The sequence below is a fragment of the Trichechus manatus genome, unplaced genomic scaffold (assembly GCF_000243295.1).
Source record: "Trichechus manatus latirostris isolate Lorelei unplaced genomic scaffold, TriManLat1.0 scaffold00015, whole genome shotgun sequence".
NCBI classification, from domain to species: Eukaryota; Metazoa; Chordata; class Mammalia; order Sirenia; family Trichechidae; genus Trichechus; species Trichechus manatus.
The window spans coordinates 22,677,574-22,749,161 of NW_004443951.1; the positions used below are offsets into that span (position 1 = coordinate 22,677,574).

Here is a 71,588-nt window from a genome sequence, read left to right on the forward strand (position 1 = left end):
CTCCTTTTCTTGAGGAGAGGATGGCTCCTCATCTGGCTGGATCAAGCACAGCCCTTTGCAGAATCAGAGGAATTGATGCAATGACCTGAGAAAGGTCACAAATATCAAAGGACCAAAGGACACCTTGAATGAGTGAATGAATAGACTTTTATTAAGCCCTGACCATGGGCCACACACGGAAGGCACTTGCATGTATGTTCTCTTGTTAAATGTCCCTCACAACAGCCCTGTGAGGTGGGCATCAGTATGTCCATTTTACAGGAAAAGAAACTGAGGTGCAGAGCAGAGGAGTAATTTGCCCAAGGCTACACAGCTGGGGCCAATGGCTGGAGTGGAGGAATAGGATTTGATCCTAGGCATCTGACTTCTCCTTCTCTCCTGCTCCCAACTCGTGGCTCAGCTCCTCGTACCACCCAGGCTGCACCCCATCACCGCATTCACCGATGGGCGCCCCATCGCTGTAGGCAGGGATACTGCTGACCTTCCAGTTCCAGCCCCGACCTGTCAGCACAGTCCGGGCAGCACCTCACAGAACGGTTTTCTTCATGTGGTCCTGAGGGTGGTCTGGTAAGAGAGGAGGGTGAGTGTCTGAGCCCAGAAAGATGAGGTCACCCAAGAGGAGGTCGTCTTGCTTGCAGGATGAGGTGGCAAAGTCTGAGGAATGCCCCTTCTGTGGGGCCCGGGCTCTCGTGGCTGCCAGACATGTTGGCGCAGCCAGGCTGGCGGATGTTAACAGTTGAAATCCTTGTGGTCGTTGTTCCACACGGGCTTGGCTGTCACCAGGTATACCAGCATGCAGAAGATGAAGACCAGAGATGGCCAGATGCTCCCAAAGGCTGTGGAGTACCTGTTGACCCCACTCAGGGGCCCCTCGAAGATCCCTCAGTTCATGGTGGGCCCAAGCGTCAGCTGCCACTACAGGGAAATGATAATAAGAATTGCACACATTTATAGAATGCTCACTCTGAGCACTTTATAGGACTATATCATCATATTTAACCCTCATAGCCACCCTAGGATCTAGGTTCTATTCTTGTCCCCATTTTACAGAAGAGGAAACTGAGGTTCAGAATGGATATACAAGGTTACACAACTATTAGGCACTGAGTTGTGATTTGAGCACAGATAATTTATATCTAGAACCCAACTCTTAGCCATAAAAGTGGGTCAAGGGGGGCCAGGGAGCCACCCTGTCCTTCCGGGGCCCAGGGTGCTGGCCTTGCTGTCCTGCACAGTGACAATTTATGGAGGTGGATCTGCCTTTTCCCTCTGCCCCAACCGTGGCCTGTCTCCTCAGGAGGCTGAGTCTTGGGATAATGTCTTCTTCCCTCTGTGAGCACAGCTCTCCCACTTGGACAGCCCCCTCCACAGGGGAACCAGTTCTTTAAGCCTTTACTTGGCTTGGGGACTGGGGCTGAAGAGGAGGCTGGAAAAAAGTCCCCCAAATCCCATCTGGTCTAGGACTCATGTAAATACCCAGGCAGTGTCCTGCTCGGGGGAACTCACTTGAGACAAGACCAGAGGCAACTAGCTGAGGGATGAAGTCAGGAGCAAGAGTTCTCTTTAGAGCGGGCTGGTGTTCCAGTGTTCCCTAAACTGGTGTTTGATAGGCTGGTCATAGGAATGGTGAAAGGACTCTATGGTCAGGAAAAGTAGGCAAACACTGGGTTCAGCAAAGCGAGATAGGTCCATTTACTTGACCATGCTTGTAAATTCACATTGTGAATCTCCACAAGAAGGACGGAATATGTGGTACTGCCCAAACGCCTTTACCACAGAGCCCTTCTCCTGAGGCATCCTTTATCATCCTGTGGGACAGCCTTGTCAGGACAGCAAAATGGGAAGTGCTGCTCCGGCCAGTTCTCCTGGGGACTTCCGCAGATTTAAACCTCTATTTAAGGAGTATGACTGCTGTGCAGAGCAAGGGGTGCCCACTTTCTCAGCTGGGATTCCACTGCCTGGTACCTGAAGGGGTCCAGGGGGCCCCTGTGCAGTGGCCTCACCATGCTGTGCACCCCAGGGCTCCAGGGAGCCTGTCTGCCCAGCCATGTGCTCTAAGGGATATATAACACCGTTCCAAGTGCCAGCTTCTCAGGGTATGCCCAAGGGAGGCCCCGACCCCCAGCCCCCGGGGCTCTTGGCACTGCCCACATGGGGTGGGGCGGCGCTGTGCAGGCCCAGGCAGAGCTGTCTTTCCTCTTGGCTCCTTCCTCCCTCTGCGCCCCTCTCCTCAGTCCCTGGCTCTCGCCTTCACCGGCTGGGATAGCAGGAAGAACTCAGAGCAGAGAGAGGGGAGCCCTTCATTCCTCCACCATCTGGACCCAGGGTAGCAGATGTGCCCAGCCCCCTCACCCCCACTCCCCATCCAAGAAGTCTCCCCTCCAGGTGTGCCGAGGGCAGGCCACATCTGGACACAGATGCCCTTACCTGATCGGCTACTCCTCAGGGCTCTCCAGGTACCGACTCCTGGCAGCTGCAGTGGGAATTGGCAGGCAGCTGGAATTCATGTCAGACCAGGGAGGGTTTCTGGGGAAGCAGCTTCCTGGGACAGAGCCTACCCACCTGGCAGTGGCTGGGGTGTGCTGGGCCTCCCAGGCGGAGGAGAAGCTACTGGCACTGTCATTGGCTGGGCTGCCTCTGATGAGTGCCAGGAAACCAAGGGGTTCACCCCACCCAGGGTGCTGGGCCCAGAATTCTGGCAGCCTCTCTGAGGAGACACAGGTCCACTCTGACTCTCCTCATCTCCCATCTCAAGCTTGTGGGGGAGGAGCTGAGGCAGGCCCTGCTGTCTCAACCCTCTCCAGAAATTCTGCACTGCTTCTTCTTGGGACTCCTTCTCTGGCTTCCATGGGCCACTGTCAGGTTCTTCTCTCTCTATGGTTTTCCATTCTCATGGTTTCAATTATTTTCACAAACTCGATGACTCCCAAACTCTGTCTCCAGCCCACTTGCTTTTGCCCAATGAGTACCCTCTGCCTGGATGCCCATCCCCAATCTTCCTTCCCTGTCTATGATTGGAGCCCTACACATCTGTAGCTGAAGTCCCACAACACTGCATCTGGAGCCCCTCACCCTGCATCTGGATCCCCACACCCTTATATCTGAATTTCACACATCTGCATCTGGATCCTCATGCCCCTACATCTGGAACCTCACACATCTGCATCTGGAGCCCCTACACTGCATCTGAAGCCTCACACTCTTGTATCTGGATCCCCACACCCCTGCATCTGGAGCCCCACACATCTGCATTTGGAGCCACACACCCCTGCAGTCCCACACATCTACTTCTGGAACCTCACACCTCTGTATCTGAGCCCCACACACCTGCCTCTAGAGCACCATACCCCTACATCTGACACCCCACATAACTACATCTGGCATCACACATCTCTGCATCTGGAGCCCTTCACCCTGCATCTGGAGCCCCACACTCTTGCATCTGGAACCCCACACCCCTACACCTGGAACCTGACACCCCTATATCTGTACCCCACACACCAGTATATGGAGCTCCACACTGCTACATCTGGAAACTGACACCTGTATATCTGGAATCCCATTCCCCTAGTCCAGATCCCTACCACCCTAAATCTGGGGCTCCATACTCCTGCATCTGGAACCCCACAACTCTACATCTGGAACCTGACACCCCTATATCTAAACCCCACATACATACATCTAGAGCTTCACACTGCTACAGCTGGAACCTGACACCCCTATATCTGGAATCCCACACCCCAAATGTGGATCCCCCAAACCCTGCATCTGGAGCCCCACACCCTACTTCTGGAAACTGACACCTGTATATCTGGAATCTCACAGCCCTAATTTGGATCCCCACACTCCTGCATATGGAACTCATAGCCCTGGCTTTGAATCTCACCTCTGCTCCATTTTGATTTTGACCAGTTTACTTAAACCTATTTCCTCCTCTGTAAAGTGAGACAATAACACGTACATGGAGCCTCTGAGGGGTTTTGTGAGACCACGGTGGGCTTGAGGCAGTGCAGTGATTGAGGGCACAGGCCATGGGGCCTGAGTCCCAGCTTGCTTGCTCTGTGATGCCTCCGTGTCTCATCTGTAAAGTGGAGAAAAGAAGAGCGCCCACCTTGTAGGGCTGACGTGCTGACAGGCTGAGCTAACCCAGGTCAGGTGCCTAGGATGGTGCCTGGCACAGAGGAGCCCTTTATAGGATTACCTGTTACGTATGCAAACTGGCCAGCACAGGCCTGGCACATGGCGGGGACTCAAAAAAATTGCTATTTCTTCCCCTTTTCCTTATTCCTACACCCTTTCTTTCTGAGACGTGAGAAGGGAGAGAAGGGAGGGGGAGACAGACATACTCACCAGAGAAAATCTCATTTGGATGGATGTTGTCTTCAGGTTAAAAAGGCAAAACCCCAGCCAGGCAGATAGTGCATGGGGAGGCGGGAGAGGGCAGGCAGGGGTGCCTGGGGAGGGTTTCTCAGGAGTGCTCAGACACAGCCTGTTGGCCTAATTAACTTCAAGATGTCCGTTATCAGCAGATCACACGGGGTTGGAATTCACTGGACAGCATGCCCAGGAGCCACAAACACCACAGTTCCACAAGCAAGCACAACACAGTCCCATGTGTGCACAGTGTTACATACAGGCCACACTGACACAGGTAAGTGCACAGTGTTGTACACACACACACACACACACACACACACAGCCGTGACTTTGTTAACGTACTGCTATACTCCCGATGCCTAGAATGGTGCCTGGTACCTAGTTGTTGTTATTAGCTGCTGTCGCATCTGCCCTCAACTCATGACAACCCCAAGCACAACAAAATGAAACACTGCTTGGTCCTATGCCATCTCTATGATTGGTTGTGGATCAGACTGTCGTGATCTATAGGGTTTTCATTGGCTGATTTTCAGAAGTAGATTGCCAGGCCCTTCTTCCTAGTCTGTCTTAGTCTGGAAGCTCCACTGAAACTGTTCAGCATCATAGTAACACTCAAGCCTCCACTGACAGATGGTGGCTGCACACGAGGTGTACTGAGTGGGAATCAAACCCCGGCCTCTCACATGGAAGGTGAGAATTCTATCACTGACCCACCAATGCCTCTGGTATCTAGTTAGGTCTCAATTGATATTTCTTGAGTGGATTCTGTGTGAAATCCACACATGCACACACCCTGCGAAGTGACAGATATCTGTATCCCTCCACATTCTTCCCAAAAACTTATTGCCAAGTACAGGAGAGAGGAAATACTTCAATGCATCACTTACAACATTATGAGACATGCTATAACAAAAAAAAAAAAAAACACACACACACACAAAAACCAACCTCGTTGCCGTTGGGTCAGTTCAGACTCATAGCTACCCTATAGGAGAGAGTAGAACTGCCCCATAGGGTTTCCAAGGAGCGCCTGGTGGATTTGAACTGCCAACCTTTTGGTTAGCAGTCTTTGGTTGGCAGTTGTATCAATTTACCACTACGCCACCAGGGTTTCCATGCCATAACAGAGAAGGGAATTTCAAGTTCTGCCAGACGGAGACCCAGAGAAGGAGACATGCAAGTGGGTATTGAAGAATATGTAGGAGTTTACCAAGAAGAGACGAGAAAGAGAAGCTTACGAGGCAGTGGGTGCAGTGTGTGCAGAGGACCTGTGTAAAAGATGATGGAAGAGCATTAGAGAGTAGGCTGGGCCAGCAGTGGGGACACCACAAAGCAAGGTACCTGGAAGGTCGACAAGGACCAGATCATGAAGGACGTGGAACACTAAGCTAAGGAGCTGGATTTATCTGTGTGCAGAGGGAGGCATCGGAGAGTTTTAAACAAGCAAGCAACATGTCAGACTGGTATGTTTAGAAAGTTTCCTCTGATTGAGAGAAGAGGCTGGATCGAAGGAACTTGTGACACCAATAAAAAGTTATTGTGATGATTTAGGTAAGGGATAAGCAAGAGAGTTGGATTTGGGCCATAGTTCGGGGTGCTTCCCTGGTGGCTGGTTTTTGCTGAATTGACAAATGGTGGGGCCACTGATAGAAACAAGGAATACAGGAGAAAAAGTAGGTTGTTTGGTGTGGTGGGGAAGGTAATGAATAGATTCTTCACAGATGTTAGTCGAGTTTGAGTTCAGTGTTACCTGAGCTAAGTGTGAGTGTGTGTAGGACAGCCAAGGGTACTTTCCGCTGACCAGTAGGTGGCAGCAGTGACTGGACACATACTTGGAGAGTCCTCAGTCTTGAGGGGGTGATAGGAGTCATAGGAGTGGACTAGGAGGTCTTGAAAGACTATGTTGAGTGAGAAGAGAAGACGGTCCAGGCAGGCCCTGACATTTTAGGAAACAAGCAGAGAATGAATTGCCTGTGGAGGAGAAAGAACTCTCTATTAGGGATAGAAAAGCCTGGGTGGTGGGTAATGGGGTGTGTGTTGTGGGTGCGGAAGAGGAGATGGACACCAAGGAGGGGTGATCGAAGGAACCCACCTGCAGAGAGGCTGGGCAGCTGTGGAAGAGGCCAGTTGGAGGTCTCTGGTGACTTTTGCCAGAGTAGTTTCAGTCGAGTGGTGGGGGCAAAAGCTAGAGGGCAGTGGGTTTAGAAAGTACAGGCTGCACACTTTCAGGAAGTTTTCAGGGGAAGGAGAAAGACAGGGCAGTGGGTAGAGGGAATCAGGGCTGAAGACGGGTTTACTTCTTCAGGGGAGACAGGAACAGGTGTGAAGATGGAGGGGAAGGGGCCAGTGGAGAGTCTATTCGACCTACAAATGGATTCTGCTTTATACTGGTGTCTTAGTTCCCCAGTGCTGCTGTAACAGAAATGCCACAAGTGGGCGACATAAAAGAACACGAAGAACAGAAATTTATTTTCTCACGGTTCTGGAGGCAAAAAGTCTAAATCAGCGTCTTGACTGTGTCAATTCCTTCTCTGCAGGTTGTTCGTTGTTGTTGTTAGGTGCTGTCAAGTCGGTTCTGACTCGTAGTTATCCTGTGTACAACAGAACAAAACACTGCCCAGTCCTGCACCATCCTCACAATCATTGTTAAGCTTGAGCCCATTGTTGCAGCCACTGAGTCAATACACCTAGTTGAAGGTCTTCCTCTTTCTCGCTGATCATCTACCAAGCATGATGTCCTTCTTCAGGGACTGATCCCTCCAGATAACATATCCAAAGTATGTGATATGAAGTCTTGCCATCCTTGCTTCTAAGGAGCATTCTGGCTGTACTTCTTTCAAGACAGATTTGTTCCTTTTTCTGGCAGTCCACGATATATTCAATATTCTTCACCAACACCATAAATCAAAGGCATCGATTCTTCTTCGGTCTTTCTTATTCACTGTCCAGCTTTCACATGCTTATGAGGCTATTGAAAATATCATGGCTTGGGTCAGGTGCACCTTCGTCCTCAAAGTGACAACGTTGCTTTTTAACACTTTAAAGAGGTCTTTTGCAGCAGATTTGCCCAATGCAATGTGTCTTTTGATTTCTTGACTGCTGCTTCCTTAGGTGTTGATTGTGGATCTAAGTAAAATGAAATCCTTGGCAATTCAATCTTTTCTCCATTTATCATGCTGTTGCTTATTGGTCCAGTTGTGAGGATTTTTGTTTTCTTTATGTTGATGTGTAATCCTTACTAGGCCTTTGCATATGCTGACCCTTCTGCCCGGAGTCCTCTCTTTCTTCTCCTCTCCCCTTTGCTTGGCAAAATCTTCCTATTTCTCTAGGAACAAGTGCCAGAGAGAGAGTTGGGCTTAGCCAGAGTTAGGATCTTGCCAGAGGACATTGGTGGTTCAGTGGGAGAATTCTCCCCTTTCCTGCAGTGCACTCATTTGAAGCCACCACCTGTCTGTCAGTGGAGGCTTGCGTGTTATGATGATGCTGACCAAGTTTCAGCGGAGCTTCTGGACTAAGATGGACTAGGAAGAAAGGTCTGACAATCTAATTCTGAAAACCAGACAATGAAAACCCTATGGGTCACAAAGATGCCAATCCATAACTGGGTGGCATTTCATTCCCTTGTGCATGGGGTTGCCGTGAGTTGGGAACCAACTAGACTGCAGCTAATTACAGCAATGACAACAGGGTCTTGCCAGGTGAGCACTACAGAGTCACGGAAAAGGAGTGGGGAATGTCTACAAGTAGGTGTATTGTGGGGGCCCATGGAGTCCAAACTGATAAGGAGGAGAGGGAGCACAGGAAGGGGGTGATTGCCGTGAAGGTGGGGGTGATGGATGGTTTCAGTTTAGGAAGTTATCAGGAAACCAGTTCCTGGATGCCTAGCTATTGGACCCACCTACCACTTCCTCCAGCACCCTGTGCTTCCCCAATTTGCCACTGGCTTGATAGCTGGCCTTTTCACTGGAATGTAAGCCCCATGGGGGTAGGGACTATGTCTGATTCTTCCCAGATAAATCCCTAACACAAAGCTTGGCACCTGTCACATAAAGTGAACAATAAATATTTGTCGACTTGAATTCTAGAGGTAGAGCAGTTCTGGGTGATGACAAAGTCTGGAGTATGGCCAAATGTAGGGGAGGAGGAGGTCACAGGAGATGAGGAGGTCATGGAATGAAAAGGACAGGGTGATGCCCAGTTGGGTCATAGGAAACCATCAGGAGAAGACCCTGAGCGACATGCTCAAGTCTTTAATGAATGAGAAGTAGATGGCAGCAATGAGGGGCAGGGCAGAGGGTTGAAGAGAAAGGTGGCTGGGGTTTAAGCTGATCTATCAGGGATTCTTCAAGAAGGGGGAGGTGGAAAGGTCTGAGAGTGGTGGTGACAGCAGTGTGGGGGAGGTGAGAGTGTGCACAGGGACTGAGCATAAGACAATCTGTGGGAGTAGATGACTGAAGGGTTTCCTACAGGATTAGTCCTGGCCACCTCCTAAGGCCTCTGGGCTTAGGGCTTGAGACTTCCTGGGGGCAGCACCCGTGGAGAGGTCTGTGATGAGAGTGGTTGGGTCCCAGAGCATACTCACCATAATGTAGACCCAGTGGGGATCTAGAGTCTCAGGGAGAGTTGACCAGGGATGGTCCCCTGGCCTGGAATTGGGAGCTTCTTGATCTAACTGTGTGGGACCATCTGGTTCTAGCTGGTTGAGAGTACCACCCTGTTGTCCCAGATTGGGTGGCCAGTGCTCTGGTCTGGATTGGAGGTGGAGCTGCACTTGTTTCCTGAGGTCAGTAGATGCTATTGACACCGTGCCTAGGTCCCCTGTACTGAGTCAGTGTGCCCATTTTCCAGCTGCTGGGAATATTGGCTGCTCATGGCTTATAGCTGCCCCAGAAGAATTGACCTCAACTAAGTGGGAGCCGCTACCCTTTCCTGCTACTCCCCTGACCTCGGAGTGACCTGAAGCCAACAACTGGAGTTCGAAAGTCTGGTGCCCTTGCCTCCAGGAGGAGACAGCTCTATGGTGGGGTTTATGATCCAATGCCCCTTCATCCCATAGGGATCAGGCCAAGGCTAAACTAGACCTGAGTATACATCCATGCTCAGTGCCCCCCTCCCCTGTCCCCCCATCTTGTATCCCTTGCTCCTTCCTTCACAACAAATTCCTGCCCCAGCCTCTGCTTCTAGGGAACCTGATCTCAGACACGGGAGACTCTCTGGTCTTGTCCCATCATCAGAGGTGGGGATGGAGGCTGTGCATAGACTACAGGTGACACAGCCCTGTAGAGATGCGGCAGACCTTGGAAGTTCCCCTCCCCTCTCTAGGCCCAAGTCCCCTCACCTAAAAATGAGACTGTCAGGCTGGATTTAGTGAAAAATAAATCAAAATAAAACAAAAACAAAAACAAAAAAAAAAACCCCTTTGCTGACCTCTCTGGGCTAGGGTGGTAGAGGGTTCCAATAAAAAGGACACAATCCCTTCCCCCAAGCAGCTCATTTACTCAAGTGACAAACATTTATTGAAGGCAACTGGGACCTGCATGACTCAGCGGTCCCTGCCCTGGAAGGGCTTATAGACCCATGGGGAGACACACAGGGTGACCAATCATTCTGATCCTGAAGAATGGCAGAGGTCCAGCTGGGATGACTCACAGGAGAAGGTGGCTGAGGCTGTTCTTGAGAATCCAGAAAGGTACACAGAGGAGGGAGGAAGGCATTCCAGGGAGAGGGAACAGTGTGTACAAAGGCACTAGGCATGACACAGCAGGATGTGTTTGGGGGACCATGAGCCCTTTGGTGTTATTGGTGGGTTAAAAGAAGCGGAGGAAGCAAGGGGTGAGGCTGGGGAGGTCAGCAGGGGCTGCGTTAAGGGAAATGAAGGGGGATTTTAAAGCAAGAGGAATGGTATGGTCAGATTATAGAAAGAGCACTCTGTGCCCAGAGGTGGAGGGCAGATGGGGGAGGCCCAGCAAGAGGCAATAAGGCTGTGAGGTGGGGAGGCTAGTTGAGGAGTGGGAATCAGTGGGATTTGGTGTTGTGTTGGGATGTGGGGTGTGAAGGGCTGAGAGAGAGGAGGGGGCGAGGATGATATGCCAGCTTCTGGCTTGGGCATCTGGGTGGATGGCGGTACTGTTCATGGTGGGTGGGTGGGGGTGTCTGTGAGGAGAATGGGTTTGGGGGAAGACGGTGAGTCTGGGCATTGCTGAGTGTGAGGTGCCTGTGGGGCTTTCTGAGAGTTGTCATGTGGGCACTTGGTGTTGGGCCCTGGGACTCGGAGGCAGGTCCTGGCTGGAGCGATGTTTCTGGGAGTTTCCAGGATCTTCGTGGTAGGTGTGGAGGATGAGGTTGCTTGGGGAGCATTGTTGTTGTTAGGTGCTGTTGAGTCGGTTCCAACTCATAGAGACCCTACGTACAACAGAATGAAACACTGCCCGGTCCTGTGCTTTCCTCACAATCATTGTTATGCTTGAGCCCATTGTTGCAGCCACTGTGTCAGTCCATCTCGTTGAGGGTCTTCCTCTTTTTTGCTGACCCTCTACTTTATCAAGCATGATGTCCTTCTCCAGGGACTGATCCCTCCTGATAACACGTCCAAAGTACGTGAGGCCAAATCGCGCCATCCTTGCCTCTAAGCAGCATTCTGGCTGTACTTCTTCCAAGAAAGATTTGTTTGTTCTTCTGGTAGTAAACAGTATATTCAATATTCTTTGCCAACACGAGAATTCAAATGTATTAATTCTTCTTCAGTCTTCCGTATTCATTGTGCAGCTTTCGCATGCGTATGAGGCGATTGAAAATATCATGGCTTGAGTCAGGCGTACCTTAGTCCTCAAAGTGACATCTATGCTTTTTAACATTTTAAAGAGGTCATTTGCAGCAGATTTGCTCAATGCTGTAATCTTTACGGAAGCAGACTGCCACATCTTTCTCCCATGGAGTGGCTGGTGGGTTTGAACCACTGACCTTTCGGTTAGCAGCCAAGCGCTTAACTGCTGGACCACCAGGGCTCCTTTTCTGGGTAAGTGTATATGCGGTGAAAAGAATGGAAAATCCCACAGACTTGATGATCCATCAGGAACCCTTTAGTGGACTCTTACTGAGGCCCTGGCCTGTGGGGATGTGCCTTTCACACACCATAGTGTCCCCCTAATGACTCTCAGCACCCCCAGGATTTCCCCTTCCACCCTCAGAGGGGACTCACTTTCCTGGGACCTGTGCTGGGCAGGTTGGGGAGACCAGAAAGTGGGCAGTACAGGCATTCATCTGACGAGACCTACTGAGAACTGACTCATGCTGGGCCCAGGGGCTCCTGGGGTCTCTCTCCTCCACCTCAGCCAGCTGCTTGCAGAGCCCAGAGCCCCTGAGGCTGCCCCTACCTTTGGACCCTCCCCACCACATCCTGGGACACATTCTGTGTCTGGGGCTAGTGATCAAAAGCCTGGATCTGAGGTTCTGGAGCCCAATTGCCCACCAAGTAGTCTTGGCTTCCATCGTGAATCCCCCTGTTTCCCTACCCACCACTTCCCTCCTAATCTGCAGAGTACTAGGAAAATTATATTTATTAAAGGTTTTGACATAGCATATCACCATACACAAAATCCCCACCAGCCAGCCAGCTGCATCCCCATCAACCCCCTCCCATAAAGGCTGAGGACCCAGGAACCCAAGTACCTGAGGCACTGGCCCCTGGGTGAGCTTTCTGGGCCCCCACAACCGCCCTCCTGACCTCCCCTACTACAGAAGAGGTGTCACGGCCCTTTCCTTGTTTTCCTGGGTGGCCTGGGAGCAGGCTGGGGGGACCTGGTCATCTTATATGCTGGCATTGCTGCTTATGTATATCCACCTGTATTGGGGCCAACCCAGCCTTCATTAAGACAGAGGTCCCATCTTGGGGGTGCCCTTCCTGGGAGAGGGCATATGGTGGGCATGCATCGGGTAGACGACCCCGGCGCCGAGATTTTCGGCGCCTGGGGCCCAGGATCTCCATACACCTCTTGCCCACCAAGTAGGCAACCTCACTGAGGTTAAGCAGGATGCAGATGACAGCTGTGGCCACCATGAAGTAGGTGAAGACCTTCTTCTCTGTGGGTCGGGAGATGAAACAGTCCACGGTGTGAGGGCATGGTGCCACAGAGCAGGCAACCATGCGGGGCATGTCATAATCCTTGTAGAGGCAATGGAAGATGTACAGGAAGCTGGCGTCGACGGTGGCCTTGAAGATGAGACTCAGCAAGTATGTCCACCAGAGCCCGCCACGCTTCTTGCCTGCATTGTCATACAGAGAAGGGGCATTAGGCCCATGCTTCAGGCGGTGGCATCGCTCACGCTCCTCACGATAGGCCACGTCCATGACCACCAGCAGCGACGGGCATGTGACCAGGATGAGCTGCAGGGCCCACAGGTGCACATGGGACACGGGGAAGAACTCGTCACAGCAGACATTGGGGCAGCCTGGCTGCTTGGTGTTGCAGGCAAAGTCCTTTTGCTCATCATGCCACACATCCTCGGCGGCCACCACGTACACCAGCAAGCGGAAGATGAATACCATGGACAGCCAGATGCGACCCAGCGCTGTGGAGTACTTGTTTACGCCGCTCAGGAGGCCCTGCAGAAATGCCCAATTCATGGTGGCAATGGCCCTGGGCCCTCACGTCGATGGGTCTATATATCTCTGCACCACCCACTCAGACGTTGGGGGCTGCTAGCCACGGGAGGACCTGAGAGTGGGCGCCCCGATTGATGGCACAATTGACAAAACCCTTTCACATCCACATTGTCCTTGTGTCCTCACTCACGACGGCTTGTTGAGGTAAGGGTTGCCATGATTCCTATTTCACATGGGAGTAAACCAAGGCACAGAAAGGAGAAAGCACCTGTTCAAGGCCCCACAGCTGAACGTAGCAGAGCTGGTCTTGAACCTCGGTCTTCCAGTTCCAACATAACCGTCTCTTTTATTCTATAAATAGATAAATGTGAATGATAATCATCCTGTGTGGAAACGCCAACCAACCTTTTTTATCCCGAGTTACAGCCCTACTGGCCACGCAGCTTCAAAAGAGATAGTAAGAAGGTGAGGATTAGATGATCTGTTCTCCTGCCAGATGCTAGGGATAGGCTGGTGCAGGAGGTGGGGAAACGCATCCTTATCGGTTGTTAGATTCATCCAGCATTTCTTGAGTGCCAACAGGAGCCAGACCCTGTCTGGGCATGTTCATATCTACCTCTTTGGTAGACTGTGGAACAATCTCCATCCTCATTCCTCCTCTCTGGGCCAGGGACATTCACAGCTCTGAGGTTCCCTCCCACACCAAACAGAAGGCTCTTTGGAACCATGGCAGTTTGGCAATTCCTCCGCCTCTGCCTTTCTTGTCTCCGTGCTGGGGCCCCAGGACTGACTGTGCTGACCACAGTGGGTTTCTCTGGGAGTCCAACCTTCCCAGTTTTAGGGAGGGGCAGAGGAAGGGGCAGAGGTGGGGTTCTGGCACAGCCCTCCCCCCACAATTTATTTTCTCTCTCAGAAACGCCCTCTCTTCCATCTGTTTGCTGGCCGAGTCTTCCACTATTTCTATGCAGCCCCTGTCCTGTGTGCTCACCTCCATACCCCCTGTCTGGAGTTCCATCATGTTCTGTCCCCTGCTCTTCCTGCCCCATCCCTGCCTCAGCCCTGGACTTCTTGAGCATTTTCTGACATCGGCCCCCGGGTAGCCTTCTCTGTCCCAACCCTGAGCACCCTCTTCTCCTTCTTGGCAGTGTGTATCACCTGTACTCAAATGATGTGTTTACCTGTCTTCTGGACAGACTGTCAGATGCTGGAGGGCAGACTCTACATCACATTCATCTCTGCTTCCCCAGGATCCAGCACCCAGCCTGGCCAATGGACCCAGAACTAAAATCACATTTCTTCCTGATCCCTCCTCTTCCTTGTCTTGTCCTCTGCCGTTCCCCTGGTTTGGCGAGACATTCCTTCCCCCCCAGTAAGAGTTTTCCTGGGACTTTTCCAGGGACCCTGACCTGCTGCCCCTCTGCACCCCTCCCTGAAGCCAGCCTGTAGCCCGAGGGTCCCTGGGCATCCTCAGCTCACTGACCCCTTGCTTCCCAGCCGTCTCCCTCACCTTTTGGTCCTTATCCTTCTTGGGTCCAGCAGCTGCTCTCCTGTCCCTGGGCTTGTCCGTCTGCCCGAGGGCCTCCTGGAGGCAGCTTTTGTTCCTCACTCCCCTGCTGGGTGGGGCTTTCTGAGCCAATGAGCCAAGAGAGAGTGAGCGGGTGGGCAGGCGGCCGGACTTCCCTGGGCACATATTCAGGGCAAACACCTGAGGCTCTTCTATCCTAACCCATGTCTCTCTCTAGCCTGGTTGGGCATGGCTGGGCCTGGCTCCTTGGGAGGGCAGGTGTGTGGGTGAGACCTCAGTGAGGGGGGCAGAAGCCTGGTATCTTCACACCCAGGCCCAGGTCACCACCAACGAGATCACCCTTCCCCTTCCTGCTGCCTTATTGCCTCCAGCCCCCAGGCCTCTCTTCCCCAGACCCTTTTTTCTGGAATACTGGTTCTGACATTTATGGAAAGGGGCAACCTCGGGTCAGCTCAGGAAGGCACCCCACCTTTGTGGGGAGATTTGTGGGGACTGCTGCTTTCTGCTGTGCTTGGGCTGCTGTTGTGTTCTTTAGGGGATGAGAGCGCCACACTATGACTTTTCTAGACGAGGGCTTCTGTTACCCTGGTTGAAGACAAGGAATGCAGGTCAGCAGCATGAAATGCTCCAGGTGGCACAGGGCCAAGCACAGCCTCGGTGTCTGTCTCTAGGGGCCTGACCCTCTGGGGCCCTGGAAAGGCCTCTAGGGAAGCCTGAGCGTGTTCCAGCAGGGACTAGAGAGGGTCATAGTCTTGTCCCACCCTCAGGACAGTGAAGGTAAATGTGCAGCCAGGGAAGGGCCCCTCTGCCTCACTTCCCACAAGCATTTATTGAGCACTTCCTAATACCAATGATTAACATTTATGTGGCCTTTCCCAGCTGGCTAAACCCTTCCGCAGCCATGAGCTCATCCTGGCCTCACAACCACACCTCGGGGTAGGTATATCAACCCCCTTTTTGAGAGAAGCTGAAAGTACTTTCCTACAGTCCCAGTGGAACTTGGATAGAAATCACGTGTCTGAAGACCCTGTGCGTTCCCCTGCAGCCCAGAGCCGCCACGGACTGAACTCCATTCTCTTTTGAGACAAGCCATGGGCCTATACCTGCACCTGGGGAGAAGGGCTAGACTTGAGTATGGGCAAGTAGCATGGTCCCCAGGAGTGCTGGGAACTCCTTTTCTTGAGGAGAGGATGGCTCCTCATCTGGCTGGATCAAGCACAGCCCTTTGCAGAGTCAGAGGAATTGATGCAATGACCTGAGAACAGTCACAAATATCAAAGGACCAAAGGACACCTTGAATGAGTGAATGAATGGACTTTTATTAAGCCCTGACTATGGGCCACACACGGAAGGCACTTGCATGTATGTTCTCTTGTTAAATGTCCCTCACAACAGCCCTGTGAGATGGGCATCAGTATGTCCATTTTACAGGAAAAGAAACTGAGGTGCAGAGCAGAGGAGTAATTTGCCCAAGGCTACACAGCTGGGGCCAATGGCTAGAGTGGAGGAAAAGGGATTTGATCCTAGGTGTCTGACTTCTTCTCTCCTGCTCCCAACTCGTGGCTCAGCTCCTCGTACCACCCAGGCTGCACCCCATCACCGCATTCACCGATGGGCGCCCCATCGCTGTAGGCAGGGATACTGCTGACCTTCCAGTTCCAGCCCCGACCTGTCAGCACAGTCCGGGCAGCACCTCACAGAACGGTTTTCTTCATGTGGTCCTGAGGGTGGTCTGGTAAGAGAGGAGGGTGAGTGTCTGAGCCCAGAAAGATGATGTCATCCAAGAGGAGGTTGTTTTGCTTGCAGGATGAGGTGGCAAAGTCTGAGGGATGCCGCTTGTGTGGGGCCCGGGCTCTCCTGGCCACCAGATACTCGCGGCACCTCTTGCTCACCAGGTAGGCCAGCTCCACCAGGTTGAGCAGGATGCAGATGGCAGCTGTGACCACCATGAAGAGTGTGAAGATGTTCTTCTCCGACGGCTTGGAGATGAAACAGTCCACAACATTGGGACATGGAGCCACATGGCACTTGACCACAGGAGGGAGGGTATATTTAGGGTAGAATGAATGGAACACGTAGAGGAAGGCGGCATCCACGCCAGCCTTGAACACCAGGCTAAAGACGTATGTCCACCAGAGCCCACCCCTCTTCTTGCTGGGGTCCAGGTAGAGGCGTGCACTGCCCTCCCCCACTGCCTCTCGATGCTTCCTCTCCCGAGCCTCACGATAGGCCACGTGCATGACCACCAGCAGCGAGGGGCACATGACCAGGATGAGCTGCAGGGCCCACAGGCGCACGTGGGACACGGGGAAGAACTCGTCGAAGCAGACATTGGAGCAGCCGGGCTGGCGGGTGTTACAGTCAAAATCCTTGTGGTCATCGCTCCACACATGCTCGACCGTCACGAGGTACACCATCACACGGAAGATGAAGACCAGAGACAGCCAGATGCGCCCAAAGGCTGTGGAGTACTTGTTGACCCCACTCAGGAGCCCCTCGAAGAACCCCCAGTTCATGGTGGGCCCAACCGTTGGCTGCCACTACAGGGAAATGATAATAATAATTGCTCACATTTATAGAATGCTTACTCTGAGCACTTTATAGGACTACGTCATCATATTTAGCCCTCACAGCCACCCTAACAGTAGATTTATTATTGTCCCCATTTTACAGATGAGGAAACTGAGGTTCAGATGGGTTAATTACAAGGTTACAAAACTAGTAGGTGCAGAGCTGGGATTTAAGCACAGGTAATTTAAATCCAGACTGCAAACCTTAGCCATAAAAGTGGGTCAAGGCGGGGCTAGGAAGCCCCCTAGTCCTCCCAGGGCCCGGGGTGCTGGCCTTGCAGTCCTGCACAGTGACAACTTATGGAAGTTGATACTCTGCCTTTTCCCTCTGCCCCAACTGTGCCCTGTTTCCTCAGGAGGCTGAGTCTTGGGATGACATCTTCTCCCCTCTGTGAGCACTGCTCTCCCGCCTTAGCCTCCTCCACAAGGGAACCAGATCTTTGAGCCCTTTACTTGGCTTGGGGACTGTGGCTAAAGAGGAGGCTGGAAAAATGTCCCCAGAGCCTCATCTGGTGTAATAGTCCCATAAATATCCAGGCAGTGTCCTGCTCAGAAGATTTCTGGTGGCTCAGTGGTTAAGCTCTTGACTGCTAACCGAAAGGTTGGTGGTTTGAACTCACCAGCAGCTCCGCGGGAGAAAGATGTGGCAGTCTGCTCCTGTAAAGATTACAGCCTTGGAAACAGTTACAGGGCAGTTCTACTCTGCCCTGTAGGGTCACTATGAGTTGGAATCGACTCTATGGCAACAGGTTTAGTTTTCTTTGGTCCTGCTCAGGGGTGATTCCCTGGAAACATGGCCAATGGCAACCAGCTGAAGGATAAAATAGGGAGCAACAGTTCTCTTTATACAACAAGCTTCCTAGAGTAGGCTGGTGTTCCAGTGTTTCCCAAACATGTTTCCATGGAACCCTGCTCGACAGTCTGGCCATAGGAACAGTGAAAGGATTTTATGTTTAAGAAAAGTAGGCAAACGCTGGGTTCAGCAAAGTGACATTGGTCCCTTTATTTGGCCACGCTAATAAATTCGCGTTGAAAATATCCAAAAGAGGGACAGAATATGTGGCATTGCCCAAGCTTTTTTGACCATAGCACCCTTTCTCCTCCTGTGGAACAGCCTTGTTGGGACAGCAAAATGGGAAGCGCCGGTTCAGTCAGTTCTCCTGGGGACTTCGGCATGATGGGCACACAGGGATCAGATTTAAACCTCTATTTATGGAATGTGACTGCTGTGCAGAGTGATGGGTGCCCACTTCCTCATCTAGATCCCTCTGCCTGGTGCTTGGGGGGCTTCAGGGAGCCCATGCACAGTGGTCTAACCCTGTTGTGCAACCCGGGGCTCCAGGAGCCTGTCTGCCCAGCCACGTGCTGTAAGAGGTACATGAAGACCTTCCCAGTGCTGGCCCAGGCAGATGGCCACCACGCTGTCTTGACCCCCGTGTGATCTACTGCAGGTGGACAGGGTCATAATAATACCCCACCCACTGCCATCGAGTGAATTCCGACTCCTAGCGACCCTGTAGGACAGAGGAGAACTACCCCATAGGGTTTCCAAGGCTGTCACCTTTGGTCATAATAATAGCCAACATTTATTGGGTACTTACACTGTGTCAGACACTGTTCTGAGCACTTTGCATGAATCAAAACATTACTTCCTCATAGCAATCTTATAGAGGGGTGTGACTTTTTTATTCTCAATTTACAGGTGAGGAAAATGGAGCACAGAGAGGGTAACTAAATTGCTCGCAGTTACACACACAGTAGTAAACGGTGGGCTAGGATTTTAACCCAGGCAGACTGGCCTCCAGAGCCCACGCACTGGGAACTGCCCATTCTTGGGCCTGAGCCCCTTTCCTCCAGCTGCAGGTCCTCCTGCTTTGCCCACTCCCTCCTCCGCCTTGCGGATCTGGATGCCGAGTGCGGGAGGCTGGCAATGTCTCTGCTCTCCACCCTGTGTCTCTCCCAGCAGTCTTGCCACTGCTGCGTCTACACCACCTACACTTGGACGTGGGGCCCTTGCTCTGAATCAGCAGCTTGACTGCTCAGTTCTGCCTAACGTGGGCGGAAGGACTGCAGCTTCTCAGGAAACACCCAGGGAGGCCCCAGCCCTCAGCCCTCAGCCCCCCGGGACTCTCGGCACCGCCCACATAGGGCAGGTGGGGCGAGGCTGTGCAGGTCCCGGCATAGCCGTCCTCCCGCTCGCTCCCGCTCGCTCGGCTCCTGGCCCCTCTTGCGCCCCTCTCCCTCTCGGTCCCTGGCTGTCACCTTCACCAGCTGGGAGAGCAGGAAGAACTCAGAGAAGAGAGAGCGGAGTCCTTCATTCCTCCACCATGCGGACCCAGGGTAGCAGATATGCCTAGTCCCCTTGCCCCACTCCCCATCAGAGAAGTCTCCCCTCCAGGTGTGCAGAGGGCAGGCCACATCTGGACACAGATGCCTTTACCTGATCGGCTACTCCTCAGGGCTCTCCGGGTAATGACCCCTGGCAACTGTAGTGGAACTTGCAGGAAGCCAGAATTCATGTCAGACTAGGGAGGGTTTCTGGGGAAGCCCGTTCCTCGGACTGAGCCTGCCCAGCCTTCAGCAACTTGGGTGTGCCCAGCCGGCCCAGGAGGAGGAGTCGTGGCTGGCACTGTCATTGGCTTGCCCCTCCCCCCCCCCCCCGCCTCCCCAGGCTGCCTCTGCAGAGGCCCAGGAAACCTAGGCGTTCACCCCACCCAGGGTGCTGGGCCTAGAATCCTGGCAGCCTCCCCCAGGAGACACAGGTCCACTCTGACCCTCCTCGTCTCCCATCCCGGGCTTGTCAGGGAGGAGCTGAGGCAGGCCTGGACCTCTCATCCTGCTCCAGAAATTCTGCGCTGCTGCTTCTTGGGACTCCCTTCTCTGGCTTCCGTGGGCCTCTGTCCAGGTTCTCCTCTATCTGTGGTCTTCCATTCTCATGGTTTCAGTTATTTTTGCAGACTCAGTGACTCCCAAACTCTATCTCCAGCCCAGTTGTTCTGGCCCAATCAATTCCCTCTGCCTGGATGCCCGTTCTCAAACTTCTTTCCTTGCCTAAACTGGAGCCCTACACATCTGCAGCTGAAGTCCCACAACCCTGTATCTGGAACCCCTCACCCTGCATCTGGAGCCCCACACCCTACATCTGGAGCCCCTAACTGTGCATCTGAAGCCCCTCACCCTGTATCTGGAGCCTCACACCCCTACATGTGGAGCCCCTCACCCTACATCTGGAGCCCCTACACCCCTCTACATCTGGAGCCTCTAACCCTACATCTGGAGCCCCACACCTCTAGATCTGGAAGCCCTCACCCTGCATCTTCACACCTTCACCCGTACATCTGGAGCGCCTCACCTTGCATCTGGAGCCCCACATCCCTACGTCTGGAGCCCCACATCGTTGCACCTGAAACCTCACACCCCTGGATCTGGACCTGACATCCCTACATCTGGAGCCCCTCACCTTGTGTTGTGGATTGAATTGTGTCTCCCAACAATGTGTGTTAACTTGCCTAGTCCGTGATTCCCAGTATTGAGTGATTGCCCATTTTGTCATCTGATGTGATTTTCTTATGTACTGTAAATCCTACCTCTATGATGTTAATGAGGTAGGATTAGCAGCAGTTATGTTAATGAGGTAGTACTCAGTTGACAAGATTAGACTGTCTTAAGTCAATATATTTTATTTTATTGTACTTCAAGTGAAAGTTTACAATTCAAGTTAGTCTCTCATACAAAAACTCATACATACACTGTTTTGTGACTCTAATTGCTCTCCCTAGACCGTGACACACACTCCTTCTTTCCAACCCTGATTTCCCGTGTCCATTCAACCAGCTCCTGACCCTCTCTGCCTTCTCATTTCACCTCCGGACAGGAACTGCCCATTTAGTCTCGTGTATCTACTTGAGCTAAGAAACACAGTCTTCATGAGTATCATTTTATGTCCCATAGTCCAGTCTAATCTTTGTCTGAAGAGTTGGCCTCAGGAATGGTTTTAGTTCTGGATTGACAGAGAGTCTGGGGGCCATGCCTTCCGGGGTTCCTCCAGTCTCAGTCAGACCATTAAGTTTGGTCTTTTTACTAGAATTTGAGTTCTGCACCCCACTTTTCTCCAGCTCCATCAGAGACTCTCTGTTGTGTTCCCTGTCAGGGCGGTTATTGGTGGTATCTGGGTACCATCCAGTTCTTCCGGTCTCAGGCTGATGCAGTCTTCAGTTTATGTGGCCTTTCTGTTTCTTGGGCAAATACTGTCCTTGTGTCTCTGGTGTTCTTCATTCACCTTTACTCCAGGTGGGTTGGGACCAATTGATGCATCCCAGATGGCCACTTGCTAGTTTTTAAGACCCCAGATGCCACTCACCAAAGCAGGATGCAGAAATTCTCTTAATAAACTTTGCTATGCCAGTTGACCTAGATGTCCCCTGAAAGCATGGTCCCCAGAGCTCCCCCCCGCTACCCTGTCCCTCGAAGTGTTTGGTTGTATTCAGGAAATGTCTTAGCTTCGGTTTAGTCCAGTTGTGCTGACTTCCCCTGTAGTGTGTGCTGTCCTTCCCTTCACCTAAGATAATTCTTGTCTACTATCTAGTTAGTGAATAACCTTCTCCCTCTCTCCTCACCCTCATAACATCAAAGAATGTGTTCTCCTGTGTTTAAATCTTTTCTTGAATTCTTATAATAGTGGTCTCATGCAATATTTGTATTTTTGCAACTGACTAAACTCACTCAGCATAGTGCATCCAGAGTCCTCCATGTTATAAGATGCTTCACAGATTCATCGTTGTTCTTTATCTTTGTGTAGTATTCCATTGTGTGAATAGACCACAATTTGTTTATCCATTCGTCCGTTAATGGGTACCTAGGTTGTTTCCATCTTTTTGCTATTGTGAACAGTGCTGCAACGAATATGGGTGTGCATATATCTATTCATGTGATGGCTCTTATTTCTCTATGATATATTCCAAGAGCAGGATTGCTGGATCATATGGTACTTCTATTTCTAGCTTTTTAAGGAAGTGCCAAATTGATTTCCAAAGTGGTTGTACCATTTTGCATTCCTACCAACAGTGTATAAGTGTTCCAGTCTCTCCACAACCTCTCCAACATTTAGTATTTAGTGTTTTTTGGATTAATGCTAGCCTTGTTGGGGTGAGATAGTATGTTATAGTAGTTTTGATCTGCATTTCTCTAATGGCTAATGATCGTGAGCATTTCGTCATGTGTCTGTTAGCTGCCTGAATGTCTTCTTTGGTGAAGTGCCTGTTCATATCTTTTGCCCATTTTTTAACTGGGTTATTCGTCTTTTTGTTGTTGAGATTTTGCAGTATCTTGTAGATTTTAGAGATTAGATGCTGATTGGATTTGTCATAGCCAAAAATTTTTTCCCAGTCTGTAGGTTGTCTTTTTATTCTTTTGGAGAAGTCTTTTAATGAGCATAAGTATTTGATTTTTTAGGAGCTCCCAGTTATCTAGTTTCTCTTCTGGTGTTTGTGCATTGTTACTTATGGTTTGTATTCTGTTTATACCATGTATTAGGGCTCCTAGCATTGTTCCTGTTTTTTCTTCCATGATCTTTATCGTTTTCGATTTTATATTTAGGTATTTGATCCATTTTGAGTTAGTTTTTGTGCATAGTGTGAGGTATGGGTCTTGTTTCAGTTTTTTGCATATGGATATCCAGTTATGCCGGCACCATTTGTTAAAGAGACTGTCTTTTCCCCAATTAACGGACTTTGGGCCTTTGTCAAATATCAGCTGCTCATAGGTGGATGAATTTACATCTGGATTCTCAGTTTTGTTCCATTGGTCTATGTATCTGTTGCTGTACCAGTACCAGGCTGTTTTGACTACTGTGGCAGTATACTAGGTTCTAGAATCAGGTAGTGTGAGACCTCCCACTTTGTTCTTCTTCTTGAGTAATGCTTTACTTATCTGGGGCCTCTTCCCTTTCCATATGAAGTTGGTAATTTGTTTCTCCATCTCATTAAAAAATGCGGTTGAAATTTGGATTGGGATTGCATTGTATCTGTAGATCGCTTTGGGTGGAATTGACATTTTCACAGCGTTGACTCTTCCTATCCATGAGCAAGGTATGTTTTTCCACTTACGCATGTCTCTTTTGGCTTCTTGCGGTAGTGTCTTTTAGTTTTCATTGTATAGGTCCTTTATGTCTCTGGTTAGATTTACTCCTAAGTATTTTATCTTCTTGGGGGCTATTGTAAATGGTATTGATTTGGTGATTTCCTCTTCAAAGTTCTCCTTGTTGGTGTAGAGGAATCCAGCAGATTTTTGTGTGTTTATCTTATATCCTGATACTTTGCTGAAATCTTCCATTAGTTCCAGTAGTTTTCTTGTAGATTCTTTGGGGTTTTCTGTGTATAAGATGATATCATCCACAAGTAGAGATGCTTTTACTTCTTCTCTACCAATTTGGATGCCCTTTATTTCTTTTTCTAGCCTAATTGCTCTGGATAGGACCCCCAGCACAATGTTGAATAAGAGTGGTGATAAAAGGCATCCTTGTCTGGTTCCTATTCTCAAGGGGAATGATAAGTCAATATCTTTTGAGATATAAAAGAGAGAAGCGAGCAGAGAGATACAGGGACCTCATACCACCAAGAAACAAGAACCAGGAGAATAGCACATCCTTTGGACCTGCACCCCTGTGCTGAGAAGCTCCTCTACTGGGAAAGATTGATAAAAAGGACCTTCCCCCAGAGCCAACAGGAGAAAAAGCCTTCCCCTGGAGCTGATGCCCTGAATTTGAACTTCTAGCCTCCTGACTATGAGAGAATACATTTCTCTTTGTTAAAGCCATCCACTTGTGGTGTTTCTGTATTAGCAGCACTAGATGACTATCTGCACATCAACCTTATAAAGTGGGCACTGTATTTTCTTCCCTTTACAGATAAGACACGGAAGCATCACACAGCAATGAAGCTGGTGGTGCAGTGGTTAAGAGCTCGGCTGCTAACCAAAAGGTCGACAGTTCGAATCCACCAGCTGCTCCTTCGAAACACTGTGGGGCAGTTCTACTCTGTCCTACAGGGTCACTATGAGTCAGAATTGACTCAACGGCAAAAAGATAACTAAGATACCCTACATCTGAAACCTCACACCCTGGGTCTCCCTGCTTCAGGCAGCTTAGGGCCCGTCTCTGGGCTTCCACAGCCCTGAGACTCCACATCATCATAGACCATCATACTATATTGGCAGAGTTAACTTCACTGCGCTTCTTCTAGGTAGGGCCTATCTGTCGAATGAACATATCAGTTCACACCAATAGACATTTTTAGGGACTGTTGTAAGCAGGAAATACAGCAGAGCAACCCCTGAGCCCCAGGAACTCACCACCTCGGGCTTGATAACCAGCTGACAAGTCGTTTTGCCTGAAAATCTCTGCTCAACCTCTCATGACCTTAAGAGGTCACCAGACAAACAGGCTGCTGGGTCCAGAACCCCTATCCTTTTGCTGCTGGAACCTAGTTCAGTCTTGGCACCCCAACAACACCGAGTACACGAAGGGCTGTACAAGGAGCCGCCCTCTCTCCTGCACACACAGTCCCAACCCCTCCCAGTCCACGCACACTGAGTCCGCTCCCCACCCCTACACAGATAACTGCCCTTCCTCACACTGGCCCTGCTCCCTACCCCAACACCGCACACACTGGCCTTTCCACCCAACACTTGTTTTCGATGCAAGAGTCATCTCTGAGGTACCTACTATGTGCCAGGTGGTGTGTCTGGTGCTGGGTCAACTGAGATAAAGAGAGGATCAGAGAGGCTGAGCAGAGTCTCCTGGGCTGGGAGAGGCATACTGATATAAGAATGGCCTTGCAGGTGAGTGCCAGGGAGAAGGGCTTGCACTGGCTGAGTCCTGTCTAGAGCAGGTGCCTCACAGTCTGATGGGGGAGGCAGACATGTGAATAGGCAATTGCTTCAGGGCTGTGTACCCGTGCATCTGAGCTTCACACATCTGCATCTGAAATCCCACACCCCTACACCTGCAACATGACACCCCTATATCTGGAATTTCACACCCTTAATCTGGATCCCCACAACCCTAAATCTGGAGCCCCATACTCCTGCATCTGGAACCCCCGAACTCTACTTCTGTAACCTGACACCTCTACATCTGGATCCCCACATCTCTACAAGTGGAGTCCCACACCCCATGTATGGTATCTTACATCCTGCACGTGGGACTTTTCAATCTTATATTTGAAATATCACACTCCTAATCTGGATCCCCACACCACTACATCTGGAACTCCACACCTCTGCATCTGGGTCCCACAGCTCTACAACTGAGTCCCACATGCTTGCAACTGGAGCCCTACGCCCCAGGATTTGAATCTCTGCTACATTTTGATCAATTTACTTAAACCTATTTCTTCATCCGTACAATGAGATAATAGGTCCCTGGGTGGGGCAGATGTTTTTTGTTCAATTGCTAACCTAAAGTTTGGCGATATAAACTTACCCAGCAGCACCACGGAAGAAAGTTCTGTCAATCTGCTTCTGTTACTATTATAGCCAAGAAAACCCTACGGAGCAGTTCCTATTCCGTAACACATGGGGTCGCCATGAGTCAGAACCAACTTGCTGGCAACTAACAACAACAGCACCAACAACGAGACATATACAACACCAACAACGTGTACGTGGAGCCTCTGAGGGGTTTTGTGAGACCACGGTGGGCTCGAGGCAGTGGGGTTTTGTGAGACCACGGTGGGCTCGAGGCAGTGCACTGTTTGAGGGCACAGGCCATGGGGCCTGAGTCCCAGCTTGCTTGCTGTGTGATGCCTCCGTGTCTCATCTGTAAAGTGGAGAAAAGAAGAGCGCCCACCTTGTAGGGCTGACGTGCTGACAGGCTGAGCTAACTCAGGTCAGGTGCCCAGGATGGTGCCTGGCACAGAGGAGCCCTTTATAGGATTACTTGTAATGTACGTAAACTGCCCAGCACAGGCCCATCAAGTGGCGGGGACTCAAAAAAATTGCTATTTCTTCCCCTTTTCCTTATTCCTACACCCTTTCTTTCTGAGACGTGAGAAGGGAGAGAAGGGAGGGGGAGACAGACATACTCACCAGAGAAAATCTCATTTGGATGGATGTTGTCTTCAGGTTAAAAAGGCAAAACCCCAGCCAGGCAGATAGTGCATGGGGAGGCGGGAGAGGGCAGGCAGGGGTGCCTGGGGAGGGTTTCTCAGGAGTGCTCAGACACAGCCTGTTGGCCTAATTAACTTCAAGATGTCCTTCATCAGCAGATCACACGGGGTTGGAATTCACTGGACAGCATGCCCAGGAGCCACAAACACCACAGTTCCACAAGCAAGCACAACACAGTCCCATATGTGCACAGTGTTACATACAGGCCACACTGACACAGGTATGTGCACAGTGTTGTACACACACACACACACACACACACACATGCACACATACACATGGGACAGTGATTTTTATGTGAGTGTTTACTGCTGTACTCCTGATGCTTAGAACGGTACCTGGTACCTAGTTGTTGTTATTAGCTGCTGTTGAGTCTGCCCCCAGCTCACGGCAACTCCACGCACAACAGAATGAAACACTGCCCAGTCCTATGCCATCCCCATGATCAGTTGTGGATCAGACCGTTGTGGTCTATAGGGTTTTCATTGGCTGATTTTCAGAAGTAGATTGCCAGGCCTTTCTTCCTTAGTCCATCTTAGTCTGGAAGCTTTGCTGAAACCTGTTCAGCATCATAGCAACATACAAACTTCCACTGATAGACAAGTGGTGGCTATGTAGGAGGTGCATTGGCCAGGAATCAAATGTGGATCTACAGGATAGAAGGTGAGAATTCTATCACTGAACCACCAATGCCTTTGGTACCTAGTTAGGCCTCAACATATATTTAGCCCTCAATGTATATTTCTTGAATGGATGACATATGAAATGCATGCACCCTGCAAAGAGAGACACATATCTATACTCCTCCACGTTCTTCCCAAAAATTTATTGCCAAGTACAGGAGAGAGGAGACACATAAATGGATCAGTTACAACATTATGAGACATGCTGTAACAGACATATATCAGAGAAAGGAGTTTCAATTCTGCTGGACGGAGACCCAGAGAAGGTGACATTTAAGTGGATGTTGAAGGATGCGTAGGAGTTCACCAAGAGGGGATGAGGAGGAGGGGCCTTTGAGACAGTAGACGCAGTGTGCGCAGAGGACCTGTGTAAAAAATGATGGAAGAGCATTAGAGAGTAGGCTGGGCCAGCAGTGGGGACACCACAAAGCAAGGTACCTGGAAGGTCGACAAGGACCAGATCATGAAGGACGTGGAACACTAAGCTAAGGAGCTGGATTTATCTGTGTGCAGAGGGAGGCATCGGAGAGTTTTAAACAAGCAAGCAACATGTCAGACTGGTATGTTTAGAAAACTTCCTCTGATCGAGAGAAGAGGCTGGATCGAAGGGACTTGTGACACCAATAAAAGGTTACTGTGATGATTTAGGTGAGGGATGAGCAAGAGGGTTGGATTTGGGCTATAGTTCAGGGTACTTCCTGGGTGGCTGGTTTTGGTGATTGGCAGATGGTGGGGCAACTAATAGAAATAAGGAATACAGGAGAAAAAGTAGGTTGTTTGTGTGGTGGGGAAGGTAATGAATAGATTCTTCACAGACATTTGCAACGTTAATTAGTTCTTTTTTACGTGTGCCAGATAGTGTGTGTGTGGAGGATAGCCAAGTGAACTGTCCATTGGCCAGTAGGTGGCAGCCGTGGCTGAAGATATACTTTGGGAGTCCACAGGAGAGGACAAGGTGGCCTTGGGAGAGTACACGGAGTGAGAAGAGAAGAGGGTCCAGGCAGAGCTTAGGGAGCCCCGACATTTTAGGAAACAGGCAGAGAATGAATTTCCTGTGGAGGAGAAAGAACTCTCTATCAGGGATAGAGAAGCCAAGGCAGGCAGGGGAGAAAGTTAAGGAGGATCAGTCCAAGGGACCCATCTATACAGAGGCCAGGTAAGCTTGGAAGAGGCCAGTAGGAGGTCACTGGTGACTTTTGTCAGAGTAGTTTCCGCAGAGTGGTGGGGACAGAAGCTAGAAGGCAGTGGATTGAGAAAGTGTAGACCTTACCTTTTCAGGAAGCTTTCAAGGAAGGGAAAGGCAGGGCAGTGGGCAGACAAAAGCAGGGCTGAAGAAGGGTTTACTCCTTCAGGGGAAACAGAAACAGATGCATAGATGGAGGGGAAGGAGCTAATGGAGATGCATTTGACCTGCAAATGGATTCTACTTTATATCAGTGACTTAATTACTAGTGCTGCTGTAACAGAAATACCACAAAGGGGTGGTTTTAAAGAACAGAAATTTATTTTGTCATAGTTTTGGAGGCTGAAAGTCCAAATCAGGGTCTTGACCATGTTGAATACTTCCTTGTAGGTAGCCCCAGGTGTTCCTTAGTTCCTTGGCTTGTAGATGATCCTTATATGTGTGTTTGTGTCTGTGTGTGTTTGTATCTATGCTGCACTTTATATAACTCAGAAGTGATTAGGTTTAGGATCCACCGTACACCGGTATGACCTCAACTGATTGAGTGATTACATTATATTGGATTGCATTTTTGAAGGTGATTACATTACATTAGATTGCACTGTGGAACGTGATTACGTTGCATTACATCCACAGGTATAGGGGTTAGGATTCCAACACATGTTTTGGGGGGACACAATTCAACCGATAACAAATGGTCATCCCCTCCCCTCTCACCTCTGCCCTTCTCTGGTTCTGCAGCCTCTACATAACTCTTGAACCCCTCAATCCTCATCTCAGGCATTTTTGATGCCAGTCACCATCTTTGGACATGTTCTTCTGGCTCAGACTGACCTCCTCCCTCAGGTCCAGCCCTGGGAGACATTCCTGGCCTCCCTGCCAGGTCAGTCCTGCCTGCATCTTACCTGTTCTCCCTGTTAATGGATGTGGGGTGGATGGAATTGAACATTCTTCTGGAGACCAGCCATCCCCCAGAGCTCCCTTCTGAATGCAGCAGGCAAAGGGAAGTAGAGGCAACCCTGCCTGTGCCCACAGGTAACCACCACAACTACCGTTTCTTAAAGGAGAGTAAACTTTTGGTCCTGGGGGGAAAAGACAGGTTGGCACATGGAGCTAGGATCCCAAGGGTGTGCCCATTCACTCCACTGTGGAGAGGTGGAAGTGTTGGAAAGTGGGATAATAATAGTACTGTCAGCTTCATGATGGAGCACCTCCTCTGAGCCAGACACCAGGGCAAATACTATGCATGCATCATACATGTCACAATAACTCCCTGCTCTCACTTCGCCCCTCTCCAATCAGTTCTTCACAGATAGCAGAACCATCTTTGGAAAATGAAAAGCATATTAAAAATGTCTGTTCAAAGCCTTTCAGTGGCTCCCCATTACTCTGGAAATAAAATCCCATATCGCTAACCTGGCCTGTAAAGCTCTGCCTCCCTCTTTGTTCTCAGCTTCTTGCCTTTAGTCTTTGCACTCTGGCCACATTGGCCTTCTTTCTCTTCCTTGAACACAGGAAGCTCTTTCCCACCTTTGCACATGCCCGATGTTGTTTTCTCATTTTCTGTGAGCTAGCATAGACTCAAGCTTCAGACTTCAATTTATTTATTTTTTATTGTGCTTTAGATGAAGGTTTACAGAGCAAATTAGTTTCTCATTAAACAATTAATACACATACTGTTTTGTGACATTGATTGCCAACCCCACCGCATGTCAACATTCTCCCCTTCTCAACCCTGGGTTCCACATTACCAGCTTTCCTGTCCCCTCCTGCCTTCTAGTCCTTGTCCCTGGCCTGGTGTGCCCCTTTAGTCTCATTTTGTTTTATGGGCCTATCTAATCTTTGGCTGAAGGGTGAACCTCAGGAGTGACTTCAGTAGAGTTAAAATAGTATCCGGGGCCATACCCTTGGGATCTCTCCAGTCTCTGTCAGACCAGTAAGTCTGGTCTTTTTTTTTGTGAGTTAGAATTTTGTTCTACATTTTTCTCCAGCTCTGAACAGAACCCTCTGCTGTGATCCCTGTCAGAGCAGTCAGTGGTGGTAGCCAGCACCATCTAGTTGTGCTAGACACAGTCTGGTGGAGGCTGTGGTACTTGTGGTCCATTAGTCCTTTGGACTAATCTTTTCCTGTGTCTTTGGTTTTCTTCATTCTCCCTTGCTCCAGATGGGGTGAGACCAGTGGAGTATCTTAGATGGCTGCTCATAAGCTTTCAAGACCCCAGACAGTACTCACCAAAGTAGGATGCAGAACATTTTCTTTATAAAATATGTTATGCCAATTGAGCTAGATGTTCCTCAAGACCATAGTCCACAGCCCTCAGCCCAGTAATTTGGTCCCTCAGGGAGTTTGGATGTGTCTATGGAGCTATCATGACCTTGCCTTGGTCAGATCTCAATTTAAAAGTAACTCTATCAGAGGTGCCTTCCCTGTCCCCCACCTTACCCCCCAACTAGGTCAGGTTCTCTGTTATACATTCTCATAATGCTGTTTGTTCTTCTCCGTTATGATCCTATCATGATTTCACAATGTCATCTCTCCTCCTTCAGACTCTAATCTTCAAGAGGATCAGGACTTGGAGGTTGGACCATGGAAATCATGCTTTCTGCTCTACCTCCACCATCTGGCATAGCACCTGACATATTGTTGTTAGTTGCCGTCCAGTTGGCTCTGACTCACGATGACTTTATGTATAATATAACACCGTATTCCTGATCATTGGTGTGTTTGAGGCCACTGTTGCAACTATCATGTCAGTTCACCTCATTGTCCCCTCGTTTTTGCTGACCCTCTATTTGACCAAACATGGCATCCTTTTCTATTGATTGTTCTTTCCCGATGAGGTGTCAAAGTAAGTGAGCCAAAGTCTTGGCAGCCTTGCTTCTAAGGAGCATTCTGGTTGTATTTCTTCTAAGACTGATCTGTTTTTAATTCTGGCAGTCCACGGTATTTTCAATATTTTTCGCCAATACCACAATTCAAATGCATCAATTCTTCTTCTATTTTCCGTTTTCATTGTTCAGCTTTTGCATGCATATGAGGTTATGGAAAAGACCATGGCTTGGGTCAGGCAAGCCTTAGTCATCAATGACATCTTTACTTTTTAAAACTTTGAAGAGTTTTTGCAGCAGATTTTCCCAATACAATAAGTAGTTTGATTTCTTGACCGTTGCTTCTATGGGCGTTGATTGTTGATTCAAGTAGAATGAAATCCTTGACAACTTAAATTTTTTCATTTATCATGATGTTGTTTACTGGGCCAGTTGTGAGGATTTTTGTTTTCTTTATATTTAAGTATAATCTAAAGTGAAGGCTGTAGTCTTTGACCTTCATCAGTAAGTGCCTCAAGAAGTCTTCATTTTTGGCAAGCAAGATTGTGTCATCTGGATATTGCAGGTTGTTACTGAGTCTTCCTCCAATCCTGATGCTGCATTCATCTTCATATAGTCCAGCTTTATGGGTTATTTGTTCAGCATACATATTGAACAAGTAAAGTGAAAGGATACAACCCTGTAGCATACCTTTTCCAATTTTGAACCAACCTGGCACATAGTAGGTGCTTAATTAATATTTGAGAATGACTGATTCTGTTTATTGAGAGAAAATGAGCCAAGAGAATCACCAAATCCTTTGTAATGAGGGTGTTAAAGTTTTATCGTGTTAAGAGGATGGGCTCTGGGGCTGACTGCCTGAATTCCAACCCCAGCTCTCCTGCTTGCTGGCTTTGCAACCCTAAGCAAGTGTCTTAGCCTCTCTGGGCCTCAGTTTCTTCATCTGGAACATAACTTAGGACCACTATAGTACCTACCTCATAGGGTTATTGTGAGGATTAGATGAATAAAAATATGTAAAACATGTATGCCTAACACATAATAAACAATAAATACCATCTGTTATTATTTTCAGCTAGGACCAATATCTAGGCATGAGAGCAAGTTTACGTTGCTTTCTATTTTCTTGGCCTCATTATTTGGTCTTTGGATGAGCCTGTCTCTTTGGATGAGCTCTTCTTGGGGGGTAAGTGGGAAGAGAGGTAAATGGCTACACGGGCCTGAGCAGTCCAATCCTTTACCATCACTGGAAAGACAAGGAGATGCCACAGATCTGGTTCCTGACCAAAAGGTGCTTACAGACTAGGGGGGAGTGGGGCAGACCCCATCACAGAAACGCTGGGGAAAGAGTGGGGCCCAGCCCCCAGGAATGTTTCCTTCTGTAGATGATCTACCCAGAAGCCTGGGCTGGGTTTAACAAGAGAGCATGCTCTACTCTGGGAGAAGCTCTCCTGGATGAGTTGTGAGTTCCCACCCTTGGAGGGTTTCAACAGAGGCTTTATGACTTTTTTTTTTTTTTTTGCAGAAGGATGGGAGTTGAGGATGGGGATCCCGGGAAGGAGGTGGGAGTGGGAAGGATGGGAGGCAAGCAGGACAGAGAAGAGGCAGAGCTGGGAAAGGGTGGAGAGCTGTATGACAGACAGAACTTGCACAGACCTGGGCTTAAAGCCTACTTCTTCCACTCCCTAGCTACGTGGTCTTGTTCAAAGAATTTTTCCTCTCCTGGCCTTAGTTTCCCTTCTGTGAAATAACAGGTAACAGAACTGTTGTGGGGAGTGGTTGAGGGGGCCTAGGTAAAGCGTGGTGATTAACACTTGGCATATCCCACACATTCTTTTTCTTCCCTGCTCTGTGGGCTGTTGCAGTCTGGTATATGGGGTATAAATTTTTGTTTTTTCCTGGGGCCCCAGGTCATGCTCTTTGCTTACGGCCTGCTTTTCTTCCCAGGTCCCTAACCTCACAGTACCTGTTCTTCCTGTGCTCCCAAGCTTAGCCTGAGGGGGCTGGGGCCGGACTCTGGGTCCTTGGTGTCTTCTGAGGCTGGATCATGGCAGCAGGTATTGTAGGAGACCCACCATCCCTAAGGCTGCAGCCTAATGCTTCATCCCTCCTCATCCCTCTAGCCAGGCCCACAGTAAGACTGAATCAATGGTCCCGGTCACCCAGTGTCCTGCTGTCTCTGGGCAGTTTGGCTTGGTTCCCTCTGGGGCCTCCCTTGTAGAGGACTAAAGGGATGGTCAGCAGCTCCTGTGGCTTGGGTCATTGCCACCATTCCCTCCTGCTGCCATTCCAGGGTGTGCTCTGGCCTAGATGTTCAGAACCTCTGCTAAGTTATGGCCTATGTGGAGACCACATGGCTTACTAGAAACAATCAGACAGATCTGGGTTTTAAACTTTGTTTCATCAAGTGCTCAATATATGTGGCAGGGTCTGCCAGTACCCACCCCATATCTTTTTTGCATGTTCCATCTGGGTGATCGAGAGGACCTATGTAAAACATGGTGATTTACAGCAGGCTGGCCCAACACCCAACTGCCAGCACCTGCCACTCTGCCTGGGACTTTCCGGGGGCTGCTGAGCCTCTCTGCCTGCACACGGGTAGGCTGGAAGTGCCTGGGAACTAACGTTCCACTGGGAGCAGCCCTCAACCAATGACTGATGGGAGGTGGGGTTAAATTCTTTGACTTCTTTATCCTTAGGTTGGGATAACTCTGAGATCCGTGTTCTACGCTGTTTCCCAGGGGTCCCCAGCAGGGTTAAGCTCAGTTGCCTGCAGAGGTAACTTGCTTGATTGTACACCCTTCACTGTCTTCCTTCCTTCCCCTGTCTTACTTCCCATTCCCATATTGATATTTCCTGGGATCACCTCCAAATAAACAACTTGAATGCAAATCCTTGTCTCAGGCTCAGTATCTGGTGGAGCTCAAACTAAAACAGCATCTCTTGTTTGAACAGAACAGCAATCTCATTTCCTGAGAAATCCTCCTATCCTTACTCTAACCAGCCACATCTTCCCACAGAGTTTACTCTCTTGTAGACTGTTAATTGGCCCAGGGGTGATTGGCTCAAAATGAGCTAATTAGTCAAGTACCCCCACTATGCATGCACCTTGCTCAGTTGATAGGTCCAGTGTGGCAACTAAACCCAAGCTGGCTTCAGTAGAGCTTCTAGACTAAGGCAGACTAGGAAGAAGGATCAGGTGATCTACCTCGGAAAATACTAGCCAACGAAAACCTTATGGGTAACAACAGAACAACAAGGTTGTTGGAGGAGTCTCTGTGTGGCTCAAATGGTTAAGCACTAGACTACTAACTGAAAGACTGGCAGTTTGAACCCACACAGAGGAGCCTCAGAAGAAAGGCCTGGTGATCTACCTCTGAAAGGTCACAGCTTTGAAAACCCTATGGAGCACAGTTGTATTCTGCAACACTTGGCATTGCCATGAGTTGGAATCGACTCTATGACAACTGGTTTTAGGATTGTTGGAAAGATAAAATGAAAAAATGAAAGGCAGAGGGATTTGTCCATTTCAAAGTGTCAGACCCAAGCAAAGTGCTCCAGGCTGCCCAGAGAGAATGTTGTGGAGGGTGAGGCATGTTGGGTGAGGTACCCAGAGCCCTGCCTTGGTCTGCAGATGGATGGAGCATGGCGGCCGCTGGCCAGCAAGGGCTGCATGAAGATAATAATCTTGGTAGTGGAATGGGAGGCATGGCTTAGAGAGACTTTTTTTTTTCCCTTTTGAGAGAATCAATAAGAAGGGTAGAGGAGGGAACTAATGTTTATTGACTCTCTGTTATATAGCATGCACCAGGCCCAGCTCCTCGCATACATCAGAGAGTACAAGCTGGTGACCTGGAGGCAAATGTTTTGTTTGGCCTTCACGGTGCTAAAAAACATTTCAATTAATTGTCAACATATACAGATCTGGAGATTCCACACGAATACATGGTTTGGGGGCTGCTGTTGAAAAATGGGAAGATCTGGCAACACAGGACCTACGATCTCCATGGCATCAACAGCTGGAGCTGATGAGCAACTGTCCCCTTTAGATAGGACATCCACTCTCCAGCTTGCCACAGTCCCCACCAGGTCCCGTCACTCATGTATGTTACTTGCCTGGCCTCTGTAGGCATTTGAGATTGTAATCCGGGACATTCTCAACCAAACTTTCCAACAGCCTTGCAAGGTAGGTACCCTTAGTCCCATTTCACAGATGATTAAACTGAGGGTCAGAGGTGAAGTCTTCTGCTCCAGGAGATGCAGTTAGGGAATGAAGGAGCTGGGATTACAACTCAGTTCTTAGTGACTCCAAAGCCGATTCTCCTACTACAGCACAGGGGTTGTTTGGCTGTATGTGGAGAGAGCAGGAGGAGGTGGAGAGGCTTGGTATCAGCGTCTGGGAAGAGGATACGGGTGTGTCATGGACAGAGGCAGGGAGCTGGGAAAGTGTGGGAGATCTGGAGGGAAAGATGATATAATGAGACAGGGCCATTTCTAGTCTGAAGGGCTATCCAAGTGAAGGGCCCACTCTCAGGTAACTTTTAGAACATCAAAGCTGGGCCTGGTGTTCTGAGGTAAACAGAGAAATGGGTGATGTGGCTGAAGACATCTTGAAGACCTGGTGGCTGATTGCTGAGGGGAGTGAGGCAAAGGGAGGGGACGAGAAGGATACTCAGGGGTCTTGTTGAGAGCCTGGTGCTTCAGGAGACAATGAGTCGGTAGAGAGTGGGGGTGGGGAAGCAGGTCTGGGAAGGGGAGTTGATGTATCCGGTTTTGTAGGCATTGAGCTTCAGGGGCCTTTGGGATATACACAGGGCCATTTTCGGGTGAGGGTTGGCTGAACAAGGCTAGAGTGCATGAAAAGGCTCCAGGCTGGAGTTAGTGATCTAGAGACTAAGACGTGATGCCCAGGGTGGACAGAAGGGCCAAGGCTTGTAGTGGCAGGGACAAACCGCCTTTACTATTTGGTGGAGGTTGGAGGGCTGCTCCCGCATCCACTCTCTCTGACCTTCTGCAAGGTAATGAGGATCCCCACCCCTTCTCACCCAGCAGGCCCTGCCATAATCAGCTTCCCTGGGGATGTTTGAGAGAAATGGATGAGAGGGAGGCAGGCAGGGAAGGAGGGAAGGAGAACTGGTTATCGCTTCCCCTTGGCTCCAAGTGGATAATTACACAGCTCTTGGAGCTCCAGGACTGGGCTGGGCAGCAATCCATACAGACAGCCTCTCAAAATTAATGGGACTCCAAGGGGTTTGGGGGGTGGGGGAAGGGCCAAGGCCAAGCGAGGCTGAGGAGCAATGAGCTAGAGGCAGGAAGAGACTGTGTCTGACAGAAAGAGCCCAAGATGCAGGGTCTGAAACAGAAATGAAGAGAGATGGAGGGAAAGAGCAAGGAAATGGAAGCCAAGAGAGGTTAAGTCACCTACTCGGAGTCACACAGCAGTAAAGTAGGGTTTGGCCTTTGTCTGTTTGTCTCCAGAGCACTTGCTTTTAACCCACTCTGTGGTGTGGCCTTTGACCTCATGGAGAAGTCACCAGAAATCAGGCTTGCAGTAAACCCTGGACCAGAGCTGCTTCTGGTCTGAACTCAGAAGGTACCTAGGGAAGGGTGCTGATTTCTGTAGATGGTGAAGGAAGAAAAGGCAGCAAGCACTACTTGTCCTTCAAGGCCCAGCTCAGACTGGGGCCGTCCCTCTCCTGTTGGAGTTAAGGGCTTCCGCCGTGTGCCACCCCCCACTCCACCCCGCATGCTGTGCTTTGTCTAGATCTTGTAATTGTCTCATTTTCATATCTGTCCTTTCCTGAGGCCTGGAGCAACTTGAGTGCAGGGTTGGGTCTGGGACACTTCAATCCTGACACAGAATGCTTAGTAGGTTTAAAAACAGAGCAGAAAAAGGATGTTAGTGGAGTTGAAATATGCATAAGTAAATATGAAGTTTAGAGTATTGTGTCAATGTTAATTCCTTAGTTTTGCTATATGTACCATAGCTATGTAAGATACGAACACTAGGGGAAGCAGGGCAAAGGGCATACAGGAACTCTCTGAATATCTTCGCAACTTTTCTGTAAAGCTAAAAAGATTCCAAAAATAAAAATTTATGTAAAAAGTAAAGCATATTCCAGCTGTTGGTTGGGGGCAAGGAAGTGGGCTGGTAAGGCTGGACAGAGGTCAGGGCCCCAGAGATGGGAGATGGGGTGCAGAAAATTGATACAGGACCCTGAGGCAGGTCTCACCCAGATCAGGCACAGGAGGGTGCCGTGGCACACTGAGTGCCCTGTTCAGGGCACTACCACTCAGTTAGTGCCCCGTTGACTGAGTGTCACCAGGGTCCCAGTCTGAGTCTAAACTGCTCATCCAGGATTCAATTCACCAGGAAGGTGAGGGGGGGGGGGGTAAGGTGCAAGGAATCTCCTGACAATATCTACCACTTACTGCACACCTGCTGTGTGCTGGCATCCTTCTAGAGTGCTTCATGTATGGTATCAATTTGAATTCTCATGAAATTACATTTCATGGAGGAGGAGTATAAGGCTCAGAGAGGTTAAGTAACTTGTCCAGGGTCACACAGTGTGTCCTGGCCAGAGCTCTTCTGACAGCCAGGAGGGGAGATTTTTCAAGCTTACTCCATAAAGGGGACTTGTAGAGATGCAGGGCTCCAAGGGCAGGAGCTGCCGTGCCGCCTGGCCTCCAGCAGCCTGGAGCTTGGGAGTCAATAGGATGCTCCTGGCCCCTGTCCCAGGAACTCCTTAGATATCTCATTCTGGCTCCTTTCTGAATTGCTTCTCAGTCCGTCTTTCTCTATGGGCACCAGCTTACACTTGGCTCTGATGTTTGCTCCATCTTGCTCTACTTCACTGTGAAGCTCAACTTCTCCTTTTGGCCTGTGCCCACTGCTCTCAAGTGCAGATGCTGAAGGAGGCAGTTGATTGGCCCAGCTCCTCCTCCTGTGGATGGCTGCCCTTGGGCCCAAGCAGCTGTGATTTGGATGGGTGGGAACTCTGCTGCCAGATAGCCTGGGTTTGCATCACCACTTCCTTCCTGTGTGACCTTGGGCAAGTTACTTCACCTTTCTGTGTGCTCAGTCATTATTGGTGGTAAGGGATGGAACACTCCTCATAGGGTTGCTGTAAGAATTAAATGAATGAACACTTTAAGCTCTTAGGACAGTGCCTGGCACAGAGGAGCACTCTACTGTTGTCGTTGTTGTTGTTAGGTGCCATTGAGTTGGTTCTGACTTATAGTGTCCCTATGTACAGCAGAACGAAACACTGCCCAGTCCTGCTCCATCCTCACAATCTTTGCTACGTTTGAGCTCATTGTTGCAGTCACTGTGTCAGTCCATCTCATCGAGGGTCTTCCTCTTTTTTGTTGACCCTTTACTAAGCATGATGTCCTTCTCCAGGGACTGGTCTCCCCTGATAACATGTCCATAGTATGTGAGATGAAGTCTTGCCATCCTTGCTCCTAAGGAGCACTCTGTCTGTCCTTCTTCCAAGACATACTTGTTCATTCTTTTGGCAGTCCATGGTATATTCAATATTCTTTGCCAGCACCATAATTGAAAGCCATCAATTCTTCTTCGGTCTTCCTTATTCATTGTCCAACTTCTGCGTGCACATGCGTTCTACCACTCCTGATTATTATCATCATCACTATAGAGCATAGCTGTGTCTACTTGTCAGGACCGTGGTGGAGCAAGTAGTGATTGACATGTCTACTGCACACAGCCAGTCCATGACACACCCATGCTCACACTCCTAATCCTCTGTGAGGGGCTCACCCTAAAGGAAGGAAGAGTTCAGGCCCAGGGTGCGGGGGGATGTACATGTATGTAGAGGTAATTTTGACCCCTCCTCCTGCCCCCATGTCTGAGTCCTTCAGAGAAGGGCTGTGAGTAACACTGACAGTTATCTTTGGTGGGTTTTGGGAGCACAAAACCTTGGCGCTACTTTGGCGCCTATGCCCTCAGTATGGGGGAGAGCTTCTTCCTATCTCTGCTGAGCACAGGGGGATGTGTGTGCAAATGGTGGGTTTTCAGGGGGAAATGGTGGCTTTACCTGAGAACCAGGAATCTCCTGGAATTCTAGAAGACTCTCAATGAATCTGGGTGAGTTAGCAAGTGGATGAGGGAAAGGGGAAAGGGAAAAGAGAAAAGGGGAAAGGGGAGAGCCACGAAGCCTGGGCTCTTCTCATCTGCGATCTGTGGAACACCTACTTCTGGCTGAAGCAGCCCAGCTCAGAAACCTCTCTGGATGCCCAGCTGCTGGGCACCATGGTGAAGATCAGGAGCAGGAAAAGACTGAAGGGATGGTTCAGCCCTTCAGGAATGGGATCCAGGCAGGATGTGAGAGAAGGAAGAGAGGACAGGAGGAGGCTGAATAATAATACTAGCAAACACAGAGTGCTTACTTTGTGCTAGATATTGTTTATTTAATCCCAACAACAACCTAATGAGAAGCTGATTATCATTACCCCCGTTTTACAGATGGGGAAACTGAGGCTTAACTTTTTTTCTGTTCATTTTGAACGTGCCAAGATTACTTCTACCTCAGGGCCTTTGCACTTGCTCTTCCCTGTCTGCAGTGCTCTGCCCTCAAATCTTCATGTGGCCGGTATATTAGTTCTCCCTTGCTGCATAACAAGTCACCTCAAAATAGTAGCTTTAAATGGCGAGTATTTATTATTTCAAAGTTTCTGTGGGTCAGGAATTTGTGAGCAACCTCAGAGCCACATTATGACTTTCATGGGTCCTAGGCATTTTTGCCTTTGTTGGTTCCTTCCTTTTTAAGAGTATTAAAAGTTCTATTTTATGACTACATTGATATAAAGATGACTATATTAATATTTTATGTTAACACATTCTCTTTGACCTAAAATTGCTTTCTTTCTTTTGATTTTATAAGAAACTGAAACACGTTCATGGGTCCTAGAAGTATTATGGACCTTAGGCATTGTGCTTACTGTGCCTAACGGATGAGTTGGCCCTGAGTGGCTTATTTGAATGGGTCTGGTTTAGGGTCTCTCATGAGGTTGCAGTCAGGATGTTGGCAGGGGCTATGGTCATTGGAAGGCTTGACTGAGACTGGAGGATCCTCTTTCATGATGGCTCACTCACATGGCTCTTGGCAGGAGGCCTCAGTACTCAGCCACGTGGGCTTCTCCAGGGTGCTACTCGAGTGTCCTCATGACATGGCAGATGGGTTCCTCTAGGGTGAGTGATCTGACAGAGAGCAAGGAGGAAGCCACGATGCCTTTTATGCTCTCATCTCAGAAGTCGTACATGGTCAATATACCATTACTTCCACCACATTCTATTTGTTAGAAGCAAGTCACTAAGAACAACCCACACTTAAGGGGACAGAAAGTAGACTTCTTTTTTGAAGGGAATGGACATACTTTAAAGAATTTGTGGACATATTTTAAAACCATCATACCAGAGTGACCTTCTCTGGCCACCCAGTTTAGGTCCTCACCACTACCCTCTCAGGATTCTCTGACACATCACTTACCTTATCACTATCTCAACTTACCTTGTTATTTATCTGATTACTTGTTTAATGTCTGTCTGCCCCAACTAGAAGGTAAGCCTCATGAGATAGGGGCCTTTTCTGTCCATTCGCCTCAATTGCCCTGGTCTAGTACAGTGCCAGGACCTAGGAGATGCTCAGTAAGTATCTGGTGAACCAATGAATGAGGTAGTGGTGGCAGAATCAGAATCACTTCAGACAGGTGGTGGAGGGGGTGTACGCGGAGAGGCTGAAGCTGTAACGGAGTTGTTATCCTGGGAAGGTTCTCGAGGACTCAGGGGTCTGGGAAGGATGGATGTGTTGAGAGGTTAGCCAGGGAAGAGGAGAGAGTGGTAAGGGGATGAAAGGCCTGGAGAGGCTGGCTTACCAAAGGGTATGGGATTACCTTGTGGGCAGGGGCCCCAGATTACAGGGTCCAATGGGGGAGCCAGACCTGAGAACAGGTAAATTATAGGTATGGCAGCTGTATAATAGAAGTTTATTCAAGACCCATTAGGCTGGATCCTGACACCTTTACCGCTGACTGAGGCCCTTGCTGTTGGGTATGCCCTTGATTGGACCTTGCTCACTTCTTGGGGGGTTTTAGGAGTTGGGTCATGAGTGGGTATGGAGATGGGTCCTGGCTGCTGACTTGCTACAAGTCTAGTCCACCTGCCTGTACTGCTCCATTCAGTCTCTGGGTGGCAGCAGAGGCCCAGCCTTGGCTGATGCTCCCTTGCTTCCTCCAACACTGCCCTTGGTGTGGAGGGCTTGTTCTCCGCTGCCAGCTCTAGCTCCTGGCGGGGAGGAAGCTGCAGGTTGGGGTGGAGGGTCATTCAGGCCTATGCTTTGTGGGTGTTTCAGCCTGTGCTCCTGCTTCTGAATTCTTTCTTCCTCTCTTCCCCCAACCTTCTTCTCCTAGTGTCCTTTCCTCCCCTAAAAGTATTCTTCCTGGGAGATGAGAACAGAGAGGTGGGGGTGAGGGGGTCGAACTTGCCTGTCTTTGAATATCTTGCAAAAGCGCTTGGACTTTACCCTAAGGGCAAAGAAAAGATCACAGAAATGCTTGAAGCAGGAAAGTGACATGATCAGATTTGTGCTTTTAGAAATGTCACTCTGGGAAGAATGACCAAAGCAGAAAGTCCAGACAGGAAGCTTTTGGAATAGTCTAGGTGGGAGAAGGCAAGGGTCTGAGAAGAACCATCTAGGCATCTAGGTAGATGGTGGATACCAGGTAGGCCCCACAGGAGGACAGGAGGTGTCCTGGGGAATAGGTGGGCTGGGCATGGCAGTGGGCAGTGCCAGACTCTGAAATAAACATGCCGCTGTTGTGCTTGTGACACAGGGTTCAGTCCAGACAGGGCTCGAGTTTGGGGCCAGGACCCTCTTCACAGGGTGGCAGCTGGCAGGAGAGGTATAGCCCCCAATCCTACATGGACTGGCTTGCCAGTCAGGGCTAGGATTCAGGCCAGGGAACTAGCGCTGGAGCACAAGGTGAGGCACTGGCCCTGGCACCGAGGGAATCTCACCAGACCTAGGCTCAGAAGGGCATTTGGCCCTACAGTACCCACAGACTCTTCCCCTATGTCCATGCACTCCGAAGGTGCTGCCATCAGACATTAGGGAAGATGTTGGGTAGCCTCAGAGGATTGGTGTGGGGTTGGCCTGATCTACAGTTGACGATAGTCCCATGCTTTTCTACCTGGGGCTGAATCCAAGGAACCCACCGGCCTTTTCCATCTGATGCCCACAGCCCTCATCCCACCTGGCTGCAGGTCCTCCTCCAGGGCTGGCGTTGAGCTGGAAGCTGGCCGTGTGATCACAGGTGGCCGTGTGCCCAGAGACTGCAGTTGGGCTGGGTCTAGCAGAGTGCCTGGCTGCCTCCCAGCGCTCGGGGGAGCGGGGCTGCTTCTGCTTCCGGCTTCCAAGCTCTTGCTGCAGATGGTGAAGGATTCATCTCTGAGCTTCCAGAAAGGTTTGGGTTTGTGCTCCTTTCCCTCTCCACATGGGCTGTTACCTATGTGGGAGCACCACCTCCCTTTTACCTGGCCAACTCCTATTCGTCTTTTAGGTCTCAGCTTCCATGTTATGCCTGGAAACAGTTTTAGCACCCCTCCTCCCATTATTCTTGCTCAGGGTACCCTCTGCTTTTCCTACCCAACATTTCTTACAGCTTATCATTATCTTTTTATCTGTGTATTTCTTTAACATCTTGATCCTCTGAATAGACTGGAAGCTCGCTGGAGGCCTGGGCATTGCAGGGACTCCACCAATATTTGTTGAATGAGTGAATGAAGGAATGAATGAATGTGTCATGGATGCCCTTGGGAACACACTAGGTGTGTTAGAAACTCATAAAGCCACAGAGTAAACCTGGCATCTTCTAGGATTGTCAATTTTACCTGATGGTAAGGAATTAACCAGGAAGCAGTTTCTGTCAAGTCAGCTCCAACTCAAAGCGACCCCATGTGTGTCAGAGTAGAACTGTGCTCCAAAGGGTTTTCAATGACTGATTTTTTGGAAGTAGATTGCCAGGACTTTCTTCTGAGTTTCCTCTGGGTGGACTTGAACCTCCTACCTTTGGGTTAGCAGCTGAGTGAGTTAACTGTTAATACCACCCAGGGACTCTTGTAAGGAATTAGAAGTATTATATTTATTTATTAATTGAATAGTTTACATTACAAAAGTAATACATGTTCCTCATCAAAATCTGATCAACAAGCATTATTTTTGTATTAAAACAAACCCTGACATATTATGAAATAAAATGCAAAATTCGCCTGAATTTTAAAGAGAAAATCTGAAGCTTCAAAGACATTTTGAGCTTCAGAGGGGCCAGACTAGCCTGTGGTCCAGGCTCCTGCGGGCATGAGGTCACTCCTGTGGGTTGGGGCACTTGCCAGGGAGAGTCTGAGAAACTGTTGATGGGCAGTTGCACGGCCTGTTGGAGTTGTGGCCACAAAACACAGGTGAGACTGCCGCAGGCTGGACTCGGACAGGAAGTAAACCCTGGCCTTCCATGACCTGATGTCTGCTGGCCAGACTTGGGGAGGGGGTAGGGCCCCAGAGGAGAGTGTTTACATGAAGGAGTGGGGATGTAGGGAGGAATTCTGGGGAGGGTCAAGAAGGAAACTTCCCTCATGAGAAAGTAACATAAATCTTGAAAACAGTTCAAGGTACAGAGTATACTTACTGGGCGGGGTCCTGTTGTAGGTTCGCCATTTCAGAGGCATAATGTGTGCAGAAGGAGTCCCTGGATGGTGCAAACTATTAACATGCTTGCTGCTGACCAAAAGGTTGGAGGTTTGAGACCATCCAGAGGTGCCTTGAAAGAAAGGCCTGACAATCTACTTCCGAAAAATCAAACATTGAAAATTGACTCGAAGGCAACTGGTTGGTTTAAATGTGTGCAGAGCTGGCTGGCCAGGGCCAGAGGTATCAGAGCTGCAGAGAGCTGGAGTGGAGTGGGTTGGGTGGGTGGTGTCACTTGAGTTGGCTGGTGTGGGCAACATGACAGGCATTCTGGGAGACCAGAAGTGAGTTGGCTATGGAGAATGACAGTGCTCTGTGCAAAATGTGGAGCACCGAGTAGAATAAAGAATGTGGCTCTGGAGCCTAACAGATCTGGGTTCAAATTCTGGCTCCACCATTTTTAGTTACGTGACTTCAGTCAAGTACTTTCTCTCTCTGAGCCTCGGTTTCTGCATCTGTAAAAGGAAGATCCTGATCACTATCTTTAAGGACGTTGTGAGGGTTACTTAGGACTTCGCTCTCTACACATTAGAATCACCTGGGTAGTGTTTAAAAACTACTGATGCCCGGGTTTCACTCCAGACCAACGGAATCAGAATCTCTGGGAGTGCGTCCTCAGTATCTGGCATGTTTTAGGAGTGCCTCTCCATAACTCTGTATGCAGCCGAGGAGAGAACCCCTGTAACAGGTGATCTGAACTGTATTCTTGTGATGGTCTCCAGCTGAGAAAGCAGTTGATGCCTCCCAATTAATGCACAACAGCCTTCTCCAGGCTTTGTGGTCAATCAACAAGCTGCTGTTGTACTTCTAATTGGGCTGCTCTCCTCTTCTTAGCTTGTCTGCTTTTTGTCTGAGTCCGACTGCCACTGGCAAGGAGGGGGAGCTGGCACAGGGGCAGACGGCCCAGCGTGTAGCCCGGGGGATGCGACTACCTCACCTATGTTGGTATGTTTGAGCTCATTGTTGCACCCACTGTGTCAATCCATCTCATCGAGGGTCTTCCTCGTTTTCACTGACCCTCTACTTTACCAAGCATGATGTCCTTCTCCAGGGACTGGTCCCTCCTGATGACTGCTTTCTGACCAGTGCACTTGAGTGTGTGAGACAGACAGAGACCGACAGGGAGAGTGACACAGCATAGACAAGCCAGGCTCTTCCACTCTCCAGCCACTCACCCCCAACAGAGCCAGAAAGAGGCTTAGTGATTAAACTTGAGCTGCATCAGGATCACCTGGGGCTCCTTGAAACACAGACTGCCAGGCCCTGCCCTCAGAGTTTGTGATTCAGTAGGTCTGGGGTGGAGTCCCTGGGTAGTGCAAACTGTTAACGTGCTTGGCTGCTAACCCAAAGGTTGGAGGTTCGGGTCCACCCAGAGGCACCTTGGAAGAAATGTCTGGTGATCTACTTCCAAAAAAATCAGCCACTGAAAACCCTACAGAGCACAGCTCTACTCTGACATACATGAGGTCACCATGAGTTGGAATTAACTCGATAACAATTTTTTTTTTTAGGTCTAGGTGGGGTCAAGAATATGCATTTCTAATGAATTCCCAGTGATGCTGCTGGTCAGGGCACTATATTGTGAGAACAACTGAAAGAGGCAGACAGGCAGGCAGACAGAATCTGAGACAGAGATCCCAGATGTGCTCCACCCCCATTCACATATACTCAGAGCCAGAGAGAGAGAGAGAGTTGGAGTGAGAAATAGGCCCAGAGAGAATTCAAACAGTCAAGCTGACCCGTGGACATACTCTGAGACAGAGAAATTGAAGGGGAATGAGAGACATGGGGAGAGACAGGGACTCCAAAATACAGATCCAGGGAAGAGACCACTAAAGGACAGAGAGACAGGGACCCCTCCCTGGCCCCTGGTCTCAGGTCAGAGAATGATCCGATACTCTGGGAAAGAGAGAGATAGACAGACCCCAAGAAGACAGACAGGAAGACAACAGAAATATAGAGAAAGAGAATGAGTGGAGCACAGAGAGGCAGGTGGAAATTCAGAGTGAGCAGGTAGCAGGGTGGGGGGCAGAGGTGGTTCCCTGGTAGAAGTCTTGTCTTCCAAGTGGAAGACCCAGATTGGATTCCCAGCCAATGTACCTCAAGCACATCTGTCAGTGGAGGCTTGCATGTTGCTACGATGCTGAACAGGTTTCAGCAGAGCTTTCAGACTAAGACAGACTAGGAAGAAAGGTCTGGCAATCTACTTCCAAAAAATCAGCCTGTGAAAACCCTATTAATCACAACAGTATGATCCTGTTGTGCATGGGGTCGCCATGAGCAGGGCAGGGGCAGGGAGGGGGAAGGAGGGAAAGGGGAAGGTAACTTGATGGCACTTAATAACAATGAGGCACCAGGGTGACCAGGGAGACCCCCTTCCAGAGTGAGCTGTGCCTGCTTGTACCGATTCCCACAGCCAATATTAGGAATTCAGGAAGTTTGCCAGCCAGTTGTAAAACCCTTGATGGCTTGAAATTGGCCATGGTAGGAGTAGTTACACTGTGTCACGACCGTTGGGGAGCACAATGTGGGGTGGCTTTATAAGCAGTAGCTCCTCTTTTCTGGACTGAGTTTGGCCCAAATGAGACTTTGTCCTTCTGTTCAAAGGCCAATTCCTATCCCCTCCTCCAGGAAGCCTTCCTGACTGGGGGCTCTTTTTCTCCTAGGAGTTCTGTGACCCCAGCTTCTCGGGCTTTCTGTGGATTTCTCAGTGCTTTGTCAAATTGTTTCTTATGTGACTCTGGGTTAAGTGCGACCCCTTTTTTGGCCGGGTGACCCCAGGTATAAAATGTGGATGAGGGTTGACTGAAGAATCCCTTGGGCCCCTTCCATTTGAAATAATTTGTTTTACTCACTCTCTCTCACCCTTTCTCCCAGTCCTTGAACCTTTCTTGAGTGTCACTCCTCAATGTATGTTTATTTAGTCATAAAATACACACACCATAAAACATACATAAAATATAAATAGAAAAGAAGGAAATAAAAATACAAAAGTTGCAATATATGTATTTCCCCTGGGAAACTCCTGCCCTAGTCTGTAAGTTCCTTGAAGGCATCTTTGCCCCAGACAGGACTTGCTTGGCCTGGAGCAGCTGTCCTGTGCTTATTTAATAATAATAGTAATTGAACATTTACTCAGTGCTGACTATGAGCTAGGCACTGTGCTAGCGCTTTACGTGGGTTAACTCTTTTAAGCCCCATAGCAACCTTCTGAGGTGAGTACTGTTATGATCTGTACTCTCCGGGGAGGGGGAATACTGAGGCACAGAGATGGTAAATCACTTGCCCATTGTCCCACAGCTAGTAGGTCGTGAGGAGCCCTGATGGCGTAATGGTTAAGCAGTCGGCTGCTAACTGAAAGGTCGGTGGTTTGAACCGTCAGCAGCTCCACAGGAGAAAAGACCTGGCGATCTGCTCCGTAAAGATTACAACCTAGGAACCCCTATGGGGCAGGTCTACTTTGCCCTATAGGGTCCCTATGAGTGAGAATCGGCTCAACCGTGCAGAACAACAACAGTAAGTCGTGTGGCCAGGATTTGAACCCTGGTCCTGCTACCTGTTAGAGGGTGACTAAGGGAGTTTTCTGGCTCTGGAGGCCTGGCCCCTGAGCCTGTGTGCTCCTAGAGGTGGAGGCCACCTCCATCTGTTTTCATTAGAACCACTACTACCACACTAAATACTCCCTGAGAACTTCCGTGTCCTGTGCCCCGAGTTGTACCCCAGTTATCTCATTTACTCCTCCCGTGCCCTCCTCTGGGGCCTGGCTGCGCCACTCTCCTGCCACCCTGGCTGAGCAGGAAGGTGAGATTTACCCATAAACACATTAAGAGATGCATCAAGTTGCCCTAGAAACTAGACTCTAGTTAAGTGCCTGAAAAGTAATTATAAACTCCAGAATATCTCTCAGCCGAGCAGGGGGCTGGAAAATTAGAAATCTATTTCTGAGACACCTTCTGCTTTCCAGAAAGGCTGAGGTTGTGTTTCAGACAGGGGCGAAGGGTGGTGGCCTCCGCGGAGTGCGTGCGCGCGCGCGCGTGCGCGCGCGTTTGCTCAGGGTACTGCGGCGAGGGTCAGAGGAGAGAGGAGACGCCAGTCTGGGGGCGTAGCTGTCGCGCCCGCCCTTCCCTGGCGCTCCCTGCAGTGCGGAGGCGGCAGAGCGCGTCCTCTCTCTTGTCACCCCGAGAGCTGGGTTGCTAGGACACCGGAGTCGAGGAGATGCCAGCTGATTTGCCAAACAATTTTTCTTCCAATTAGGAATAATTAGACAAAGGGAGAAAGTGCGCATTTCGATAGTGGCAGAGACATGTTTGGAGCTGGGGACCCTAAGGAGTCATTAGGGCTGCGTGGCTGAAGATGGCCAGGAGGGTGGGCGCCGGGGAAGGAGCCTCTCTCTCTCTGCACCCATCGCTTCCAGCCGTGGGGAGAGGGCGGTGGAGAACGCACACATTATTAAGTGTCTACTACTACAGGTCAGGCTCCGTGCTTGCTGCCTTACCATGCCATCTTCCTTCATGCTCACGACAAGCGGAGAAGCCTGTCCCCTCATTGTATTCCTGCCACGCTGGGCTCCTCTCGGTCCCCAAACTTCTTAAGGTCCTTGAGCACGCACTTCCCTCTGCCCGAAATGCTCTTGCTCTGCCTCTCTGCGTGGTTGGCTCCTTGTCATCCTTCGTGTGACCCACTCTTATGACCTAAAGTAGGTCCCCACCCGGCTTCCCCCGTCAGCCCCTGGCTAATTTCCTTCATGGCACTCATTACAGCTTGCAATGATTTATTTGTCTGTTTTTGTTTTCTTGTCTGTCTTCCTAGCTAGAACGTCAGGTTCATAAGGACAGGGGATGGCATGTGTTGCTCATGGCATAATTCCCAGCACATAAGAGACTCTCAATAAATACTGTTGAATGAATGAAGATCTTTGTTTTATCCAAAGGAAGCCAAGGCTCAGAGAACCTAAGGTTGTTCTCTAAGGTCTGCAGCAAGAAAGGAGTAGAGCCAGGCCTCCACGTCATTTGGGTCTTACTCCCCAGCTGATTCTCTTCGCTGATTCTCTTTGCATGGCATCAAGCTGCTCTGACTATGCCCCTCTCTCCCGAGAGGTCTGCTGCATCTCTTGCCCCTCTCCCCAGGAGTCATAAGAGTCTCCTGCCATCCTTGGATATGGAAATTTCAACTGATGGCGTTGTGGCAGGCAGTGCAGGGTAGTGGTCCCTGGAGTCAAATTGCCTGGGTTAAAATTCCAGATCTGTCGATCACTGGCTTTTGACTCTGGGCCAGGCGGTTAACATTTCTGAGCCTCAGTGTTCCCATCTGTGAAATGAGGACAACAGAACATATTACATGAGGTGATTGTGAGGACAGTGAGACTTTGTCTTGCTTACTTTGGACACGTTGTCAGGAAAGACCAGTCGCTAGAAAAGGACATCGTGTTTAGCAAAGTAGAGCGTTGATGAAAATGAGGAAAACTCTCAATGAGATGCATTGATGCAATAGCCTCAACAATGGGCTCAAACATATCAAAGATCATGGAGATGGTGCAGGACTGGGAGATGTTTCATTCTGTTGTACATAAAGTAGCCAGGAGTTGTAGCTGACTGGATGGCAACTAATAATGACATTGTGAGAATGTAATGAGATAATACACCTGGGATGTTTAGAATGGTGGTCTCTATACTCTGGGTTTCAGAAGCAGTGGATACTCTACCTTGATCCCTTCCCACTTGTGTGCCTGTGACTGACATGTCAGGGGCCAGATCATGCAACCCTTCGGTTACCTGGTATAAATTATTCAGTTTGGCAACTGAGACCCCAGATTCTTTTTATTTTTTTATTTTTAAGTTTTGTTTTTTATTGTTGTACTTTAAGTGAAAGTTTACAATTCAAGTTAGTCTCATACAAAAATTTATACATACATCGTTATGTGACCCTAATTACTCTCCCTATACTGTGACAGCACATTCCTCTTTTCCACCCCTGATTCCCCATGTCCATTTAACCAGCTCCTGACCCTCTCTGCCTTCTCATCCCACCTCCAGATGGGAGCTGCCCATTTAGTCTCATGTATCTACTTGGGCTAAGAAGCACACTCTTCATGGGTATTATTTTATGTCCCATAGTCCAGTCTAATCTTTGACTGAAGAGTTGGCCTTGGGAATGGTTTTCATGCTGGGTTGACAGAGTCCGGAGACCATGCTTTCTGGGGTTCCTCTAGTCTCAGACTATTAAGTCTGGTCTTTTTACTAGAATTTGAGTTCTGCACCCGCACTTTTCTCCTGCTCCGTCAAAGACTCTCTGTTGTGTTCCCTGTCAGGGTGGTCAATGGTTGTAGCTGGGCATCATCTAGTTCTTCTGGCGAGACCCCAGATTCTTAACAGCTCCACTATTGGGAAGAAAAGAGGCTAGCAGATGTTAAAGAGCCTACTACAGTGTCTGGTACACAGTAGGTGTTCAGTAAATGACTGTTGAACTTCTCCTGATATAGCTCAACTAAATGTTCAACTGGCTGTTGAGACTCTCCACTAGGGGTGCCACTCGAACCAAAACCAAACCTATCATCATCGAGTTAATTTTGACTCATAGAGACCCTGTAGGACAGAGTAGAACTGCCCCATAGAATTTCCAAGGCTGTAAATCTTTTTTTTTTTTAAATTTTTTTATTGTGCTTTAAGTGAAAGTTTGCAGCTCAAGTTAGTTTCTCATACAAAAATTTATACACACATTGTTATGTGACCCTAGTTGCTATCACTATAATATGTCAGTACACTCCCCCTTTCCACCCTGGATTTTCCAAGTCCATTCAACCAGCTCCTGTCCCTTTCTGCCTTCTCATTTCACCTCTGGACAGGAGCTGCCCATTTAGTCTCATGAATCTACTTGAACTAAGAAACACACTCTTCACTAGTATCATTTTACGTCTTATAGTCCAGTATAATCTTTGTCTGAAGAGTTGGCTTTGGGAATGGTTTTAGTTCTGGGTTAACACAGAGTCCGGGCGCCATGTCTTCTGGGGTCCCTCCAGTCTCTGTCAGACCATTAAGTCTGAATTTTTACCAGAATTTGAGTTCTGTACCGCACTTTTATCCTGCTCCGTCAGGGACTCTCTGTTGTGTTCCCTGTCAGGGCAGTCACTGGTGGTAGCCAGGCACCATCTAGATCTTCTGGTCTCAGGCTGATGGATTCTATGGTTTATGTGGCCCTTCTTGTCTCTTGGGCTAATATTTTCCTTATGTCTTTGGTGTTCTTCATTCTCCTTTACTCCAAGTGGTTGGGACCAATTGATGCATCCCAGATGGCCGTTCGCTAGCTTTTAAGACCCCAGACGCCACTCACCAAAGTGGGATGCAGAACATCTTCTTAATAAAGTTTATTATGCCAATTGACCTAGATGTCCCCCGAAACTATGGTTCCCAGACTCCCGCCCCTGCTATTCTGTCACTCAAAGTGTTTGGTTTTATTCAGGAAACTTCTTAGCTTTCAGTTTAGTCCAGTTGTGCTGACTTCCCCTGAATTGTGTATTGTCCTTCACTTCACCTAAGATAATTCTTATCTGCTGTTTAGTTAGTGACTACCCCCTCCCTCTTCACCTTCGTAACCATCAAAGAATGTTTTCTTCTGTGTTTAAACCTTTTCTTGAGTTCTTATAATAGTGATCTCATACAGTATTTGTCCTTTTGCGACTGACTAATTTCACTCAGCATAATGCCTTCCAGATTCCTCCATGTTGTGAGATGTTTCTAGGATTCATCATTCTTCTTTATAGTTGCGTAGTATTTCATTGTGTGAATATACCATAATTTATTTATCCATTCGTCAAAGTTGATGGGCACCCAGGTTGTTTCCATCTTTTTGTTATTGCGAACAGTGCATCAGTGAACATGGGTATGCATATATCTATTCGTGTGACAGCTCTTATTTCTCTAGGATATATTCCAAGGAGTGGAATTGCTTGATCATATGGTACTTCTATTTCTAGCTTTTTAAGGAAGCACCAAATCGATTTCCAAAGTGGTTGTACCATTTTACATTCCCACCAACAGTGTATAAGTGTTCCAGTCTCTCCACTACCTCTCCAACATTTATTATTTGGTGTTTTTGGCTTACTGCTATCCTTGTTGGGGTAAGATGGTATCTCATTGTAGTTTTGATTTGCATTTCTTTAATGGCTAATGATTGTGAGCATTTCCTCATGTATCTGTTAGCCGCCTGAATGTCTTCTTTGGTGAAGTGCCTATTTATATCCTTTGCCCATTTTTTAATTGGGTTATTTGTTCTTTTTGTTGTTGAGGTTTTGCAGTATCTTGTAGATTTTAGAGATTAGATGCTGATCAGATTTGTCATAGCCAAATTTTTTTTCCCAGTCTGTAGGTTGTCTTTTTATTCTTTTGGTGAAGTCTTTTGATGAGCATAAGTGTTTGATTTTTAGGAGCTCCAATTATCTACTTTCTCTTCTGGCGTTTGTGCATTGTTAGTAATGTTTTTTATTCTGTTTACACCATGTATTAGGGCTCCTAGTGTTGTCCCTATTTTTTCTTCCATGATCTTTATTGTTTTTCATTTTATATTTAGGTCTTTGATCCATTTTGAGTTAGTTTTTGTGCATGGTGTGAGGTATGGGTCTTATTTCATTTTTTTGTAGATGGATATACAGTTATGACAGCACCATTTGTTAAAGAGACTGTCTTTTCCCCATTTAAGGAACTTTGGGCCTTTGTCAAATATCAGCTGCTCATAGGTGGATGAATTTATGTCTGGATTCTCAATTCCGTTCCATTGGTCTATGTATCTATTGTTGTACCAGTACCAGGCTGTTTTGACTATGTGGCGGTATAATAGGTTCTAAAATCAGGTAGTGTGAGGCCTCCCACTTTGTTCTTTTTCTTCAGTAGTGTTTTACTTTTATCCAGGGCCTCTTCCCTTTCCAAATGAAGTTGGTGATTTGTTTCTCCATTTCATTAAAAAAGGACATTGGAATTTGGATCGGGATTGCATTGTATCTGTAGATCACTTTGAGTAAAATTGACATTTTCACAATGTTGAGTCTTCCTACTGATGAGCAAGGTATATTTTTCCACTTATGCAGGTCTCTTTCGGTTTCTTGCTGTAGTGTCTTGTAGTTTTCTTTGTATAGGTCTTTTATGTTTCTGGTTAGGTTTATTCCTAAGTATTTTATCTTCTTGGGGTCTATTGTAAATGGTATTGATTTGGTGATTTCCTCTTTGAAGTTCTCTTTGTTGGTGTAGAGGAATCCAATTGAATTTTGTATGTTTATCTCGTATCCTGATACTTTGCTGAAATCTTCTACTAGTTTCAGTAGTTCTCTTGTGATTCTTTAGGGTTTTCTGTGTGTAAGATCATATCATCTGCAAATAGGGATGCTTTTACTTCTTCCTTAACCAATTTGGATGTCTTTTGTTTCTTTTTCTAGCCTAATCGCTCTGGCTGGGACCTCCAGCACAATGTTGAATAAGAATGGTGATAAAAGGCATCCTTGTCTGGTTCTGTTCTCAAGGGGAAAGCTTTCAAACTTTCTCTATTTAGGATGATGTTAGCTGTTGGCTTTGTATAAATGCCCTTTATTATGTTGAGGAGTTTCCCTTCTATTCCTGTTTTGCTGAGAGTTTTTATCATGAATGGGTGTTGGAAGGGCTGTAAATCTTTATGGAAGCAGACTGCCACATCTTTCTCCCAAGGAACAGCTGGTGGGTTTGAACTACCAACCTTTCAGTTAGCAGCTAAGTGCTTTAACCACTGCGCCACCAGTGCTCCATAAAAATATTTACTGAGCAGTATTATGTCAGGCACTAAATTATTTATATATCTCTATCGTTCTGCATCTGACTATAACCTCCATAAAGGTAGAGGTGTTTGTTGTCTTTTTCAAGCACATATTTGGCATTCAATATACATTTGTTGAATGAATTAATGACCTTATGTAATATTCACAATAATTTTATAGGATAGATATTATTGTCCCCTTTTTACAGAAAGTAAGATTAAGAAAGAGTAAGTTACCTGCTCAAGGATACAAGATAGCAATGGTCTTGTTGATGTCAAGGCCTATACTTTTAACTGCTACTCTCTGTTGCTCTCCAAATTCTCCTAGTCTAAAAGTGACCCACCATCTTCTCCTTCCTTATCTCCCCAACATCACTGCTCAAAAATAAAATAAAATAAAATAAAATAAAATAAAAAAAGCAAAACTAACAACAGAACCCACACCCTGCCCCTTGTCATTATTTCCCGTCTCAGCGTATGGCCCCATTGCAATGACCTGCTTCTACATTTGCCCCTCTCCTCTCAGCATTAAAGAACCTCTACCAGATCATGTTACTTCTCGTTCTAATGATTTCCCATTACCTTGGAATAATAGCTAAACTCATTATCATGTCCTATATTATCTGGCCTCTGCCCTCCTCTCTGACTTCATTTTTACCATTTTCTTCTTTGCTCACTGGCTCACTCCTCTTTAGCCATACTTCCCCGCTCAAGCCCACCAAACTCATTCCCACCTCAGGACCTTTGCAGCTGCAGTGCCTTTGGTAATTGTGGTGGATTAAAGATGACCACAGATTATTTGTCCCTCCTCCCACTGACACATGGAGTCTATTTCTTTGTTCCCTTGAATTTGGACTGGCCTTTGGTGGTTTGTCCACTAAAATGTGGTAGAAGTGATGCTGTCCCAGTTCTGGATCTAGCCTTCTGCTTCCTGCCTTTTGGAACTCAGTTACCATACTATGAGGAAGCTCAAGCAGCCATGTGGAGGTGAATTGACACACCCAGCTCACAACTCCAGGCAACAGCCAGACCAACTTGGCAGACATGTGGGTGAGCCACATTGAAAGTATATCCTCCAGTCCCAGTTGAGCCACCCCAGCTCATGCCACGTGAAGCAGAGATGAGCTGCTTCCACCGAGCCCTGCTCAAATCGCAAAATTGCAAGCAAATAATTGATTGTTCTTTTAAGCCATTAAGTTTTGGGGTGGTTTGGTTATGCGGCAAAGGTTAGATGAAACAGTCTAAGAGGCTCTTCTCCTGGGTCTTTACCTGGCAGCTCTTCATCATTCTAGTTACTTCCTCAGAGAGCTTTTCCCTGACCACTCAATCTGAGGCAGCCCCTCCCCAAACTAGTAACTTTCTATCATATTACCCCCTCTTATTTTCCTCATGTACCTTTAGTTATTTAAAATTGTTTTGTTTGTTTACTTGCTTATTTTCTTTCTCTTCCCACTAGAATGAAAGCCACAGGAGAGGAGACTTTGTACGTTTTTCCACTGCTATATCCCCAGAGTCTAGAGTAGGGCCTGTAGGTCAGAAGCTTAAAATGGGTTGGCAGGGCTGTGTTCCTCCTGGAGGCTTTAAGGGAGAGTCTGTTTTCATGGCTTTTCCAGCTTCTAGAGTCCCTGGGTGGCACAAATGGTTAAGCACACGACTACTAGCTGCCAGGTTGACGGTTTGAACCCACCCAGAGGTGCCTCAGAAGATAGGCCTAGTGATCTGCTTCTAAAATGTTGCAGCTTTAAAAACTCTATGGAATGGTTCTACTCTGCGCACATGGGGTCATCATGAGGCAGAATCAACTCGACAGCAACTAACAAAACAGCAACAACAACAGAGCCTGTCTGCATTCCTTGACTTTGTGGCTTCGCATCACTCTGACCCATTTCCTTCATCACATCTCCTTCTCTGACTCTGACCCTCCTGCCTCCCTCTTATAAGGATTACATTGTGATTACATTGGGCTCACCTAGATAATCCAGGGTCATCTCCCAGCCTCAATGTCCTCAACCTAATCACATCTGCAGAGTCCCTGGGTAGTGCAAACAGTTAACACACTCAGCTGCTAATCAAAGGGTTGGAGGCTAGAATCCACCTAGAAGTGCCTTGGAAGAAAGGCCTGGAGATCTACTTCTGAAGAATCAGCTACTGGAAACCCCATGGAGCACAGTTCTACTCTGACACACATGGGGTTACCATGAGTTGGAATCAATTTGATGGCAGCTGGTACTGGTAATCACACTTGCAAGTCCCTTTTGCCATGTAAGGTAACATATTCACAAGTTCTGGGGATTAGAATGTGAAGCACAAGACCAACGTCCATCTGTCTTTTAAAATGATTTATTCTCTTTCTCTCTACTTCCTCGCCCTGTCCTCCACCCCCACTGCCCCGCATCCCTGGTCCCCAGGCTTCACAACATCAAGGGTCTGCCTCAAAGGACAAGCCATGGGTTCTCTTCCCAAACAGCTCTTGGGCATGAAATCTGGGGGTCATAAGGGGACTCTAAGCCTTTTTAAAATGTAATATTTTGCTGTTCTGGTACACTGCATTGTTGTTAAGTACTGAAATACAGGTGATTTTGAAATACAGTGTTATTTCAGCATTAAAAAAAAAAATCCGAATCACGGATGTCTGAAAGCTACCAAGAGAGTTATACGCTGCATTAAGATTTCCAATTGAACAAAGGCGCGCTCATTTGGAAAGCGTCTGAGCACCTCCTGGCCCTCTGTGAGACTCTTCCATGGTATCTTATTGCAGTTTTAATTCCCACACCCAGGGTAATACTGAGGATGACTGGCTGAGCGTCTTTCCCTGTGTTTTGGTCACGTGTAAAATTCCTTCAGAGCCACTTTGGGTCTCTGATGGAATCTGCCTAGAATTAGGGGGTGATCGAGTGAGCATTGCTGGGTGGGGAGGACTTTAAAGAAAATGAGAAGAAGATTTGGTTAACAGAAAAGGTGTAGGGAGATTCCCCAGACCAATTTCCCACACTTCTCCACACTCTCCACCAATTTGTTAAATAACAGAATTGGTGGTTCAGTGGTACAATCCTTGCCTTCATGTGGGAGAGCCTAGTTCGAATCCAGGCCAATGCAACTCTTGCGCAGCCACCACCTGTCAGTGGAGGCTTGATTTTGTTGCTATGATACTGAACAGGTTTCAAAAGAGCTTATAGACTAAGATGGACGAGGAAGAAAGGACTGGTGATCTACTTCTGAAAATCAGCTAATGAAAACTCTATATATCACAACGGTCTAATCTGCAATCAGTCGTGATGTTTGTGCAGGACCAGGCAGCGTTTTGTTACATTGTACATGGGGTCATCATAAATCAGGTCTGACATGGTGGTAGCTAATAAGAACGTATAGAACTTAACATATGCCAGGCATTGTTCTAAGCACTTTATAAATATCAACAAATTTATCCTCAAAACAACCCATTGAAGTAGGTACTATCATTCTCCTTGCTTTGAAGACAAGAGCACAGAGAGGATAAGCATCTTGTTCCAGGTCACACAGCTAGTGAAGAGCAGAACCAGGGTTGGACCCGGGTGGTTTGGTGTGTGAGTCCATGAGCTTACCACAGCAGGATACTGCATTTTGCCTGATGGCTACATTTTCTCTGATCTTCCCCTCCTTCTTCCACTGGAGCTAGCTCCTTCCTCTTGGGGCCTACTGCCTCCTTGCTGTTGATTTATTTTGTCCAAGACCTTCTTCCCCATCATCCTACCCTGGAGGACTCAAGCCAGAGGACCAACCAAAGAAGCTCAGTCGTGGACCCTGCCTGTCTCGGCTGGAACAGCGTCTGATGATCATGTGTGGTGTCCAGAGGTCATCATCACTCGCTTCAACACAATGTTGGTATTAGTACTGGCTTTTTAGTATCATTCATACTAGTTACTAAATGCCACCATTGGTTGTTTCGCCCCAGAATTGCAGTCACTGGGGCAGAGATCAGAGCCTGGTTCCTCAAGAGGCCATCTGGACAGTGAGTTCAAGCACTCATCTGTGAGGAATTTCAAACATCACTGGAATAAACTGGGGATAAACAAAGGTTTCCACATGAGAGTCTGTACATAGCTGGCAGAATGTAAATGGGTCCTCCTTCTGCTAAGGTAGGCAACACCCTCAAAGGGAGCACTGTGCAACACCTTTTACATACCGTATTTCTTTTACTTCTAATTATACAGAACGTTGTACTGTGATAGCTTGCATGTTGCTGTGATGCTGGAAGCTATGCCACTGGTATTTCAAATACCCAGCAGGGTCACCCATAGTGGACAGATTTCAGGAGCTTCCAGACTAAGACAGACTAAGAAGAAAGATCTGGCGATCTACTTCCAAAAATCAGCCAGTGAAAACCCTGTGATCGCAACGGAATATTGTCTGGTATATTCCAAAGATGGCACGGGACCAGGCCATGTTTTGTTCTGTTATACACAAGGTTGCCATGAGTTGGAGCTGAAACAGTGTCAACTAATGACATAACAACTCCTATTTCTATAACACATGAACTATTATGCACATTTTACAGATGAAGACATTCAGGCTCAGAGAGGTTTAGCAGTCTATACAGAGTCACATAGCTAGTAAGAAGCAGAGCTAGGATGCAGACCTGGGCTTGCCTGTGTGCAGGGCTTGTGCTTTTAAACTAGCTGCTGTGCTGCCTCCCGTGAGAAGACGGGCAGGCCGTGATGAGGACGCAACACTCGACACTCCTTCCTCTTCTCTCCATCTCATGGCCGATATGGGGCAAAAGTGACTGCAGAGAACTAGGGCTGTGGCCAACAAGAACCTGTCCATCACTGAGGCGCGAGCATCATGAGTGGGAGAAAGAGGAAGTGGGGTGGGGGACAGGTGATGTGAAGGCTTCAAGAAAAAGGTGGCATTTGAATGGGGTCTTTGATATGTAGAAGGGTGTATCTTTGGTATGTAGAAGGGTATATCAGTCATTTTTATGACTGTGCACATGTGTGAGTTCATACAACAAATATTTCCTGAGTTCCTGTGTGTCTTAACTATGCACTTCTGTAACACAAATACCATACATGGGTGGCTTTAAAGAACAGAAATTTATTTTCTCACAGTTCTGGAGGCTACAAGTCCAAATCAGGGTCTCAGCCTTGTAGATTCCTTCCTTGTTGGTTGTTGCATCCTGTCGAGTTGATTCCAGCTCATAATGACCTATAGGACAGAACAGAACTGCCCCATAGATTTTCATAGGCTTTAATCTTTATGGAGCGGATCACCAGGTCTTTTCTTCTGTGGAGCTGCTGCTGGGTTTGAACTGCTGACCTTTCGGTTAGCAGCCGAGTGCTTGACCAAAGGTAACCCTGGGCGTTCCCTGGTTCCTTGACATTCCTTGGCTTGTAGAAGATCCTCACCTGGTGTCTGTCTTCTCCAGTGTGTATGTCTCTGCGTCTTTTTGTAACTCAGAAATGATTAGGTTCAGGATCCATCCTACTGGTATGACCTCGCTAACATAAGATAAACCTTATTTCCAAACAGGATCACATCCACAGGTAAAAGGGGCAGGAATTTGACACATATTTTGGGGGAAAACAATTCAATCCAGTACACTATGTGTGCCAGATACTATTGGTGAATAGAAGACATTGCCCTGCCCTCGCTGAGCTATAGTCTAGAGCAACACCGTTCAAGAGAACTTTCTGCAATGGTGAAAATGTTCAATACAGTAGCCAAATGTTCAGTACAATACACTGTCCAATGCAGTAGCCACTAGCCACATGTGACTCTTGAGCACTTGAAATGTGGCTAGTGCAACTGAGGAACTAACTTTAAAAATTTTAGTTATTTTACATTTAAATAGCTAAATGTGGCCAGTGGCGCCTCTGTTAGACAGCACAGATCTAGAGGGAAAGACAAACAATAAACAAATGCTTATGGTGATATCCTAGTCAGGGTTCTCTAAAGAAACAGAACCAGGGTTTCTGTGGTTTGTGAGGGGCTGGCAAGTTCAAAATCCATAGATCAGGTGACAGAGTGGAGACTCCTGTTGGCTTGTGTCCCAAGATCCGTAGCTTAGGTGACAGAAAGAGTGTAGAGTGAAGAGAGAGAGAGAGAATTATGCCAAAATATCTATTTATGGTCTACAGGCAGAACACACTCTAAGGAAACTCCCTTGTCAACTGCTTGATTGATTATACTACATTCAATTACATTATGGAAGTTGATTACATCACATTACATTACATTGTGGAACAGCAACTAGTGTTTGGCCAAACCACTGGGAACAGTAGCTTGGCAAGTTGATGTATAACATTAACGATCACAGGTGATAAGGGCTATGCAGGAAACAAATAAGATACAGTGGATCAAGAGTGAGGGAATTCTATTTAGACTGGGTAATCGAGAAAGACTTTTCTGAGGTGATGACATTTCAAAAGAGACCTAAAGGATGATTGTGGGCCATAGGAAGAGTCAGGGAAAAACATCCCAGGCAGAGGGAACAGTTATACAAAGGCTGCAAAGTAGGAAAGGAATTGGTATGGTTGAGACAGTGAAAAGAGGCCAGTGTGGCTAGAGTGTAGTGGGTGAGGGGAGGGAGTCTCGAGATGAGAACAGGGCATGAGAGACAGGGTTCTGATCATGTAGGCATTGTAGGCTTGGATAAGGAGTTTGTATTTTATTTAAAGTGCAATGGGAAACCAACACTGGAAGGCCTTTCACCCTGGCTTCCAGGTGGAGGGTGGATTGTAGGTGGCAACAGTGGCAGTGAGGAATCAGGGAGGGGGTTCTGGCAGTAGTCCAGATGAGAGACAGTGGCGTGGCATAGAGTGATAGCTATGGAACAGAGATGAATGACTGTATTCAAGGCATACTTGGAGGGCAAAAATGACAGGCTTTATAGGTAGACTGGATGTGGAAGGTGAGGAAGATGGTGGAATCAAGGGTGATGCCCAGGTTTTTGGCCTGAGCCACTGGGTGAATGAATGGTGGCACCGTTTTCAGAGAAGAGAAAGTAAAAACAAACAAACAAAAAAGTCCAGAGCCCAGGCTATTGAGCGGTCATCCAGATGGTTGTTGAGGTCAGCAGGAACACTGAGTGTTTATTTGGTTATGTTGTATCTCTGTGGGTCGAGTATGTGTGCACACTAGGGTGTTTCAGTGCGTGGGTGACTGTGCATTGATGTTTATGCACATATTGTGCTTTAGGTGAAGTAAATGCATATATTTGGGGGTGGGATGAGTACGTATGCATGTGAATATCTATATTTCGGATGAGTGTATGTGAATGTGCACACAAATCCATGTAGATGTATATGAGTGTGTCCATCTGTGTGTGCCTGTGTGTGGGGGAGGAAGGTGAGAATGTCTTTTTCTGATCTGGGATGAGCCTAGGCCTGGGTTTTTCTCTGTGAGATGTGTATAAATGAGAAGCAGTGTGTGTGCATCTCTGTGTGTGCAGGGTGAAGGTGTGTGCATGTTTGTCGGGTACCTATTGTGTGCAAATCTGTGTGCGTGTGTGGGTGCAGCAAGTGTATATACTTATGCACAAGTTACACATCTCTATACAAGGGATGAGTGTGTGTGCAGGGTTGTGTATGCACATCTGCCTTGGGGGACTGTGTGTACAGATCTGTGTGTGTCCATCTGTGGGGAGAGTCCCTACTCAAACGTGCAGAGGTGTGGGATGATTGTGTTCCAGGGACGAGTGTGTATGAGTGTGTGTGCCCATCTGTGTGTGGTGAGCGTGCCTGCCTGTGCCCTTTGGGGCTCCCATGCCTGCAAGTCACAGAGGCAGCAGCTTGCAGAGCATGTTATGACATGTTCATAGGCCTCTCAACCTTAATGCATTTTAAATTTCAAACCCGAGGCGATCCCGGTGGATTGCAGAGCCATTTGTTTCTTGCTCTGCTTTAAAAAGAAAGTTTCCAGGGTAAGATCCTTTCTGCTTCCAGCCTGGCAGCCCCACCTGACTCTTCAGGACTCCAGACAGAAGGAGGTCACAGACTTGGGTTCCAAAACGATGTGGGTAGTGGTGGGCATTGAGAATGACTTGGGGAGAGGGGCTCTAGGAGTGTGGAGAAGGAGGAGGAGGTAAATACTGGGATGGTGATAGGGATGATGAAATGGGAAGTGACCAAACACTTTCCTCCCGGGGCAGGCCCAGGGCATAAAGGATCCAGCATCCAGTCCCTTCTGAATACCCTCTTTCTCTCCTGTCCATCTGAGGATCGGCCCTCTGCTTCTCGCGCTACATGCTCTTCCTGGACGACTGAACCCCTAAGTGCTCTTAGGCCACTCCTGATACCATAAATCCCTTCCCAAGTTGTTCTGGGCATTCCTGAGACCTGTGTCTTTGGCAGCCAAGAGCATCTGCCACTGCCCTCCTGTTCTACTCCAAAGTGCTGTGGTACCTCTCCTGTCCTTACTGAAGCCAAAGTGTCAGCCATGTCAGAAGGGGCCACAACTCCTGCTTGCCACTGTGTGTGTTGAGGGCCCTGAGGGGCTACTGCTGACTCAGTGCTTTCAAGGACCCATGGAGGTAGGAGAGAAGCAGCTCCTTGAACTTCAACTTGTATTTGTGGAGGTCAGCTTGTTCCAGGTCTTAGGCATGAGGCCACTGGGGTTGTGCTGGGTGACAGAGGCAGAGCTGTGCTCAGAATCTCCCCTCTCCTTATTTTAGGACCAAGCTCTGGGCCTCAATTCTGTCTTCCTTTAAGATAAGTTTTCCCTCAGCTCTCCGTTCATCCTTCATGCTAGTGGCTCCTGGTGGGCCTGCCTCTCCCCTCCTGCAAGCATGCCTGAATCCAAGGATTGCCTAGGTTGGTCTCTGACTGGGATCTCTGCATCCGTTGCACCACTGATCTGGCCATCCCAGTCTCCAGCCATTGGGATCCCATGGGAAACAGACATTTATCATAATACATTTTTCTAGCTTTGAATTGGGCCTGGGTTGGGCCTGGGGGCAGGAGCTGTGGCTTGGGTCTGCAGGCTCTGAGGGTCTCTTTCTGTTTTATTGTACTTTAAGTGAAAGTTTACAGTTCAGGTTAGTTTCTCATACAGAAATTTATACACACATCGTTATGTGACCCTAGCTGCTCTTGTTATAACGTGACAGCACGCTCCTCCTTTCCACCCTGGCTTTCCCGTGTCCATTCAACCAGCTCCTGTCCATTTCTGTCTTCTCATCTCACCTCTGGACAGGAGCTGCCCATTTAGTCTCATGTATCTGCTTTAGCTAAGAAGCACACTCTTCACAAGTATCATTTTATCTCTTGTAGTCCAGTCTAATCTTTGTCTGAAGAGTTGGCTTTGGGAATGGTTTCAGTTCTGGGTTAACAGAGAGTCTGGGGGCTGTGTCTTCTGGGGTCCCTCCAGTCTCGGTCAGACCATTAAGTCTAGTCTTTTTGGTAGAATTTGAGTTCTGCACCCCACTTTTCTCCTGCTCCATCAGGGACTCTCTGTTGTGTTCCCTGTCAGGGCGGTCACTGGTGGTAGCCAGGAACTATCTAGTTCTTCTGGTCTCAGGCTGATGGATTCTCTGGTTTATGTGGCCCTTTCTGTCTCTGGGCTAATATTTTCCTTGTGTCTTTGGTGTTCTTCGTTCTCCTTTGCTCCAGGTGGCCTGGGACCAACTGATGTATCTTATAGATGGCTGCTTGCTAGCTTTTAAGACCACCGACACTACTCACCAAAATGGGATACAGAACATTTTCTTAATAAACTTTGTTGTGCCAGTTGACCTGGATGTCTGGGGGTCTCTTTCTTGACCTTTGGTCAGCCACAGGCTTGAAGGACCCACACTCATACCCAAGGAGAGTTGCCTTGAATTTAGGTCTCCTTAATATCCCATTCCCACCATGGGCTTCCAGGACCAGACCTTGTCATGTCCCTTGAACTTATATGAGGAGGCAGCAGGAATTCTGTTTGTATATCCATCTGGGTACAAGGGCGGGAAAATCCTCAACAAGGATCCGTGGATGTTCCTTCTGGGAACCTTGACACCTTAAGGCCAACTTGGTGATTTTTTTTTTTTTTTGGAAAATGCTTTATTGTTTTGGTAAAAATGCTATGTCTAATCACGGCAGAGTGGCAGGATAGCTTAATGGCTAAGAGCATGGATTTGGAGACTGACTGCTTGGGTTTGGCTCCTATCTTTGCCATTTACTGGCTGTGTGACTATGGGTAAGCTGTTTAACCTCTCTGTGCCTCAGTATTCCTGTCCTCTAAAATGGAGATAACAATAGTATTCACTTCACAGGGTTGTCATGAGGATAGGATAAGATCAGTTAGCATGTGTAAGGTATTTACAACAGTTCCCAGCACATGTTGTTGTTGTTAGGTACCATCGAGATGATTTCAACTCATAGCCACCCCATGTGACAGAGTAGAACTGCTCCATAGGGTTTTCTAGGCTGTAATCGTTATGGGAGCAGATCGCCAGGTCTTTCTCTTGTGGAGCCACTGGGTGAGTTCTAACTGCCAACCTTTTGGTTAGTAGCTAAGCGCTTAACCATTGCACCACCAGGGCTCCATCCCCAGCATATAGTAGGTATAATATAAGCATCATCATTATTATTTTTGTTAAACATTTTAACAATGCAGAAAAAAGCAAAATTTACACCAAATGCTACCAACCAGGAAACCTTCTTTAAGACATCTCTCTTCCTCTCTTCAGGCAGAGATTGAGTTTTTATAAATGTGATTTATGAAACGTATTATTCAGATACCTTTTTTTCACTTAACTATATGTCTTGGAGATTCTTCCATATTAGTTCATATAGAACTCTTTCCTTCTTTGAAAATTAGTGTTAATGACAAACAATTTATTTGCCTAATCCATCACCTGCTTGTGGGCATGCAGCTTGTTTCCAGTTTTTCACTATTATAAACAACACTGTCTGTACCTGCTTGCATTTGGGCTGTTATCTCTTTGGGATAAATTCTCGAACTGGGAATGCTGGGTCAAAGAATATGCTCATTTTACATTTTGATACATATAGCCAAGCTGCCCTTTGGAAAGGTTGTACCAATTTACACTCTCTCTATCAATGACGTTTTCTTGTTGAACCTTTTTCATATTGATTCTGGGTCTCCCATCAGTCTACCCTGTGCCCTGAGGTGAGGCCACAGGAATGAGAAAGAAGCTGGGTGAACAATTTTTTTTTTTTATCCATGAGATCATGAGCTGCTGGGAAAGCATTACTACTGAGGGCACTTTCCTGAGTGTGGCAATTTAGGTGCCCAGTGCAGCTGCTGCTGCTCTTTCTGAAGCAGAAAGGGCAAACCATGAAGCATGAGGAAGCCTGTTGAAAAGTGAGTTTGATAAATGTTAAGTGTTGTTCTATCCAGGCTGCAGATCAAAGCAGCCTGGATGATTTTGTGCAGTGCCCTTCTCAAAGATGGCTGCAACAATAGCTGCCATCCCCATGTTTGTCCACAGAGGGACCCTGCCTTATCCCATCAAGAGGTGGAGTCTAATTCCCACCTCTGGAGTAACTGGTGGGTTTAAACCACTGATCTTTCGGTTAGCAGCCAAGTGCTTAACGACTACGCCACCAGAGCTCCTGGCAGACACCGAGAAGCAAGCACAAATGGAGGGGAAGACAGATGGAGATCTCCAAGGAACTCTGAGAGGAGTGCTAGAGAAGCTGAGACAATGATTTTCCCCCAGAAGAGACAGAGAGAAAGACTTCCCCTAGAACCAGCACCCTGAATTTGGACTTCTAGCCTCCTAAACCGTGAGAATAGAACTTTCAGTTTGTTAAAGCCACTCACTTGTGGTATTTTTGTTGTAGCGGCACTAGGAAGCTAAGACAGTCATTGCATAAAAAATGTTATGTTTTGGTGTATTTATCTAGGAATGAGGTCCATGGTTTGAATTGTATTCTCAAAGGGTCCTTTATCTAAAGATGTTTGAGAATGCTCAAGAGAAAGTTTGTACTGGTATTCCAAGATGCCAGCTCTTGGAGCCTTTCTTCTTCTAGCTGAAGCCTCTAGACCAGATCAGCTTCACCCCAGATCATAGAAGGAAGAATCTGAGGAGTCCCAGTTGCATTCTCTGGACTCAATGAAAGTACAAGGTGGTTGGAACACCATGTTCAAAGATCTGGAGGTGGGGTTGAGCAGGAGTTCACAGGGAGCAGTAAGCTGATACTGAGAAAAAGAGACAGTTTGGGGTCTGATAACAAACTATTAAGAACGTCAGTTTAAGGAGTTAGGACTGAGGAAATAGAGAGCCATGGCAAATTTCTGATCGGGAAAGTGGCAGGATCACCTTTGCAATTCAGGAATACGTTTCCCTGATGGTGGTTAGGAAAGAATGTGGGCTGGCTGTTAGTGGAAGGAGAGAGCTCTGGATTCAGAAGCAGGCTTGATGTATGGGTGAGTGGTAATGTTCTTATCTGGAAGTTCTTGAAAAGCTGGTAACAGATTACTGCTTCTGTCTGCCTCCTCAGCCTAGGTTTGCCTGGGTGATAGAAGAGCAGGGGGGCTCCATTCTTTAGCTGGAATATTAAGGCCTGTCTGTGGTAGTGGTGTGACAGTAGTGTGCCCTTGAAAAAGCCACTCCTTGTCTCTTGGCCTCAATTTTCCCACTGGTAAAATGAGGGCTAGAGGCCTGGGGTAGGGGGGGTCCCTGGGTGGTACAAATGGTTTTAAGCGCTTGTCTGCTAGCCAAAAGGTTGCGGTTTGAACCCACCCAGAGGCATCTCGGAAGACAGGCTTGGTGGTCTGCTTCCGAAATGTCACAGCCATTGAAAACTCTATGGAGCAGTTCTACTCTGTACATGTGGGGTCACCATGAGTCGGAATCGACTTGATGGCAACTAACAACGATAACAGAGACCTGGGTGGGCTTCTGACAGCTTCCACTTGCCTCTTCGCGTCTTGCTATCATAGGATAGGGATGGCAAGCACGTTTTAACTCCTGTACCAGTGCTGCCTAGAGTGCCGTGTTGAGATGGATTTTGAGACGAAATCTAGGCTGAGTGGGAAAGAGCCATGATAGATTAGCAATGTCTGCCCTGGGTGTGACATGGGCAGTGGCAGCACGCCTACTGTGTCTATAGCCCAATCATATGGAAATCGGATGCTCATATAGCATGATGAAATGCAGGGGGGCCTGAACTTCAGTCATTCAGGGTAATATCTTCAGATTTTTTTTTTTTGTATCTGTGTATCACCCAGACTATTATTAACTTTAAATTGATCATTATTTAAAAAATAATTTATTTTAAAATTATGTTGATTATTTACGTGGTTGTAAATCAAGACTTCCACAAAGATACAGAGAAGTCTAAGTTTTATCCTTATTCCTTCCCCCAGGCTCTTGTCCTTCCCTCCAAAGGTAATATTTTTATTTATTTTTGGCTTCTCTTTCTATCGCTTCTTTTTCAAAATTACATAACACATTCGTATGTTGCTAAACTGTCTTTAGGTCAGTAAAAGAGCCAAAAATATTATTTATTTTTTTCTTACCTAAATTTCTTTTTTAAATAGTCTTTTTATTGAAGTACAATATATATACAGAAAAGTGTACAAACCCTAAGTGTACCACTCTATGAATGAAAATTTTGGAATCTCTGAAAGATTCAATGTACTCATCTAATCAACTCTCAGATTAAGAAAGAGAAGATTGCCAGTTCTCTACAAGCCCCCTTCATATGTCATAGATCTATTAGATATCTGGGCATCTTCTTTTGTGAAGTGCTTGCTCAAGACTTTTGATCATTTTTCTGTTGTGTTTTGTGTCTTTTTACAATGGTTTGTAAGGCTTTTTAAAATATATATTCTGGATGTGAAACTTTTGTTGGTTATTGTTGTTGTTGTTAGGTGCTGTTGAGTTGGCTCTGACTCATAGCAACCCCATGTATAACAGAACAAAATGTTGTCCGTCCTGCACCATCCTCACTTGTTGCAGCCAACCCTCTACTTTTTTTTTCGCTGACCCTCTACTTTACCAAGCATGATGTTCTTCTCCAGGGATTGTTATAAATATTCTTCTGCTCTGTGGCTTGCATTTTACTCTCTCAGCGGTATTCTTTGATAAACAGAAGTTCTTAATTTTAAAAATACTCTGATTTATCATTTTTTCCTATATGATTAATGATTTTCATGTCCTGTTTAAGAAATCTTAGCACCACAAAGTCATGAAGAGATTCTCTTATGTTTATCATCTAGAAGTTTTAATGTTTTATCTTTAACATTTAGAATACCTGGAATTGACTTTAGTGTATGGTGTGAGGTAGGGATCTAAGTTACAATATTTTCCATATGAACATCCAGTAGATCTAACACCATTTATTGAAAAGATGACCCTTTCCACCTGCACTTCAAAAATCCCATTTTTAAAATTTGAGTATCAATGGAATTATGGGTTTTATGTGCTAATTGATTTTTTGTAATATACATTAAAATAAACACATACTTAGGAAAATAAAAAAATGTGTAATTTGTATACCACTTAAAATCATCGTTCATTCTACACTTTAGGAGACTCCACAGTAGGATGTTGACATCATAGCAGCAGGTAATGGAGAGTTTTCTATAGGAGTAAGTTTTAAAAATGTCTAAGAATTTACAATAACAACAACAGATAAACATAAAGAAGTAAATGAAAGTCACCTATAATCCTATTAGAGTTTCTGGATAGTGCAAACAGTTAATGAACACTGCTACTAACTGAAACATTGAAGGTTTGAGTCCACCCAGAGGTGCCTTTGAAGAAAGGCCTGATGATCTACTTATGAAAAATCAGCCATTGAAAACCCTATGGAGCATAGTTGTACTCTGACACACATATGGTCACTATGAGTCAGAATCTACTCAATGGCAATTTTTTTTTTGGGGTGTGTGTGTGGGTGGGTGTATAATCCTATTACCCAGAGATAACCAGTATTAACATATTGGTATATTCCTTTCTAACCTTTTTTTTTCATCCACAATCACATATATGTTGTATATTATAATAAAAAAAGATAATGAAATGCATACTGTTTTGTAGCCTTCATTTTTACTTGAACAGTATGTCCTCAACAACTCATCATGTCAGTAAATCATAGTTTTACAGCCATTTTAATGGAAGTCTATGATTTATATACCCATCACCAAGCTTCAGAAATAAAACCAAGGACCTCTACACTTCCCTTCCTGATTCCAGTTTCTTTTCTTCCTCCTGAGTACCTATTATTCTAAAATTGGTGCTTCTAATTTTCCATGCATGTTGTATACTTTTAGTATGTACACCTGTATCTGTTAACAACATATAGTATTGCTTTGTAAGATTTATAATTTTATATAAATGATATCCTACTATACAATCCTTTCGTAGCTTGTTTTTTCATTCAAAATTATGCTTCTGAGTTTTATTCTTGTTGCTGTATATAACTTTTGTTTATTTTTAACTGCTGCATAGTATTCCATTATATGAGTATACCACAATTGACTCACTCATTTGCCTACTGGTAGTAAAAATAAAAGAATGCTGCTATCTTCTTGTGTAATGTGTAAGAGTTTCTTTAGCAACTCATACCCAGGAGCAGAATTGCAAGATTGAAGGGTATGTATATACTTACTTAACTAGATATTGTCTGCCAAGTTACTCTCTAAAATGGTTATATAAATTTATAATCTTACCAGCAATGTATAAGATTTCACTTTGCTTTGCATCCGAACCAGCCCTTGGTCTTGTTAGACTTGTAAATTTTTTTCCATCTGATGGGTGTGAAATGGTATCCATATTTTCAGGACCCAGTTAGGAAACCAGACATCATACGAAGTATTTCAAACAGAGGGGATTTAATACAGGGACTTGGCTATGTAGGTGTTGGGGAGCTGAAAGAGCCAAAAGGAACTCAGAGATAGTGGTGTTAGTAACTGTAGGAAGCAGTACTATTCCTAGGGTAAAGGAACAAAAGAAAAGATGTGGGGTTTCTAGAACCTAGTTGCTCAGAGCAGAGGTCCTGTGGAACTGGTGCTCAGGCTTGGAAAGAAGGGGTGTCACCAGCTGCTGCTAGTATCTCTGAGGAGTTATGATGGGAGTGTAGGTGGGTTTGGACATGTAGAAAGAAAGTAGAGTCTGAAGCCAACTGCTGCTGCTGGAGTGATACTTGCAGGAAAGAAAAAAAAAAAAAAAAAGGAATGAAGTCCCTTCTCTCCTAGCCCTGACTTCCAGTCTTCCTTGAGTGCCTCCCATTGCCAGAACCTAACAGGAAACCAGCTGGCCCTGGAGTCTGGGAGGCATAGTTTGCAGAGTCTCTGCCCTAGCAACACAGAGCAGAATAGAAAAGGGTGGATTGGGGCTGAGAGACATTAGGTAAATAATCAGGATAGCATCTCTCTGTGTATATATTACATCTAAGCTCTTTCCATTTTTATGTGCAGCTATTTTAAACAGTGCTCCATAAACATCCTTGCACATGCATTTTTCTTAGGATAAGTTTCTGGAAGTAGAGTTATAGAGTCAAAGAAAACGCATATTTTAAAGGCTTTTGATCCAGGCTGACAAAATCGCTGGAGGAATAGGTTTTGAAGGAAAGGGAGTCCCTCCCAAGGTATATTCCTGGAAACCACATCACAGAGCAGATGGCAATAGAGAAGATCGTCTTTCCACACTGGAGTACTGTGTTACCTGGGGGTCGCTTTCTGCCCAAGGAATTAGTATCAGGAGCTTGTAGTACTAACCGTTCTTCGTCAGAAAAAGAGAGATATGGCCTTAAACTTCTGTATCATTTATAATAGTTATATTAGTCTCTGAGTTCTATAAAACAGATATAAATATCCACAGTGAGTTATAAAATGTACCCACACAATTAGAGCATATAAAGATGTAATTCCATAGTATCATTCATGCAATTTACCTCCAAATGATACATTACTGTATTAAGTGCTCAGTATTTAATTAACTGTGAATTTGTTGACTTAATTGGGCTTATAAGGGCCAGGAGTGTGTGTGGTGAGTCTAAGGGGCTGGAAGGCAGGGGCTGAGATGTTGTTAGATATTATCAAGTTGATTTCAACTCAGAGTGACCCCATGTGACAGAGTAAAATGGACCAATAGTGTTCTTTATTTTTTAAGTTATTTAATTTTTTTATTATTGTTGTTGAGAATATATACAGCAGAACATATACCAATTCAACAATTTCTATATGCACAATTCAGTGACATTGATTATATTCTTCAAATTGTGCAACCATTCTCACCCTCCTCTTCTAAATTGTTCCTCCCTCATTAATATAAACTCACTGCCCCCGAAGTTTCCCATCTAATATTTTGAGTTGCTGTTGTCAGTTAGATCTTATATAGATAGTTCTTAAAAGAGCACAATGCTAAACGCAGACCTTCTTTACTAATTAAGCTAAACTATTTGGCGTAAAGAAGACTTCAGAGGACATTTTTGGTTTAAGGTTTAAGATTATCTCAGGGCAATAGTTTCAGGGGTTCATCCACCCTCCATGGCTCCAGAAAATTTGCATTCCATGAGAATTTGAAATTCTATTCTGCATTTTCCCCTTTTTAATTAGGATTCTTCTATGGAATCTTTGATGAAAATGTTCAGTAATGGTAGTGGGGCACCATCCAGTTCTTCTGGTCTCATGGCAAAGGAGGCAGTTGTTCATGGAGGCAATTAACCACGCATTCCATTTCCTCCTCCTATTCCTGACTCTCCTTCTTCCTCTGTTGCTGCAGTGAATAGAGACCAATTGTACTTTGGATGGCTGCTTGCCAGCTTTTAAGACCCCAGACACTATGCAAAATACTAGGCGGTAGAACAAAAGCATTAAACATGATAATAGGGCAATTAACTGGGATGTCCCATGAAACCATGACCCTAAACCTCCAAACCAAGAAACCAAATCCTATGAGATGTTTGTTTGTTCATAAGCAGCCTCAGCAGCTGCTCTTTTTTGTTGTTGTTGTTGCTGTAAACATATTGTCATGGATTGAATTATGTCGCTCCAAAAATATGTGTATCAATTTGGCTGGGCCATGATTCCTGGTATTGTGTGATTTTCCTATATGTTGTAAATCCTGCCTCTATGATGTTAATGAGGGAGGATGGGTGGCAGTTGTCTTAGAAAGGCAGGACTCAATCTACAAGATTGGATTGTGTCCTGAGGCAATCTCTTGAGATGTAAAAGAGAGAAGTAAGCAGAGA

General features: G+C 47.3%; 2 protein-coding genes across 2 annotated transcripts; both read right to left on the bottom strand.

Annotated features, from left to right (window-relative positions):
- Positions 1-526: 526 nt before the first annotated feature.
- On the bottom strand, positions 527-13,000 carry LOC101350278 (gap junction beta-4 protein-like). Its single transcript, XM_004371967.1, has 2 exons — positions 12,357-13,000; positions 527-704 (listed from the first exon to the last, which is right to left on the bottom strand). Exons 1-2 carry the CDS (start codon positions 12,998-13,000, stop codon positions 527-529), a joined length of 822 nt encoding a protein of 273 aa, XP_004372024.1.
- Positions 13,001-16,198: 3,198 nt separating this feature from the next.
- Positions 16,199-17,020, bottom strand: LOC101350535 (gap junction beta-5 protein). Its single transcript, XM_004371968.1, has one exon. It carries the CDS (start codon positions 17,018-17,020, stop codon positions 16,199-16,201), a length of 822 nt encoding a protein of 273 aa, XP_004372025.1.
- Between the last annotated feature and the right edge of the window lie 54,568 nt (positions 17,021-71,588).

Excerpts from the sequence above, each read along its gene's own strand:
- LOC101350535 (XM_004371968.1), bottom strand. The coding sequence starts at position 17,020 with ATGAACTGGGGGTTCTTCGAGGGGCTCCTGAGTGGGGTCAACAAGTAC.
- LOC101350278 (XM_004371967.1), bottom strand. The coding sequence starts at position 13,000 with ATGAATTGGGCATTTCTGCAGGGCCTCCTGAGCGGCGTAAACAAGTAC. Across the intron at positions 705-12,356 it reads GTGGGCAAGAGGTGTATGGA|ATGTCTGGCAGCCACGAGAG; the intron begins GATCCTGGGCCC and ends GGCTGCGCCAAC.